Here is a 72,089-nt window from a genome sequence, read left to right as displayed (position 1 = left end):
TAATCTAGTTTTTATAGTGATCTCTGTTAGTAAATATGTCGTTTATCAAAGTCACTAAGGTATTACACTTTTATTTTTAGATATTTTCTTACAAAATATTTGATCTCATTCAAATATTACATTTTTTTTATGAAGAATTTTGTAATCAATACAGTAACTAAGTCTTCAATTTTTTAAAAATATGATTAATTTTTTTTAGATTTTTGAAAAATAAGTATATTTGAATCCGTTGTATTTAGCAAATATAGGTCACTAATATGACAATACTTTTGTTTTATGATGCAATCCGTGACATCATTGAAATTTGACTGTATGAAAACGTGATTTTTTTTGGAATACAGTATTTTAATGTAAGACTTTGTTGATTATTTGAATATGAATTATATCTTGTTAAGTAATGAAAGAATAATCTATTTATACGATGGTAATCTATTTAACAAAATTGTAAGTAAATTCACATAGAGAAAAATTGCATCTCTGGGATCAATAGGTTAAAGAGCTTTTAAAAGTGTTTGCATACAAATGTATTTGTATATATACTAAAAAATATTTTTCTCCTTCTTAGAAAATGATGTATTAATTATTTAAGGAGTATAAGATTTCAGTCTTTATTTGACATCTTTCTTATGTTTTCTGTAATAGTATAAACACACACACACATCAAAAAACACTTATGCATTTAAATTATAAGGGTTTGAAATGACATATTTGAAGAAAAAAATACATTAAGGCAATCAACCTTTCGAATACAATTTAACCTTCAGTACATTTAGTGCCATGTAAATATACCAAGTGTATATATATTTACAAAATAATATATCTTAATGAATCATTTCATATATTGATGCATTTTAAAATAAATATAATTATAGACCATTAAAAAAAAGAATATTTTTTTTAAGTTCAACATAAATTTGTCTTTGTTTATCGATAAACAAAGTAACTGCTACAATTTAAAATTAAAAGACAAAAGATAGTGAGGGGTATAATTATCTTTTGTTATTGCTGTTTGAAGTATTTAAGATTGAACTATTTTCTTTTAAATTTTAAATATATATATTTTTCTTCACAACGGGAATTGTTTTAAAGTAATAAAATCAATTTTTTTAGCAACCTAATCTTTTCCAATATAATTAAAAAAATTATGTTGTTTCATTTATTTTTAGGAATTGTTTATCATATACAAGTCTATATGAACAAAATTGGTTATCTTGTCTGTTAAATAAGTTCATCTTAATCGTCGGAGAAGTTAAATTTCTCATATCACAAATTTAGATGAGTAATAACTAATAAAACAGTTATAAATTATATCGAGGTATTGTTTAGGCAACGAATATGCTTTACTTGTTATACACACAATATATATGTTTCCATTTTTTAAACATTTAAAAGCTATCTTTAAAGTAGAACAGCAATTCCCCTGTATCAAAGGAATTGATAATCAATGACTTTATGGATAAAAGAAATTTATTTATTATTTTTAATTGTATTGTTATAAGTAAAATCGTTATTTTAACTCCTACAACCATTTGTTTTAATTCAATGCTATTTTCGTTATATAACTATACGACCTAAACAAAATTAATGAAGTAGCCTTTGGTTGGAAAAAAGAGTATATTCTATATTCAGATTATACATTTATTGAGGACATAGAGTGCTTGGTTCTAATTTTGGATGAGTAGCAAGATTTTTTGCTTTAGTCAATCTTCCCAAAAATCAAATACATCTTAAGATGATTATATATTAGAAATATTGAAGTGATATATATTCAGCCTTTCTGACGTTAACGATTGTTATGGATTTGTATTGCATTAATTTAAAATCCATTTCAATTCATGTATACATTTTTTGTACCACTAATCGAATCCTAGTTATGATACAATATTATACAAATTTGGCCATATCTGGTCCAAGCCAAACAGTTTGTAAATTCATTTTTTATAGAACTTAATATTACTCTTGATAAATTGAAAAAATAGTTTTATGCTTGGAGTCTTAAAAAATCTATGTTTTATTATATAATGCTGGAGAAATGTTATTTTAAATTGAAGTTTCTTATCTTTCTCGGTTTCGGTGTGAATTCTTTCGCAACAAATTTATACTTAGTAATTACTTCATAAACTTACATAGATATATTATTTTTCAATGTATACACTTTCAAGTTAACTTATTTTAAGACACCGATTTTGATAAAAGATAAGTTTTTAGAGAAGCAACAATAATACTGTTTAGCTCAATTGATCGTGTAGCTTAGTAATTTATCGTTAGCAAAATAGCAAAAAGTTAGATTTATAAGTTCTTATTAATAAAATAATTATTAATTCAATGAACATTAAAACAGTTTCTCTAGGGTGAAAGGAATGTATATTGTTTTCCCATTACTTTGAAAGTCGTCCTATCATAACACATATGATATAATTATAGTCCGATATAGAAGGATATACTATCGGCATTATGTTGTCAAAACAGTAGAATTCCCAGCAAGTGTCGATCACTTAAATTCTTCTGAGTTGATTAATTGCAATATTTTGCATTTATTGCTCTCATAATAATATCCTTAGGAATATGAAACTCAAGAAGTTATAGGTAAATAAATATAGGCAAATACCTCGTATCACAACTAAAATTGTTAAAAAATATGAATTCTGGTGAGCTTCGACCCCATCAAAATCTTTTCAGATGGTAATCTGGCATGCATTTGTATGTTTTTAAAAAATCCACCATCTATTTCTTCCTGTAAGTTAAACTCAAACGTTATCAGTGGACATATTAATAATCCAGGGGCGAATACATTATAAGCAGGGAGTGCCCTTTTTCGACAACTCTAGATTTATTTCAGTGATTAATTATACATATAGTTGTATAAAGTATGACCTTAACGTGTTTTAGATTCATTTGAAGTTGGTGTTTTTTTTTTTTTGTTTTTTAAACCTGTTAGACTTTCCTTCTTTAAGGATGAGAGAATAATGATAAGGATAAATTTCGTGTGCTCATAAACAATTGAGATTAACAATGAAGATTACTAGGGAAGTTATAAACGTAAGCCCTTGTTGGGTTCAGAGTAGAATTGAAAACGAAATCGGAATAATTCCTGTTTTAGTCCTTGAAAATTGCATGCAGTTAATTTAATAAAACGTCATGACAGATAAGCTGCTCTCCTTCAAAACATTTATCAAATACACAAGGTTACCATCTCATTGTTCAATTTATTTATTTGTACATATTGACAAGTCATATTTTATATAAATCTAGCTATATAGCTACTTCATTTTAACAATATTTCATGTCAAGCTACGATTTCTTTTAAAGATTGACACTCCTAATAGTTTCCTACATTTAAAATACAAAATTTTGTTTTCTTCCGTCAATTTAAGTAAAATATCGATTTAGATTTCCTGACTCAATCAACGCATATAAAATATGTGTTTTATTATTGTAGGACATAATTTATTTTATGAATATATAAGGGTAAAAAAGAACTATTCATATAATTAAAAATATATATTTAAATATTACATTGTTGATACAATATAAAAATTTTCAGAAATGCATTCCCCCATTTTTTTCTATTTGAACTCAGCTACTCAATTATGTAAATAATTTTTTTTTAAACAACGATAATAGGTGTCAACAAGAGCTTAAAGTACATTCAATAATTTGACGACCCAATTATCAAAAATCTTTCATTCAGTTTATAGGTAACAACATTATTTTAGAAACATAGTTTCCTATTAAAACGATCCTCTTATTCAAAATGTTTGAATTGAATTATCATAAATATATTTTAATTAAGACTTCAAATTAAATCCCTCAAAATATCAATACATACTTGCTGTGCTTTTAGTAATGATTATATATGTGAGAAATAAATTTATAAAATACAGTTCTATTCGATCGACTTTCGGAACAAAGGAATAGTACTTATTAATCTATTACAAACTATTTGATCAGTTAAGGAGAACAGAGATTCTTGACTACAACCACGTTTATACTCATAGGAAAGGGGTCAATTTAAAACTACGCATATCTGAATAAGGTGCCAAAATAGTATAAATGACGTCATGGGGAACATAAAGCAAAATTTGAAAAAATAAAATAGTATTGACTTCTTTCTTATAAAAATATTGTCACCTTTTATGAATGAAATAACAGTTTTCTTCTAAAAAAACGTCATTTTCATAAATATGGAATTAAATTTACTTTAATGGGATACTTTAGATTTTGATTTTTTTATAAAACAACAGAAAGGCCTGAAAATATTTTACCAATTATATATTAATTCGTTTTTTCTTTTTTTTCTCATAATAAAATCACGCGATTATATGGATGGGATAAAAAAATATAATTATATAAGTATAATTTCATGAAAAAAGAACTTTACTTTTTATTTGCCCCATACCAATATTTCCTACCGGTTGTAGTACCAATATTACGAACTTTTAAACTAAAAATATATCACAAAAATGTATTTAACTTTTCTCGGGACCGCAAGATCCATGGCAAATTATATATATATGATATATTTAAAAAAATTAATTGAGATGGTTGACAAATGTGCTTATTTTGTAAAGTTTGTTCTATATTTTTTTGTTGCTGGGGATTAAGAAATTTGTCTATAACTGAAAAACTATTTGATCTATCATGTTGATATTTTCACAAAATATTTTATTTTATAGAATTTTATTACAAAATAAACAAATTTATTGAACTTTCCGTAATAGCCTTATTATTTAATTTGATCTTACTGATTTTCAAAAACTCCTAAGCCTAAATCAGCTTATGGTTGTTGAGAAATAAATTATTTGGAATATACAATAAATAAATGATCTTTTCAAGACAAAAATGAGCTCTTTTGCATGATTAAAAAAATCTCTAATGAAATTTAACGGAAATTTTATTTGTGTGTATATTGAAACAAAAAAATAAATGGCAATCGGAAAAACTTACAGAGGCGAACGTTTTGTTTAAAAAATTGATGACTTTGTTTTAAAAATAAAATGTTTATACTTGCTTTTTTACACAAAACAACTTTGTAGTGGGTTGGGCTGAGGTTTTGTTTGAAATTTGGAGTGTTAAGTCATCTACGGGACAATATTTTTATTAACATAGTGGGGCTGCTTGCACTCGTTACAACATAAATTAAGAATATATTTATGCTATCTTCTGTTAAGTACCGGTTTAAAAATAAGAGTATATATTGTATATTAAATCGATTTTGCACTAATTTGATACACTGCTCAAAGCGTAATGACAAGTACGTTTTAAATGTGTATATATTTGCTAAGATATCTTACTAATTAAAATGCGTTATTATTGGAATCGAAAATAAGATGTTTTTTCAAAAAAAAAAAAAAAATTGTTCATAGAAATTAAAGTGTATTTATTGAAGAATAAGGATCCTTAGGGCACTTAATTTTGCATGCTATACAATTATGTTTAATGTTTTGTTTGTTATTCTAATATCGATAAACATTTCTCAAAACTTGGTAATAACTACGTATTTTCTCTAAAATCATTAATTTTCTCAGAGTATCACTATTCACTTTACCAGTTTATATAGGTTTGCTAAATAATTACATTTAAATATATTAAGTTTTTATTCATGTTTCTTCTATATGAAGATTTATATATAAAGTATGTACGTGTTCTAGGTATATGAATGTAGTTTTGTGAAAAAGTGCATGCAAAATTTAATAATAAAATTGAAAAGTTTTGAAATTATAGTATAAACATTAAGATTACATTATACACAACTTATTTATTAGAACACTTCTAACGAAAATCCTAAATATATGTGATGAGTAAGCATAATGATAGAGAAAAATACCATTTTTTTACACACTTTATATATAAAAAGTGTACAAATTCATGCACATATTTCGACCAATTACAGCATTGTATTCAAAGTTTTGGAGTGAATTAAGATACTCAAAATTGTTAAATAAATGTTATAACTTTATTTTTATTTAAGAAAGTTAATTTGAGACTGACATGTCCACTTAAATAATATCTATTAATTTATCATTTTTATACTTCAATTGTAGTTTATGGTCCTTTCAACAGCTTTTTCAGATTAATTCATTGATAGAAATTAATGAGAATTGGTTGGGGAATGCAATTATAATTTATACTCAATTTTTATATCAAATACGACATCGTATATGTATAAGAGAAAAGCGAATTAAACATATATGCTTTATTTTATAAAATTATTATCACACATATGAGGTAAAATACTTTAAACAAGGGTCAAAAATATAAGTTAGTGCAGTTGACCTTTTTCTAAAAGCTATGTTATTCTTGCATTGTTACTGATTTTTAAAAAGATGGTTACAATCATTTTTTTCAAATTACGCATCAAAGATTGCATCTACGTTTTTAAAATATTTGTACTTGTTAGTCGGATGCAAGAAGTAAATAATTTTAATCTATAATAATAATCAGTGATCGATACAGGATATAAATCTGATTATATAATACAAAAATACATTAAAAATTAATACTTGTCAGGAGTAACTATTTGCTTGTTAAACAATTTATATAATCTAATTTCCTTTATTTATAACTTAAATTTGATTTTTTAACCTTCTCCAAGGACTGTGACGACTGTTTCTGTGTATGGGAACAGTTACTACGTTTAAAAGGTTGTATTTAATGCAATTTATTTAACAAAGTAATGAAAGGTATATATAATCTCTTTATATACTAAAAAATAAAAGATATAAGTAGGTATGTTTTGACAAATTTTAGCATGTTTTTTATCACACCAGCTTTCAATAATTATACTATTTTCTCCCGTTTATTCAATATCTATAAAAATCATTTATAAAATTTCCATTTTATGGTTGTTGTTTGTTTTACAAAAAAAAAAGAATAATATTAACAAATGTTTACGTATCATTTCTTATTTTTTTTAAATTAATTTAAAGAATATTCCTATGATTAGTTTTACATAGCACCAAATAAAGAGTAGTAGAAAATATGAATTGTCGCTATTTAAAATATAAGAAACCAAAAATTAACATGGTAAATATGACCATTTGAAGAAACATTGAGATAGAATAGCTGAGCTGTCATTACGTTTTATTAGATTAATTACGAGTAGCTATAGAAGGATGAAAAGAAAAACTAGAAAAAACAAAGTACGACACTTCTCTTATGTCGAGCCTCAACTCAACTTTGAGTCGAACAAGAACTTACACATATAACTTCCCAACAAATCCCCAGTGTTACCCCGTAACATTCATGAGTACACTTACTTTATACTTATATGTTCTCCCTCTTTAAGAATAAAATAATAGTCATTGCAGATTAGAAAAAAAAAAATGAAACTACAAAAAGTTTACATACGTTTTTTTGTCATATTTTTTTACAAGTCAGACTATATTACATATTACTTGCAAATATTTATAAAAAGGATCCGAATATATCGATAAAATGTGAGTAATATTTGACTATTTTATTAAGTAATTTTTTTTAGCCTATATTAACTTAATTTACAACATTCAAAATGTTAAATATTATTTGTATGTTAAAAATTGTTTTTTAAACTTACTTATGTTTCTTTTGAAAATATTTTACTTGACATATTAAAGACAAAATTGGTATTTCTTTTTTTGCAAAATTCAAAACAATATGAAAATGATTTGCTTCAATTTTGTACTATAGTTAATGGTAGTTTTAATAATAATTCTAATCTTTTCAATTTTTGTTGTCCACTTGGTCCATTAATCTCAAAAGTTGCAACAACTCTTGGGATCGTTGCAATTGTAGCTAGTATCGATAAATAATCCTAGAAAAAATAGTTTTCATCGATATAACTTAATCTGCATTTATTTTAACAAATAGTTTTTATGATTGAAAACCTTTTACTATGGAAAAGTCTATTAAGACAAATATTTTTATAAATTGAACAATATATTGATAGCGTAATATTATGAATTATTTCGAAATCAATTTGTGTATTTATTATGCATAAATATTGGTCGTATTTGTTTATTTTATAATATAGCGAATATCTACTTTTGTTTTAAGATCTAAAATGATTTTTAGTTTTGATAATTGATAAATTATTAAATGAAATATAAATTTTGTCCTCAAAAACTCAGTACTTTTACATTATAAATTATTTTAGTAAATAACTTTACAGAAGTACAACCAAATGAAAAGTATAAATTTAAAAGTTTATATTTAAAGCATAGTAAAAAAGCAAATAAATTCTTAAATTTTTTACAATGGAATGATTTATTAATAATGAATTAGTACTACTTACAATAATTATTAGAATTAACACCAGGTACGAATTCGATTGTTTCCGGTTTGGCCTAAAAGGATTTTGTATATACCGACTTCAATCGATATTACGGTCCAAATTTGGACCGAAATTTAACGCTAGAAGGAAGTTTGTATTATTTTCGATCCCAATTTGAGCTAACAAAATATTATTATCCAATTTTCAAACCCATATTTGTTTAGCAGATATTTAATTCTTTAAATTTAATTATATTCATAGGAACATAATTAAACATTAATTTTTGTTGACGGACATACTTATTTTTTTTTGCTACCAGCAGTCTGCAAAATAATGTGCTTTACCGATGCCGTTTACAATTATTAGTGTAGTAAGAATAAATTTAGAATGTTTCCTAAACTTTTTCTAAATTTCTAAATAATTTTGTATACGAATTGACTAATTTGCATTGTTTGAAAACAGGTGGGATCAATTTTAATACTAGCAGTTTGCGCAGGAAGAATTTTAATGACTGTCGTTCTATTGTTAAATCGTATTCTAAAATTGAAGCCATGTAGCGAAATTTTATATCTTAGAGAAAAGATAATGATTTGTTTTCTTGTCTCTATAATGAATTTATTTCTAGAGCAGGATACAGATGGATTTTTTTAGACTGTATTTTAATAAAATACTTCAAACCCAACATGGGCCGAATTAGTATAAATTTAAAAGGTCTGTGACTGGTCTAGGATTTCCAGATCGAAACCAAAACCCTATAAGATGTGTATTTATAAACTTAGTTAGGAAGTAATCTTTTATAACCATAAAAATCCTAATTCCTATTTATGCTTGTGTAATAACTTGTATCATAAGAAACTTTCAACGTTAATATAAATGTACTTGCAAAAATGGAGTTAACTTTTACAAGGATTACAAGATATAAGGAAAGAATAGACTACTTATGTTGATTATATTCAGTTTTTCTTTTGTATTAAGCTCTCATTCAATTATTATTTGTTTTCAGAACTTATCTAAAATAAAATAATGTCCAGCCTCAAATTTTGATAAAAAGTAATAATATCAACTTTTAAAGATATATACTATTTAAAAAATATATTGCTTTTACATGTATATAAATTTCTTGCTTAGAATCCGTAAACAAAAATATACTACAGGAATTTGTTCATAAAATATGTCTAATAATTGTACTTTTTTTTAACTCTTTTGTTCATTTCCCCTTGTCAAAAGGTAATAAACGGTAGTATAAATAAGGAAGGGACATATTTCATTGACTTTACTAGTCAAATATTTTGCTGGGCAGTAAGTAAATGATTATATGTACTGCAATGTGTATGTATGTAATATCTTGTGTGTCTCAAATTAATTATTAATTTATTGTATACTTTATGTTTCCAATTTCTTATGGGAGATTACTTAATTCGTTTCTGAGTTATTAACAAATCCTGAATTTAATTATCCAGATTTCAAGGAATGTTTATAATGTGTTCATGTTATGTGTCTTATTTAACAATGGATATGAAGATGGTTGATATATTGTAAGTTAAAGATGTGTAAGGGTGGGTTAGCAATATTTATCATGCGTTTATAACCAAAAAAAAATGAAACTTTGCATTTTATAACCATCAAATAACACTAATTCTCCCTTTCAAAATAAATCCTTGCATTTTCACACCTAAAATCAATATTTCCTTTAAATCAGTAATTATCTTTGCATTGAAAGGGCTAATTGTTGAGTTTTGAAGATTATAGGACCTATAGCATCAAATATAAAAACTGCTAAGCTAATAAACTTTTTTATTGCGAAATTATCATTTCAATGTTAGGGCTGCTAAAAACCCTAAGAAGTAATTGGGTTAAGATTTTTAGGAAAGTAACGAAGAGTTATATCGTAAAAAAAAAATTAGGACACTAAATCACGAAAATATTGATGGTAGAAGAATTTAATCATAAGGTGAAAATACAGAATTCGTTTATTAATTTACAAATATTATGTAAATTAGAGTTTTAAATACAATTTGATTCTAATTTTAACCCTTTAAAATTCGCAGAATAATTTTTAATCTCTATCAAAATTATAATTATATAGCGATCCATTAGCGGAAATTCGCTAATACAAACCAATCTGCAACAGATACTGAAAGAATTAAGCCAATCTGTCTCAGGGTGCAAGATTCTTAACTATTCCTTACTTCTGTTCATATTCTTAGCACTTTTTAGCAAGTGAGTTTTTTAGTGTTTGGAACGTGAATATATTTTTTATATTTTTTCAAGCTTTTATAATTATTTTTTCATGCTCGAGGAGAGAATATCTAAGTATTGGATAAATATATGTGTGTTTTCATATTAAACGTGGAATAACATTGAAAATTGGATGTGGAGTTATCTTCTATTAAAAAAAGCAAATATATATTATTACAGTAAATGTTGTTAGTTCGACGACGCCTCATAAATTTTTCCGTATTCTCCTGCTAGTCGTATTATGACACATCTAAACTAATTTTGGAACATAATTTTAACTTTTGTGATTTTAATTCAGCTTCAAACATTTTTATTTTGATGTTAGCCAATGCTGTTGAAATTTTCATCAAATAATTTAAGCTTATAACTATTAATCTTAATGTTACATTTCAGTTCCTGCTATTCAAATTGTAGAAATACTATTTTTGCTATTTAAAAGTGTATTGTCATACTGGTGTCACACTGGGCTTTCCTGTTTGTTTTATTATCTGATAAAAAACACTACTAGTTATTGTTAAATATACAACTCATTGTTAAAAACGACAAAAAAAAAAGAGCTAATTTTTATTTGTTTACATTTACAGACTTTAAAAAAGAACAGTATACGCTTCTTTTAAATTTCAAAAGATAGTTTTTTGTGTTTTGTAGGGTTAAATATCGTATCAATAGGTATTGTTTTGTTTATAAAACAAGTAAGAGTAGTGCCCTCTCACTGAAAAATAATATAACTCCCTAAATAATAGTATTATTTATTATTTGTAAATACAAATGCAGTATTTTATTGGAGTGCAAGAAAAATAAGTATAAAAAGCATAACCTTTTTATTCTTATTTAGGTTTTATCCTCAAACTACATAATGTCATACCATCTTGCGGATAATATATTTTTATAGTTAATCATGCCGTATAAACAATATTGCATTATATCAGTGTATGTTGCTGGTCGAGACATTAATTGTACTAATATATAATAGCAACTGAATTCCACTGTATCTATTTTTTAATAAGCGTAAATTAAAACAATAAATCACTTAATTAAAAACATCGATTTTTGATACAAAATAGAACCTGGACATTAAACAAATTGGACATACATAAATTTATTATTTTTAAAATGATAAGTGTCTTTTATAAAATATGATTACACGCTCATATTTTTTAATATCTGTCGTATAACATTTATTTAGAATTATAAAAAAACAAAAACAATTCTAAACTAAATAAAGTTAAATCAACCATTTCATTATTATGGCTCTAAGGTAAATTAAGAAGTGATCAAAGAAGTATTTCCTTATTCAACTTCTTTTTCCTAATTAAAAACAGAAACAAAGGAAGTTTATCTAATTGTATAATATGATGATATTCTATTTGGTAATTATAGGAAATAAAATTATATATGTATACAGGGTGGGGATTTTAAATCTGGAAAAATTACTGATAATGTATATTAAAATATATTTCTCAAAATTATAACCAGCATTTTACAATTTTTTTGCTCTAACATGTAGTGTTACATAGTGTAGTCAGTCACTCAAACCAACCACTTCCAGTTTCAACCACAGCCTCCAATCTTGTCCAGAATCTGGTATAGTCCTTGATGAGGAATCCCATGTCTATGTTGATCACTTCTTCCAGAATGAAAAGTAATCAACATTGTTATGTTCACTTTTATTGGACTCTCTCCAAGCTTCCCACACATAATAGTTCAAGGGTTTCAGATCTTATGAGCTGGACGAACACATTTCATTTTCCAAAATGATATCAATATGTTCATTTTTTTCGGAATAAATCTGCTTCTATTTACAGATTTGGACAAACTGCACCTATTTAAAATTCTAGCATGATACTGGATCTGTGAATATAAATTTAAACAATCTTATATCATAATTTATGGAGTTATTTGCGTCCTTGGACGTGCACCTGGTACGGAAGCACATAATATTGGACGAACGGTGTTCGTATTCAGAAAACATCTCAGGGATGTTGCATTTTTTCTAATTAAGTTTTGTTAATTAAATCTGATTAGCACATTTTCATAAACATAGATCTAAGAATTGCCAAGATATTGAGGTCAAAACTTGTTACAGATTTAAAATCCCCACCCTGTAAATATTTTAGTGGTAATTGTATTACCCTTAACTTAGATCAGCCTCTGTATCTTCAACCCACATTTTCAATAAAAATGACTTCGTTGCTCGCTTAGTAGTTAAGTTTCTTTGCATCCATAGGGACACTAGTTTCTCAAAGTATTCCAAAATGATCATTTCTAATGTATAGATTGTATTAAAACTATATTATAAAAAATATAAGCATCAATATATATATATAAATCAATAAAAATTAATACATTATTTCCCCTCAAAAATTTAAAAAGTTTCTTTTAAATGCGGAAAAATGATCATATTCGGGAGCTAACAAAATATTAAAAGCTCACTTTTGATGAAATATTATAAAATACATAATAAAATTTGAAATTTTAGCTATTAAAAAAATATATTGATCTGAGCCCCCCAGACATACTTCATGGGGGGTAAACTAACAATGGCCTCCACATAATGAAACATTCCATCTACTTTCAAGATCCTCTAATGTATTAATTGTCCGAATATCACCTTACTTTTATACCTATATATTTTTTCTTTGGTCTGGTGAAATTATATTCTTACTAATAATTGGTTGCAACAATTTTATATCAACTTTTCGCTTACGTAGTCTCCCATTACAAGATACAAAAAGAAATTATGATAGACGGGCAAACTTATAGAATGTAATCATTTATAGATCAAATGAAATAATAACATTTTTAATAATACCTATAGTTAGTATTACATTAAAATGACTCATTTTGCAATTCAATAAAGTGTAGTTAAACGTATAAATTGTAATTTTTACAGTATGTTAGAACAATTTATAGCTTAAACAGAGACCGTAAAACCAAATCAAATTTCTCTACATATTTGCAATTAAAAATAAAGTTGGAGTATAATAATTGAATAACTTATTGGAAATAAGACTGAAAAGTTTGATTTTTTTGGTTTTTGATTCAATTTAGAAGGAGCTGATTTAACAAATGACTAATTAAAGATAAAAAATGTGCTTGACAATCATTTTAATATTGTAATAGTTATATGTGTAATAATATAAAAAGTTACAAACTGATATTCCATGATTGACATTCTTCATTATAAAATACATTTGTTCAATTAGATTATTGCATCAATTTCTATAGTGTATACGTATTACTAATTTTTTTTTTTTTTTACAAAATGCATTGAAACAACTTTTTCGGTATCAGAAATTACAATTTATAGTATATATTGTATCTCATTCAAATATCTTGTAATTTATTAACATAGTAATTTTGGTAGATTTGATAACTTGTAAACTTTTATGAAGTATTTGAAGCCCATAAAGAATGAAAGTATTACACAGTTTCATTTTTGTGTCGCCAAAACCTATTTTAACAGCTAAATCGTGGAGTGATATTTATGAACTACTTATTCATTGTGTGTTAAATATTTATTTTGCTTTTAAAATTATGCTTAAGTAATTATCAAATCTGGTTTTTAAAAAAATTCCCATGGAGATATATGGTTATGGGTGTATATTTTTTCCATACAAGATGTTGCTTTTTAAGATGCCATGGATGATGTTACTTTTTTTTTGTCATTTTCCCTAATCTTTTTATTAGCATTCGCAAAATATATATTTTGTATTCTGTTAAAAACTTAAAATCATGGAAACTGCGTAGTTACTTATGAAGTAATATTCTACTCTTCTAGCGAGCAAAAAAGGTGTCGTTACAAAACTACATAGTACAAATATAGATAATGTTGGCTCCTTTTTGTAAATTGATTTATAGTTTGGCTTAGAACCACTCATTCTATGTATTTGTGCAATTTCTAGGTTAGAAAGTGGTTCCATTGTCTCTAAAGAAAAAGGAAAATTATATGGTTAGACTAATCAATTTATTGTATAAAACCTTGAAAAATGCCATTGTGAATTTGCTCTAAAATAAAGCTCCTAATATCATGGTTTTTTCTTTATTTCTCCTCAATAATTCATTAGACCACACAAAGACTCACATGGCTTAGTTTTTATGCATTTGAACATGTAATTAAGAAGCAAGGACTTCTGATTACTACTTGTATAATATTCTTCTAAATATTTTATAAGGATATACAATCATTACTATCTTGATAGATAACTAACAATTACCAGCTATGTTAAAACTTAATTCCTATATATATCATAGAATAATAATTATAGTTAGAAAATGAACAAGGCATCTGGTCAATCTGGGATTAAGTTTGAAATTTATAAAAAGTTTTCATTCTATTTGGCTCCAAATTTAATACTGTTTTATTAAAAGATAATGGCTCTAGGATTTTTTGCGGGCTTCGCTTCAGAAAGCAAAATCGTTTTAATTTCAAAAAAAAGCAAAAATCCAAGCTATCTTAAGAATTTACGTCCTCTTATGATGCAAAATTCAATTTATAAGTTTTATTCAAATATCCCCGCAAATCACATTAAAAAATTGTTATATTCTTCACAATATGGTTTTTTTAGAAATAAAAAATATGGATTACGTTCTTATTACACTGCAAACTATCTTAGAATCGGACACCAATCCTTCTGTTATGGCCGTCGATTTCACTAAGGCTTTTGATATTGTATCGCATCAACACATAATACCCACCCTCTACAGAAAAGGATTTGGTAATTACATTATTTGCATGGTTGGTATTATCTTATCAAAATCACGAACCTTAATTCAGTACAAAAATAGCTTCGAATGTTTGATACTAAGAGGGGAGTTCGTTTTGAATATTCGACTTACATGGGTACTAAACAACCCATCGAAGATCGACATGGTAAGAAACTTGGAAGGATCGACCTTCTGACAACCAGTAAAAACGTTAAAATTGACTCCATGATCACCAAGGCATAGTATATTTTATATAAGCTAAGAAATATAAAAGAAAATGATTTAATTGGAATAATTCATATTCTAAGTTTGTCCTCAAGTACTTTAAACTACGTTTAATTTGAAATTTTTATTTGATATCGCTTTTAACTTTCCATCTGATATGTTTTATTATATTATATATTTGATGTGATTTCCTTGTTTTTAATATTTTTAATTACTTTAAAAATGTATCTTAATAAGGACTACGGGGAAAAAAATATGTTAATAAGATAATTAAAAATCATATTACAAATTTTGTTGCATTAACACAAAAGCAATCAGGGGAAAAAATATATATGAGTATATGATAACTTTATTTTTTTTAAATTCATAAATACAGTCAAACTGGTATTAATTAAGCATGCAAGATAAACTGAAAAAACGACTGCTTAGTGATGGTAACTTCTTTAACTAGATTTGTCATTTGGAAGCATTCAGAAGTTGAAAATAATAAAAGGATAATACTTGCGTTTTGGGAGTAATAGAATAACATTCATTCTTAGAAGGAAAGGGAAGTTATATAGAAAGTTATTTGTTGATATGACTAAAAAAACCTCAATTAGAATGGATAACTTTTATCACGTCTATCTATATTTGCTTTTGTTATTTCCAACTATTCCATCAGTGCAATATTTACTGAATGGGCAGATTTACAAAGAATTGTTTGGTCCAAGTCTCTGGAGTTTTGACAATAATAGTACAATTGATATCATCTAACAAAATCAACATAGAAGACACTTCTTCAATAACTTCTAGGACCTGAGAGCATTGCACTGTTTGAAAACCCCCTAATGGTTCACCATCTAAAACTTTATCCTATTTTAAAAGTAGAAGATTCTTCTTTACTCTTCAGAGAAATTGTATTATGGGGTTGTGAAGTCTGCAGAGCCAGTAACCATTTGCAAAAATTATATATCATGACTAGATCAAGACCATTATCAATTACAGACGTCGAATAATATAATAAGCTATTTTAACCCATACAGAGACTGTGGGAAAATATGGAATAATATACTCCACGTTTTTTTTTACTGTCCAGCTGTATCGATAGTTGATAAGCTTTTAGGGTTAAATTTGAAAGAGAAGCAGTTCAATGTTTTTAAGGCTACAATGTTATTCGGCATTACTTCTAGTCAGTTAAATAACAACGAAGAATAAAAGTCATTGAATGTTGCCATCAGTAGCGGCATAGCTTCTGTGGCACAAAAAGTAAGAGAAGAAAAACTTATTGAGCCATACAATATTGAGAAATAATAATTTCAGCAGCAGAAGAATATTCAATGTTTCCCATCATAATTCTACAGTTGTATGGAACAAAGAGGAATTTTGCCGTAAATTTAGTGAAATTTCATCCATCAGTCTCAGCAAAACATTTCAAAACTTTGAGTTCCATCATGAGACAGTTTAGAAAAATATTTAAAAAAATATCATGAGTGTATGATTTTTGTTGTAAAATGATTGTTTGTTTTTTTATCGTTCTTATTTTTTTAAGTCTTATACCTTTCAAAATAAAGTTTATTCATACATTTCTTAGGCAGGTATTATATTATAATAGTGTATGTGTGAATATAATTATTTTTTATTTTTAAGACTTTAGAAGGAAATTAATTTTTTATGTATTTATTTTTATTTAAATAAAAGACCTTGATATTGAGAAAAAAAAAGTGAGGATAGGAAAGACAGAAATGTGGAAAAACATTATTTCATGTGCATTCCTACATATTTTATTCAATACCTCGTCAAGGGAGAATATATAAGGTTTATAGGCGGTCACTTCTGCCTAGTTTTGTACAAAATAGTTCATGTAAGTCTATAAAACGAAAGATAAAAGCAGGTATTCTTCAATAATTATAATCGCAGATCATTGAAAATAATTTGTGATGCCTCCAACAAGGATCAGAATTATCTATAAGAGGCAATAGAAGATATTGTAAGTTACATTTTTTTGTGTTGACGAGCCACATTTGTTAAATGCAACGAAAAAATATTCAAATTTTTGATTTTAAGGATGAACAATTTTGAAATATTTTGCCCTGGTTGAAATAAATCGATTTAAATCTTAGGCGAGCTCACATTTTCAAATCACAGATTTTGCCACACATCATACATTTGCCGTCTTTTTATATTAGAGACTCGAACTTTACTTTATGATTTTAAATGTAAATTTTGTACCTATAATATAAAAACATAAAGAGGCGGTGAATATGCCATGGGGAAAAATCTTAAAAAGGCGAAAATATTTACAGCAAACTTACTGGTCACAGATTCAACCGAGTTCTCACTTTTAATAATAGGAAAGTGATACTATCTACATTATTGATTATTTATAACCACACTGCTTGAAATAGGAGCCTACCTCCTTTTCATTAAGACCTTAAAAGACAGTGCAGTATAAACTAAAATTCAAAAAATATAAAGATGCAAAAACATATATTTTGTTTTTTTATTATTTTTCGGCTCCAACAAACATATTTTTTTAGCATCAATGACAAAAGTTCTTTCTTATCTTAATACACATACACAGTATAAACATTCACTGTTGAATAAGTTTACAAATTTAAAATAGTCTTTTGTATTTTTTCGGGAAAAATATATTGTTGCTCCTTCAAGTTATGATAACATATACAAAAGTATTTACCTTTATATATTTTCTGAGTACAAATTACTTTTGTATTACATATGCGGTGTGTCAACATAAAAAATATTGAACAAAATCAAGAAACGAAAAAAATCCCAGTTTTATTCTACTTCATATAAATAAACATTGTTCATACAGGTAATTATTTTATAGATATATTTGAGTCAATAATTGGCTTTGTATTCAAATTGTAGTGATGAGTAAAGAAAGTCAAGACATTTAGCTTTAAATTATTACTTTTTTTTAATTTAAGGGACTTATATTGGCCCCTGATATGGCCATTCAATTAATATCTATAATTTTATATTGTGCATATTAAAAATAGTGCCAGAATTGTTCTATTGCTGAGAGAAGTTGACAACAAATTTACCAATTATACAAATTTTGAGAAAAATCATTCTAGTATCCTTTATGTTGACAAGTCCCCTATCTGTTTTTATGTTGTAGAGAAAATCGGAAACAGTTGAACTGATCATTTTAATCGTATATCAAACAATTGTTAACTATATTGTAGATTATAGTTGATAAAAAAATAAAGCTCTTTATTAAAATTTAGAACTCCCTCATTAAGTAGAAATTTGAGGTATTTTAACCCTGAATGTAAAAGGATTAACCCCAAAAGAACCATAGGAACACATATCTTTATTTCAAATGGATGTTCATAAAAGCTGGACTAATTTAAACAAAAGTTTTACGATTTGAAAAGTAACGTACTATTACACATGTTATGGCTAACTCAATCATGTAAAAAACCGCCCTACAAATCCTATTGCATCATTGTTTACATTGCAAGGAATTATATATTTATGAACATTTAACTTTTTAAAGCTTGAGATACTAATTGGTACATGTATATATCATTTGGAGGTTAAGTTATTATAATTTAATCACAAATTGGTACACATATCTTCAATTTCAATAAAAATGAATGCATTGGTTTTGTTTTTAATTTTCTCCCATTTATAAAGTAAATGACGCATATAAATGCTAAAAACATTTTAAACTTGTCAGAAAATGATTTGGTCCTCATAAAATTAAAACCATTTTTTTCAAATTTTCTTCCTATTGCTTATTTTTATTTATTTACTCTTCTTAACAAGCATATTTTTTGTTAGTTGGGCAGGGTCTTATTGAATTTATCTGATCTTAATACTGTACACTGAACAGAGATTTAATCTTATTATATATTAATATACTATACAGTCAGATTTAATTAATTTTTAAATTTAACAATTCTCGACTTTAAAAACTTCAGTTACTTATTTCTCAAAAAAATATTACTTAGTTTAATGTTCGTAATTTTTAAATTAAACTTGATTTTTTTAACTATTCAAGCCGTCAAAGAACAATATGTGAAAAAACTACATATATAGTCACCAAATTGATTAAACAGAAGCATATGTTTGTATATTTTGTAAGATGAAAATAATATTCTACACAAAAAACGCAGACTGTCAAATTTTCTTTTAGAGTAGTTTTCTGTATTTTTATTTGTAAAATAGCTTTATTATGAAAGAAATAAGTAAATCAAAACAATGATATTATGAAATTCTTAAGGGAATTTTTATTTTTAATTATTATTCATAAGATATAGAATAAATTTATAAATAAATAACTTTTATTCCTTGATACATTTCTTACACGATTGTATTACTTTAGTTCTTTCTTTTATTTAAAATTTATTTTACTTTGTAAAAGATAAAAATATCCCTCAGTTTGTCAAAAAAGAAGAAAAAATAAGTATTTTTTTCTATAAGTCAGTTATTTGTAGGTTAAGCTTTTGTTTGTTTTGGTAAATCTGCTCCAAGTGACTGAGCTATAAACAAGCAATGCTCCAAATGTCCCCGATCTCCTTATACTATACAAGGAATACTCTATACATGGAACATATACTTTTCTTTTTTTTATCTCGTAGTTAGCCAAAATAAGGGCTATTTTTAGAGTAATTCGATTCCCTCTAACATTTCATTAATATTCTATCAATAAATAAAAAATAAAAAAATACCCTTTGGTGCTCTAAAATAAAAATTAATATTATGAACGGCATGTTGAAAAATCCAGATATTGGCTAAATTATGGTATGTATATATTAATATTTGTTAAACAAATGTGGCCTTAGACGAGTGCAAGACTTTTTATACTTGCAAACTGAACAGGTTTTTGTTTTTTTCTAAAGCTGTTATCGTTATTTTTTCTTTGTTTTTCTCTTCTTTTCATATTTATAACAAATTTGCTACATATTAGGTAAAAGTCATTAATAGATATTTACCAAAATTATGTATTTTGCTATCTTTCTATTCGGATTTCAAGAGTCAATGTAAGGAAATTAATTTCGTATGGAATTACTATTTTGTGTTCATTTAAATGTATTAAAACAGGTGCGTGTTATACGTCAGTCATCAAAAATTGGTATTAATTTTCCTTTTTGCGGAATAAACTATCATTTTAGGAAAAGTTTTAGTAAATATAAAATGCAAACTGTACTAATATCCAACAGTTGTATATTTAAAAAAAAAACTGATATAGGTTTTTATCAAAAAATAGCCAGAATAAGAGAAAATAATTATTTTTTTCAAAAACTTTGAACAAAATATGCCAACTGAAGATAAAATGGTGAAGTATGAAATTTTCTACAACGTATTAACATACCCCAAGATAACTTTTTCTCCCTATCCATAATCGAAATTTGAAAAAAGTTGAAAATCAAATCTGTCTTTTGTATAGTTATACCCGTAAAAAAAGAAGTTGAATAGACGTTATGTATCCACCTCAGTTTGTTTGTCTGTTTGTAAGTAAGATTTCAAACCAATTTTTGTGAAAATTTGTTAGTTTGAAAAAGTCAAGGTCAAGTTAATCCAAAATATAGAAAACACATTATTAACCAACATGTTGGAACAAATTTTGATACAGTCAAACTAGTGTCATTTTTATAGTAATAATATAGCTACTCTATATAAAGTTAAAGTTGAAAGATCAAGGCGGCACAAAAGGTCAAAAATGTTCAAAACTGTAAAAATTTTACAATAAAACAAACAGGAAATGCATCTTACTTTTTATGGAAAATGATTTTAGGGGAAGGTTTTTGCTCTGCCAAGTGCCCATTCTAGTGTAAAAATTTCCTTTTATATTTTAAATAGAAGAAAACAAATATTGAAGCTTGTCCTACCTAAAAATGCTTTTACAAAGTTATCAAATTGAATATTAATTGTTTTTACATAGTCGGCTTGGACTATTTTTATCTTTTGACTCATTTTATTATTAGGAATTTGATCTTTGTAGATAAAAATCAAAGTTTTTTTATCTTCAACCACCAGACAAGTCATTTTTTGATTGAGAGTGTGTTGATGAGTGAATAGATTAGGATACATGTTTTTTATCCATGATTATTTTAACAGTTGATTCGCCTTTTAGCCCCACCCATTTATTTTAAAGATTCATGTTCTTCATTTTTATTATTATCACTAATATTGTGCTGGTTGTTTTTCAGAGCTTACGAGTCCATATTTTATGAAATCCATAATCCAATCCTACCTGCATTATCAGGGAATTATATATATTTAGTTAAATTTTATATTAATAAATAGTTAAGTATAGAATATCCAAAGAAAAGAAACCTTTCCTTAGAATTTTGGGTGAGTGTAGAGCTCCTAGTAATACAGTTAAAAAGTTAATGCCTACGTAAGAATAACATTTCTAATTTGTAAGAACTATATGCAATTATAAATGTGTTGTATTCGTTTATTTCGTTCTATGGAAAAATATAATTGCAGCATAATTTTCATATATTTCTTATAGATTCTTATAGATATAAGTAGAAATTGCAGAATAAATCATATCCACAATTGTATATATAATTTTACATAATCTAATATGAGGAAAACAAAAATATAGTATACGAACATTCATTGAATAAATATTTATTATTACTAGTATGAGCCTGCCCGTTCCACAGACGCATGGGGTGGTAAGCATTTAGATACAAAATGATGGTGGTCAAATAATTTAAAAATCCAAATTAATAATATTATTGATAACTTATGTTTGTTTATTTGAATTAAATGTTAAAGTACCTAATTTATTCCGGAACAATTATTAAAAAAACTCAAGAATGCAAAAAAAATTTTTGGGTAGCCTCCTGGGCTTGATAAAAAAAGGTTATGTTCGTCAGAATTACTCCTGAACAGGTAATTTGTACGGCAGTACTCCCCCAGTTACGTATGCCTAGAAGACAACCCAACAAATTGGAAATACCAAACAATCAGTAGCTACGTAACAATCCTCTCAGTATGTAGCTAAATCAAATTTATGATTAATAATTTTTTAGATTTTTTAATTAATTTTTTTTATCATAAATAATAAGTTTCTTATAATAACTTTTATAAATTAAACCCTTTTCAACCTCATATCAATAAACTAACCTACTCCTAACTTGCCTAAAGTAAAGATCGCTTAATACATGCACCAACTATATAATAACTTTAAAATTACTGTACCTCCAAATAAACTAGTGTCTTGCATAATATTCAATGCTTCAATAGAATGCTTATGGGCCGTAGGTACTTTAAAACATTATTAATGTAATACGTCATATTAGTTATAACTTATACAACGTCACTATTTGGCATTATTGAATAGATTAAATTCTCATAGGTGTTCATTTCAATTGCAGCAATCTAAGACGAGTTAGCTGGTTAATGCAATCTCCCTTTATTATTATTGAACATATAGAATTCTCATAAGTTTTCATTCAAGAAGAAAAACCTGTTGCTAAGCAGCAAAAAAAAACGGAGGAAGAGGTAGGTAGAAATAGATAAGTTTCTTTTTGTATATATAAAATAAATCTAGCGGGAGTAGCTGGTATTAATCGGAGTAAATAGATTTCAATTAACTTTCCTTAAATAGTGTTATGTACTCGTTTGCACTTTTATTTAACAATTTGATGCACTGAACTTTGAAGAACAGGTTTTTATTGTTAAAATACTACAACTTTAAAAAAAAAAAATGACACGCTAAGAATTAGACACATAAACTTGTACAGTTATCTTTTAGAAGATGAAAATACTACACAACATTCAATTGTCAATCTAGACAAACTTTGCTTTATTATTATAGATATGATCATTCATATATGTCATGTAGTGGAAGATTGTTAAAACAAACAAATATTGAAACCCACCGTTTTTGTATTATTAAAACAAAACAAAAATTAAGCTAAATAAGCATATTGTGATTCTCATTCTTATATAGAAATTCAAGACCTCTTATGTAACTTTAATCTCCTACTGGGCGGATACAGCTTCATATCATGAGGGCTTATCACAACAATTTCTTATTAGAAATATACCAAAAAATTACCAAGGTCAGTATGAAGTGGTATTTAAAGCAAGATAACCTATTTTTAGGTAATATAAATTGAATAAACGGATGAATATAATAAAAAGTTTTTATCATTTGTATCAGAAAAACAAACTTTGAAGATCGACAAGAAATAAATGGATCAACAATAACCATATTCAAAATATGATATGGTCACTCCTAAATCTATTGTCCAAAAAAAAAATACATTCAAATGCAATTTTAACTTCAATAAATAATTTAAATCTTTATTTTTAAAGGTTGATATTACAACTAGGGAATAATGATTAGTAATATAATTAAATTTATAGAAAGTATGACATGTTGGTATATTAAAAAAAATGACATGGTATTACTAATAATTTGAAGAATTAATGATACGAGAGCTATTATCACATTTTGTTAGATATGTCAGATATGGAGTAAATAAAAATAACATTATATCTTGTAAGAATATATGAAGAAATTACGTAAATGCCGATCCTCAATTCTACCTTCAGCGGTGTCCAGGGCTCTAAAATAAGCAGGACGAAAGTCTCTGCGGCGTATTCCGCGGCATTTGTTGTAAAAAAACGTTAGAAAAAAGACCATATGGACCATACTTGGAGGGAACCTGTTGTGGACTAATTGTAATCTTTTCTGATAAGAATACCTTTCACTGTTGACCCTGTCTTCAACAGTCAAAATGATTGTGTAGTGACATTTTGGGATGTAGCAGAGGAGCACCGATACGTCTCCACCACCAAAAATCCCGCTACAGTGACGATGTTAGGCCTAGTTGCATCCAATGGGAAGGCCATGAATCCCATGTGGTTCCCTTGAAAATAAAAGCTAAAGACTAATGAGTACTCTAAAATTATGGACACCAAAGTAATTCCATGGATTAAATACATCGTTGGTAATTTTCCCTGGGTATTCCAACAAGGTGGACCACTTGCCCACACTGGAAAGAAAATCCTAGAGTGGCTCAAGGCCAACATGTACTTTTGGCCAAAGGTCTTCTTGTTGCCGCAGAGCCCTATACTATGCCATCAAGGCACACGTAGAGTCCAAAGCCCTTCCAAGAAGTGAGCAGGAAATCACATAGTCAATGATCAATATTGTTCCCTCTTAATAATTAGATGCCTTCGGCGCTGGTAAGCATTACTAATAAAATAGATATAATTATGAATTTGAAAGAAAAAAATACTGTCATATGACCTTCAAATAAGATACTAACATAAATACTTCAAAAAAATTGTAAAGATGAGAACTCTATTTTTTATTTTTGTCAAAAATAGGAAAAAAAAATTGCACTAATTTAGCCAAAAAAAATGTGAATATCATTTATTGGAATTGAGAAAAATAACACAAACCCACAAATATTATTTTTTTTGTGTATATATTTGCAAAAACAAAAAAGTTATGGAGAATAATGTCGTGGAAAAATAGTCCTATATATCTCAGTTTCTTTTATACAAATATTGCAAGACTATATATTTAAATGTATTAAAAATACTTAATTGAGTTAGAAGTTAAAATTTTATGTCCTAAATGCATCGCTTTGTCGCATTTCTTTTGAAAAAATTAAGAAATAATGTTTGTTGATAAAATATGGAAAAAAATAATTCAGAAAATGACAAAAATTTTGGTTGGAAAAAAATTTTATTCTTCATATTTGTATGCAAACGAATATCCGGACAAATTTTATTTTATCGACGAATCCAATACGTAATTAGAAATCCATTTGTTTTTTGCACCTGAAAAAAAAAACGAAACTACAATTTTCACAAATTTCTTTTTTTTTTCCCATTACTTTTTAAATTTTGAATTAATTTAGAAAACATCCTTGTATAACATCGTTTATTTTATTTTTATGAGACACAAGTCACTTTTTGATTTAAACTTCAACCCTCGCATCTAGTCTTTTTGGGCTAGAAAAAGCCGTATTTGTTTTTTGGGTATAAAATACCCTCCTTTTATTTCCCCCCCCCCCCAAACAAAAATCGGAACCCCCATCTTAGCCTGACCAGATTCAAAAGAAACACCCTTACAAAATTTAAGCAAGCCTCCTAGGGTCAACGTGGGCACCCATAAAGAACATACACACATATACTCTATTTCGTATATATACAGATATAGGTAGATGATTATCATTGTGTTTGTATAACGAGTCTTTCATATTAAATAAAAAAAACCTTATTTCTATTGAATTTGTAGGTCACGATATTAATAATTTCCTAATGCAATAAAGTTTTATAATGTAGACTATCTTAAGTTTTGCGATAACTCCATTAAAATATAAATTGGCTATTTAATCTCTGTCATACCTACAAATACACAATTTTTGCACTCATTGTATATACAATATACATAGATCACGTCATTAATTTTATTGTATGCCAAAACTTTTCTTCGGAAAAGAAACAAAAAAAAGTCCCTAAATCAGTTGATAGTTAGCCAATTTTTCCAACTATAGAATGATTAATTACTCCATCATTGTAGATAACTATTTACAGCTTAAAAGGAGCTAATTATAACTTAACCAATAAGCTTTAAGATCAGTGATTAGGAGAAAATAAGTTAAATATTCAACATTTGACATCAAAATACGCTGTATATTTTTGTGTTATCGAGGTAACAGTGTGAGATATACCCAAAACTATAAGCCAAGTGACGAAACGAGGACCACGAGTTCAATATTTGTACAAAGTATGGATTGTAGCGCCACATTTTTTGTCCGCAAGGAACGTTAAGTGATATTCCATAAGTAACTACGCAATTTTCATGAATTCACCTTTTGTTTGAATTTACAAGCTAAATTTTGCGAGGAGAAGAAAAATTTGAATACTGAATAAGAGAAAAGGGCAATTTAATTGATAAAAAGTTACATTTTGTGCCCGAAAAAATATCAATACGACAATGTACCTCCAGTAGTTATTAAATACATTTGGATACTTTGTTTTAAAGAGTTAGATAACCTATGTATAGAGTTGTACAGAATATTAACTTAGACGATCGCGATACATTTAGGAGTTACAACCAGATCTGCTTGTTTTATTTTCCAAAAATGTTATCATTATTCATTTATTCTTGAAGAGGGAATATCTAAGTTTTCTATGGTGTGAGGTTATGGATAATTGTAAATAACAGTAACAATTGCTTAAGAAGTTATTAGAGTAAGTACATGTTGGACTTGGAGTTTAATTCAGGATCGACAATTGAGTTTTTTCTGTATAAATCATTGATAGATATAGACTGAGGATTGTGTATATCTCCTTACTCTAATAATTGTGGCACCTAGTCTTATAAATGATTATGACTGTTAAGTGTTCATAATTGATCTTTCAGTAGCAAAATAGTTAATCTACAAGATTTTGCTTAGTGACAATTTTAATTTGAAAACTGTTTTTTGGAAAATTTCAAAGAGTAATTTCCAAAATTATTTGGAGTTGTCTACATACCTGATTATCATCAACTATTATTAGTAATGTTTCGATTTTGACTGTTACAGGATTAATTTCTCCTGCAAAAAGCTTCGAATTCTGAAGTATAGATCTTCTATTATCAAAAAAGGCTGATCTTCTTTGAGATAGAGAGTCTTTGGAGCTATAATTGAAAAACATGAATCAATTGCTTATATGCATATAGATATACCAACAAATAACAATATTAATGATCTTAATCAAATTACTTTATCTTTATATACGCACAAGATCGTTAGCAGGAACTATGTTTTTATTATTGATGAAGAAGCTCAGGCCCCATGTATCCTGAATTTCGAATGTTCGCAATGAATTACCTAATGAACGTTGAAGAAAATGTGGTTAAACATGAAAATGAAGGCGAATTATTAAGATAAGGTAGTATCAAGGAGAAGGAAATACTTATTCCAAGTAATAAATGAAATAAGTCTCAGAGCTACAATTGGTTTTTTTACAAGTGTAGAGAAATTTGGTAGGATTTTAACTTCAGAATTAGTTACAAATAAATGAATGTCCGTTGCATTGTTGACAAACCAATCAAAAGGAAACATTAAATGTTATAATTCAGCAAGAAAATCAAGAAAACATTGAATTAGTGTATATAAAAGAAAAAAATACTCTTCTTTTTAGATAAAGATCTGGCTTTAATATAAAAGAAAAAGCGTGTATTTGAATTTCTATTGGGGACAAAAAGTAATGAGCTACCCCGAAACCATGATTTAATGTTATCCTTAAACTGCAAATCATTAATAAGTTTGGTAAGAAAAATTTACTTATCCAGGTACTTGTTATTTTTGATTTCTTGGTGCGTTATGGAAACCATTTTCGTTACGCCGGCACATACCCCAAGACTCTGACAACCCCTAAACGTCGTATAGGGTTATTTGTTAAAAGTTATTGGAACCATTAAATATTTTACTGATCATCATGCAGAAATTTTATAAAATCTTAATACATGATTCGAAATGATCGCATAGTGTTTTTAGCTCCATTTTGATGACCTTCAGTTCATTAAACTAAATCTAGTACCAATATTAACATTTAGTCAACCATGAAAGACAGGAATTAGAACATAAAACATAAGCCTAATAGGGAAAGAAGTAATCAATCAAATTATCATCCTAGTTGGACAGATGTATTTCCCTGCATTATTTAAGTATTTAGACTCGATGATGTTACTCATGTAAGTAAACACTATTGTAATATTTTATTTTTGTATAATTTACTTTTGAGAACTATTTATTTTTGGATATATATTTTTTATTCGATATTTTTCAGAAGAACTCAATAAAGGAACATAAATTCGTTGACTACAACTTTCTTGCTCAATGGATTAAAAATTGTCATAATACCCTTGTCAAATTTTAAATAAAGGACTGTGGAAATTTAATTTCTCAGTAACAGACAAACCCGATGTGATTGAAACCTTAAAATCTACTGTCAAATATATAGGTAATATATTATGTAATTCCACTGCTAACATTAAAGGCCTTAAAGTTAGTCAAAGAACATTAAAATACTTAATTATGTTGATAACTTTACAATATTTATTATAAGAGCTTTTTCAGGCATTAAAACATAATATCAGAATGTGATCCAAGTTTTAGAGAAATTTTTGAAATAATCTGTACTGAAAATTAAAAACAGTAAGAAACAGATTATTTATCTTTATTCAAGTGATCTGAAGAATAGTTTTTCAAACTTCAGATTTAAAGAGTAAACGTTTATGTTACGAATAGCTATATTTGCTACTTGTGAGGAATCTGCCATGGAAATTAACAGGAGAAAAATTCTTGAAACCATATCAAAAGGAGTGAAAACACATAACATACTTATCTCAAATAAGTTAGGGTTAACAAAAATACGAGATGGGATAATATTTATCAAAGTGACCCATTTGCTTAGAATCACTACCTATGAATAGCAAAAGAGACATGTGACCTTATCTGGTATAAAAAGAGGGCCAGTATATGGGTTAGTTAGCCCAGTAAGAAGATAAGGTATGATATATGTCGATTTAGAGGTAGTGTGGATGACTCTTAATTTAAAATAGCTCCAAAAGTTAAGAAATAGTGCAAATATATAAGCCTTAAGACTGAAATTTTATTTTGATTTCAAGGTGAGACAGAACAATTGAAAGAATAGCAAGGATTTACACACCGACTTTATTATTTTATTAGCTTGGAACAATGACCTCAAAAACAATAAGAGATCCATTTAAAATGGCAAAAAGCTCAGAGGTTAAACAAGGGCTCATCAATTATTAAAAGTTACTATAATAGACTTGGGACCTCTTTTTAAAACGGGGATCTTGAAACAGTATCGGGAAAATCTTTTACTTCTTGTGAACAAAAGTGTTTCCAATATCGAATGGTCCCATCCTCACTCTACACTAATAAATCTCCAGTGGAAAATAAATACGACAGATTCTGTTCCTTGCCAAATAAAATTTCAGAGCGCCTCTTCTTTTTAAGTTAGGAATTAATTGATTAACAGGCGAAGGATATGATACAGAAACATTAGAATTGTAGAATCACAAAAGTCGATTGCCTCGTGTCAAAGGCGTTAAGTCACCCAGAAAAGCTCAAGATAGAAGCCTTGATAACAGAAATACAATTAGGCATGTACCGGGCAAGGACTAATAAAATCACAATACTTCGAGGAGTGGAGAAGATGGTCAAAAGATCAATATCCCTTGTGGAGAGTTTTGATGAGAATGGGATACTTATTAAGTATATATATATATGTATATAGAAGTAGAAGGGCAATACGTTTGTCGAATGAGAGCAAATGAAAATATAGGAATAAAGTGTTAAACTTGTGTATTAAACTTTATTAATTTTGTTATAATTTTTTAAATAGTAATACTATAAACATTTTTATTAGTTGAAATATTAATTATTGCTTCATTATCAAACTTTTGTGGAAGGTCTGATGCAAAAAAAAAAGAAAAAGAAACCTCATTAAAATGGATAGTATACGCTGGGATGCTTTAAATGAAGTGGAAAAAAGTAAAGTACTGGCCGGACTCAATTTACTAGAAGAATTACATTTACATTGAGTAAAACTTATAAATAATAGTATAGTACAATTGTATTGTAAACTGGTAGAGAATTTGGTCAGCTGGGGGAGGGGGGCGTATATAGCAAAAAATTATAGTTTTACTCTAACCTTTATAGATTCGTCGATTGTAAAAAATCAATTGTCTGTAAGAGATGAAAGGAGTAAACTCCAAACTATTGTAACACACAAAGATGCATCAAAGTGGATTTCTTTATTGTTCCTGAAGAATACAATAACATGCTTGAATATGATTCTATCTTTGAAAAAATTATTAATATTGTCAAAATCAATGCTAAAAGAAATAAAACACCAGGAACATCTGGTTTTACATTTGAATTTTATAAATATATTTTTGCCCCTATTTACTTCACTTTTATGAAATCTTGACGTAGCATACTTTCCGAATTAATATTCTGAAGGAATATATTCTTATTTCAAAACAAGATAAAGATTCTAAGCATCTATAGAATCGTAGACCAATAACACTATGAACTTTTTTCAATAAGATTTTCTTGTATTTTCTCATCAATCGTATTGATATGAGAATGACAAAAAAAAAATTAAACATACATCTAAAAAAAACTTATGTAAAGTATTTATTTTAAACAACATACTCTAATAGAATCAGAAAACAATGTATCAAAAATAACGATGGACTTTGCCAAGATTTTTGATTCATTGACCCATGATTACATATTTTTTTATAGAAGTTTAGGGGATTATAACATCCGAATGGTTGGAGTGATCCTTGCAAGCACAAGGACCCTAATTAAGTTGAATATGAGTAACCTTAATAGTTTAAAATACATTCTTTACGTAATTAAAAATAATACAAAAATTTTAAAAACAAAAAGAGAAAATCATATCAAATATATCATTATAAAATATATCAGGTGGAAAGTTAAAAGCAATCTTAACCTTTCAAATTATTTGAATTTAAAGTACTCGAGTACAAAGTTAAAATAGGAATTATTTCATTTAAATTATTGTCTTTTATAGTACATAACTTATATAAAATATACTAAGCCTTGGTGATCATGGCGTCAATTTTAGGGTTTTACAGGTTGTCAGAAAGTCGATCCTTCCAAGTTTTATACCATGTTGCTCTTCATTGAGTTTTATAATACCCATGAAGGTCAAATGTAGTTGGACAAATTCCCAAATGATGTGATCTGTCGTTTCAGGCATTTCTTTGCAAAAAAAACAACATAAATTTCTTTCGTCTTCGAAAAACTTGCCAGCGACTTCATATGTGCCTGTTAGTAAACGATATTTAAAACATTTTTCAGGAAAAGTTAGAAATTTAATTCTTTTAGCATTTATTAAATTTGCTGGGCTTTGTTTGGGATATGTTCCATCTTTATAAATAATTTTGGAATTTTGTGTGTTGGACGAAGTTATCTCATTCAAATCAATTTATCCCCAAAAAAAATTTTTGGATATCCGAATACACAATGATTTCTGGGATTGAACGGCAAAATGTAAACTGTTCTCACTAATGAAGGTAGGTTTTATGATGATTTTTTGACATTCTGGTTCAGTACTATATTACTATAATAAACATTTTGTTATTATGAGTGAGCAATAAGCCAAAATGAAGCGAATCTCAAATGTAGAAGATGCTGAATTTGAGGTGGGGAAGATTATAGAAATTACTCCACGAACCTGGTTTTTAATATGCCCAAGATGAAGAATGATGGAAAAAACCTCTCAAGATAAGCAGAAAATGAAGAACACAATTTAAAGATGGATCTGGAATTCCTGTCCAGCTAGAATAAAAAGATTAAATAGGATACCAACAAAATGGATGAATTGCATCGTACACTTGAAAGGCAACTTGGGATTGTCCTAATACACAAGGATGTCAAAAAAAATAAATAAATATTCAAATATTTCCACAATAACCTCTCGACACCACGTTTTGATAGTAAACCCTGTACAAATATCTACAAATGATGAAATATTACAATGTATATAATTTAATAATGTATCAGTTTGCAGGTTTATTCCATCTTATGGTGAACAGATATAAATATATTCGAAAACAAGGAGATTTAGTTTTGTGTTTATCTTCTTCTAAATGTCCGTGTTTTCGAATATATCTATGTCTGTAAACATAAGATAGAATAAAAATGCGCTTATTTTTAAGTATTTGATGATAAATTGAACAGGGTCCTGTACTAAACTATAAGAACGAACTTTGACATCATCTAGATCTCAGGCGAATTTGTTCTGATAATACAAGAGATCAGGCGACTAAAAAATATTTTTTCCTCTGTTTTCAATTTTAGTGAGTAGTCAAGATGTAGAAATGTAATCAAATCATCAAGTAGTATTTTGCTAATTTCAAAATTCTATGAACGTATTTTATTGAAAAGTTAACTATGCTAGGGTGCTAAAATTGGTGTCATCTGAATTTTTGACATTCAATAAATCAAAATTGTTGCAATTAAGGTAATTGGAACCAAGAATCTGGAACCGTTTATGGTAGATTCAATTTTCTTTATAGTTTCTACCTTCATAAATTCATATAAATGTAAATATTGACGTGTAAGAGGGAAATCTCAATGGTTTTAAATGGTACTGAACGGATTTACACAGTTTCAAATCTTTTTTTGATTTGGATTCTACATAATACAGTTACAGATAATGTAAACCTTTCTGTACTCAAAACTGTCTATATATGAAAAATCAGTAAATACTAAACCCATAATTCGACAAATAGATTAATATTACCAACTTTAGTTTAAGCAAGATTAATATATTTCTTCATTAAGTAAAATTGTTAGTCCTTGGAAGAACTGAGGCTCTTACAAAATTATTAAAAATTAATATACCTTCTATTCTTTCAAATAAAGTCAAAAACATCGATTGGTATAGGATATAAATAAGATAAAAGGTTCTTTAAATTTTAATACAGTACCCTTTACAATTGGTTTGGATATATAAAAACTTTCATTTATGTATGCAATAACTTTAAACTGATTTATTTACCTTTTTAATCTATAAACAATACAAAAATAAATAAACAATTGAATTTATTAATCCATTTATGGGCTTCATTTAGGTGTAACCTTACAGGTCGAATAACAATATTCCCAAAACTTTGCTTTATTGGTATTAGTATAAGTGTCGATTGCACACCAAGCTCGAGTATCCCCTGCAAGGGTACAGTTATGATATTCAATATTTTTATATAGAAATGGGAAATGACAAGAGCGCCCAGAAACAGTTCTACAACCTAAAAATATAAGATTAACATTTATGTATATTTTAATATTTGATTGTCCATTTATTATTTTCTTACCATCATAGGGAATACTAATTTCATCTAGAGAAAAAACAAAGATAAAAGTGTATTTGTTATGACCAGGTGAGTAACTTTTTCTTGAACATACCTCTGCAAGAACCTGCACAATTTCCATAATCTTTAGCAAGGCCTGTGTCATAAAGAGAAGTAGCACACCAAAAAATGCCTCCATTATCAGCAGTTGTGCAACCAGCATAGATCCTTTCTCCATAAATAAAGGGGAATACGCAAGTAGCATTATTTTTTGTTAAACAGTCTGCAAAATAAAAGAAATATTACAATAATGTTCAACAGATTACGTCTTACATAAATTATATATGATTGAGCATATTTCCATACCTGATGTTGTAGTTGTTGTTGTTGGAATAATAGTGGTTGTAGTAAAAGTACATGTTGAAATAAAGTTGATTTTAAGGAAGAAAGAAGAATAACAGTTGTTAATAGTATTTTTATTAGTTATATAATTATTGTTTTTTATTTTTTGTCCATTAAAAATAGTTTATAGAATGAAAAAGATGAACCAGATAGCAATTACATTCATACTGCAAAAGCTGCAACTCTACTAATGTCTAATCTGTAAAGATTTGAATGTTGACATATCTCTTGAATTAATAAATAAACCTCCTGCTCACTAGAACGTTCCAATTTTCAAAATAGACAGGAAAATTTGGGAACACTAATTCATTTTAGGTTGCCAACATAACCACTTTTTTAAATGAATACTCGTAAGGACTTTCTCAATTTTCACAAATTTACTGATAAGGGATTCTGGATGCCTCTTTGTTATCTACATATATACAAGTGAGAAAAAAATCTAAGTATTTATGTTATTACCTTATCCATTGCTCTGTGACAAAAGAGTAGTGATCGTCAAGAATATGGAAAATACTTTCAAGGATGCCATGTTTCCCGAGTTAAGTCTTCGATAATAGTGTGAAATCAAATTTTTGAGACTTCTTCTTTATAGTTGATATTAATTATCTATTCTAAAAATCCACCTGTTCAGTTTGAATAAATTTATATCAGAAATATCGATATTAAGTTACATGGATCAGACTTTTATAAAGTCCTTTTACAAATATTAATTTGCATTTAAGTGATATTCTATAAAACTTTTGTATAGGTTGTTGTATTTTCTGAGACCAAGTTTTTATCTTGCCAACGTAAACACTATACAATTTTCTCGAAGCTGCCCGTATTAATGGTTGATAAATTAATGTTATTGTAGCAATTTCGTTGTTTTAGACACATATAACTTTGGCGACAATTTTATTTAGCATAATGAGAAGCATGTTTTTGTTTTTTCAGATGAAAATACAATTAATTTTTTTTAAGTCACCAAACACAAAATAGTCCATGTAAATCCATCACATATCCTAGACGAAACATCAAACAATAGTAAATATGCTAGGTATTGTAGTATTATTGAATGGGCAAACAATGCCAATTTCTGGTTTGATCAAGTATATCGATTAACTGCATTCGATTACCTGGTGATCTTTAGAGAATAGGGGCTGCCATAGAAATGAAAAAACGCTAAATGTTATTCTTCTATCCACTGCTATGCCATAATTATCAGAGTCTAAAGAAAAGTGTCGTTTTTCAATATTTTCCACTTAAAAATGGAAATATATCGAGTTCAGAACAAGATATAGAATCAATAAAAACACTTTTACGTAAGTTTTATTTATCTTACTTTTAATTTGGGGATTGTTCTGAGGATAAAAAAAGGAATCTGATCCATAGTAGTCCCGAATTTCTATAATCCCAGATATTTCAGAATTCAGATGACTGAGAGAAAAACTGAGAATTGTTTTGGAGCTTGTGCTCAAAGATAAGTTCCTTTTGTTGCTTGAATTCATTCCTACAAAATGAGAGTTCCCCTGTTTTATCATATACTTGTAACTTAAATATTAAATAATATGTCTCAAATTTTAGCATTAACCGCTCTTTTAATTTGATTTTGCTCTTTTCAAGGGTCATTGTCTGATTATAAATGTCTTTTTTTTTTGGAAATGATATTAACTTATTGATTTGATGACAGGTGGCTTACAAAAAGCAGGATGTTCTCCACTGATAATAAAAGCAGGGTAGATCTCACTCATTGGTTTATCTATGAGATTGTAACTCCAATTATCTTGACTTTGTTCCCTCAAGTACATACCATACCTCAGGATATCCCTTACAGTTAGTAGCTCCCGAGTATTCCCTACAAAGATAACCAAATTGGAGATTGATTTTCTAGCTGTTTTAACATTAGCAATGTATAATCTGCTTCACTCGATAAAATATAAATGTTAACTTAGAACCCATAAACAAAAAGTTTAATTTTTGTAACTGCATAGTTTCTATTTACTTTGTATGACGGATAAACTAATGATTTATTGTCTCAATAACTTCTTATATATTATAAAATTTATTGTTTCCCTATGTACACTTCGTCAAAGTAGTATGCAATTCAAAATTATATTGCAGATTTATTAATTACACAACTAGCATACATCTTCCTTAAGTAAATAACTGTAACTTAAATTTAATAATTTTTCAAAATAAATAAAAAAACTGTGGATTGACGTATAAAAAATTATACATTTTGATTTTTTTACGTCAGAACACAAAACACGAATTTTTAACAAATTTATGAATAAAGACTATATTAGAAAATACATGTAACTAACACTGTTGAACATACTTTCAATCTAAAGTTGATGTGACATAGAGTTGTCTTGTCAGAGAGAAAATACCCTCAGGGGAGAAAGGGCCCCGGGCACTTAGTCAGATACTCCTCTGTCAGTACTCAAGAAAGCACAGCATCAACTCTGATGCTTCCATGCTTAGTAATTTGATATTCAGGTAGGAAAATGTATCAAAATAACCCTTACCTGTATTCTAAGCACAAATACAAAAGACTAGGGGGATTAGAGCTCGAAAGACCAACAGGAGGATAATGTTAAAACATAAGTAAAAGCAGGACTTAAACACCTCGTCAATATGTATGCATGTATAAAGTAATTCCATTTTTTTAAACATTAATTGCCAGAAAATTTCGAATTCAATTGTGTGTTAAGTGTATTATAGACCCTATCTTAAAATATATTTATAAAAAACAATATTTAACATACTTTCTCACTAAAGTTGATTTAATTAAAAAGTCGTCTAATTATTCTAAACACTTTGTTTTTGGATTTACCGTAAAAAAAATACATATGGTCGGTTCCTCTCATATTTGACTTTTTTTAATGCAATGTACGATCCCCTTAATATACCAATATGGCCAAGACGCTTTGATCTTCTAAAAAAAGGGTTATCAATGGCGAATTTATAAAAATCGTTAATAGTATTACAAAGATTAATTTAGTAGTAGCTGTCAAAAAAAAAAATTATTTTTCCGAATAACATTTTTAATTTTTCTTTAATAAAAAATACTTAGAAATCATTCAGGACTTATATAAATTTTTTTAATAACCGTTTATATTTGAATTAACTTTCTTTATTAGAGAAGTAAAGAAGCTAGAAAGAGCGAGACGCAAAACAAAATAAAAAACGTTTAAGGAAGAATTATTCATTCTACATTTCTTTCATTTTCTCTACTTTTTTTAACTTCATCTAAGGTTTCAACTTAGATAATACATCTGTGACCTCTCATAAGTATACACTTAAAGGGAAATAATAAGGTATTTTCAACATTTTATAAAATAAGTAAACATGTCATTATTATTTGATTGAGGAGACATCAATAACATTGATAATGAATCATATTTCTTTAAGTAGTTGATAGTGTAGTTATAGATATTTATTATAATTCGAATATATATGACACATTTTAGTCAGTGTCATATTTGTAAATCAAGTAGAATATGAAATTGTTCTGTAATTTTAAATTAATGTACGTGCCTATTAGGTATATTTTTTAAGTCAAAACAAAATATGGAAGGAGGAGAATTGTCAATATATAGGGGTTGTCACATTTCAAAATATTCAGATCTTAAGTTTACTAAAACAGAACCGACTTCTTAATAACATATTGTCAATGTTACTTATATTATAGTACTGCAAAATTGAAGCAGTCAGTTGCATGGAAATGTGTGCAATTAGGCTCATTCTACGTCCATGGATAATATTAAATGATCAAAAATAATAAATTACTTAAAAATGTACACTTATTCAATAAAATATAACAATATTTCTATTGAGCACTTGTATAATGATTGCACTTGAATGTTTGCTAGTTAATGTCTTTACTGATACCATACGATTTCCTTTCGCCCTAGAAAAAAGCCATAACACTTGTTAAAAATAAGTAATAGTTACATATTATTGGAATTGTTGTCTCAAATAAACATTTCCCTTTATTGTAAGATAAAGACACAATAGTTATGCGCCTTACAAGTGCACCCTTGAAATATATCTTTTTCTTATAAAATATATGAAAAAACATCGATAGAATATGGACACAAATCATAAAAAAAGATTACAAGAAGGAAGAGTTTTTCAGCCAATTTCACAAAGATGGACGGAATATATTTAGTGTTAGATATATTTATAATTACCTCTATTTTAAATCCTTACTAAGAGTTATGCCAGTATTAAATTTACCACAGAATTTTCCTCCCTAGTTTATTTAAGCAACTGATGTTTCAGTAATTTTCCCTTTATTAGCGATTAAACATTTAGTATGTTTTATTTACAAAAGGGCTCTAATTATTTACATCAATCAATATTTTATGTCCTCAAATAACAAAGCTATCTAAAAATGGGACTGAAGATGTTTAATATATTGAAACATCAAGACACCATCAATATGTCTTGATATTAGAACTAATTCCAAATTATTAGTGATGAAAAACTATCTATGCCAATAAGAAAATAGCATCCAATATAAAAAAAGTTTTGGGTCACAATATATTTCTTGTTCTCAACAGAATCTATGTGATTGAGAGTTGAGTATGAATTGAATATCAGTCATTAAAATTTCACTTAATCCTACTTAAAAATAAAATTAATTATAACAGGACTGTGTCATAGGAAATTTGGCTTCTGTCTCGACCAAACCTGAATCCCGTTGACTACTATATGTGAATTCCCCTTGAAAAAAAAGAGACCTCTCCTACCTATCATCAAAAGATTGCCAGCCTGAAGAACTTTTTGATGGAGCACTGAAGGAAAATGTCAGCTTTACACTATATGTCTATCGTGTAAAAGTTTTAGTAAAAGGGTAGATTTAAGTCATAGTGAAGAGGGTGGAATTTTACAACAGTAAAGTCTCACTTTTTCTAACTTTATGTATATTATAAGATCTAAACTCTATATAATAAACATTTTTACCCTTCAATATTTCGAAAAAAAATATAATTTAATGAACCAAACTAATATACATCTGAAACTTATTACATACATACTGGTGTCGGGGTTCGGTCTAGAAATCCAAGACCTAGACTGTTATATTTTTTGTTCTACCAAATTAGTTCAGTCCAACAAAAAAGCTCGGTCTGGACTGGTCTGATATAAAAATTCGGTCTAGATCGGTCCAAAAGAAAAGTTTGGTCTAGATCGGTCCAAATGAAAAATTCGGTATAGTTCCCTCCCAAAACAATGATCTCGAACGATTTTACAGATAAATTGTTTATTACATGAGACCATATGTTTTTTTCAAGTACAATGATGTTATACGTAATTTATATTTAGATAGCTCGGATAAATTTTGACCCTGACGCCTCTTATCTGTATACAGTTTTTGTTCTATTGAGATTTTTGAAAAAAATGAATGACAGTTGATCTAGAAAAAAAATGGTATCTGATAATATATGAAACCGAAAAAATCTTGTTCATAAATTGAGACCAAAAATCGGTCAACGGTCTGAGACCGGGGTCTGGACCGAAGGTTTGGTTCAAATTGGTCTAGAAAAAATCATTTAAGACCGAACCGAAAAAAAAATTTGTGCTGGACTGTGTCTCAACAGAAATACATACCTATATGAGCTAATAGAAAAGTTAGTAAACAAACTTCATGGAAAAGTATTATAAAAAATTTCCTAGTCTCGTAAATTAGGTTATCTGAAAAGTAACTTGTTTTATATTACTTTTTAGCTTCACATCTTATATATGATTCTATACATGTGATGTCAAAATTCCCTCAATATATCTGCATACTTCTTTAAATTATTTGGTTCTTAAACTTACAAAGTCATAAACCGGCACAATCTTATCTTATTTATATGTGATCCATCTTAATTAATCTTTCATGTATATGTAATGATCGAATTAATATGCTGGTCTAGGAGTAGTACTTCCTTCAGTTCCCCTTCTTATTCAGTCTTATTTTATTTGTAATACAAGATAGTAATATATAATATAGTAATTTGTATTTCAATACTTCCGTCTGTATTTATTCACACATACGATCATCCCATGGCGCAGTGAGGCTACAACGAACTTGATCGGTGAGGATAAACGAATACCCTTGAATATTCCATGCAATTCATCATATTCATATACGATAATTTCCAGATCAAGGACTCATCACTATAGACAATTTAATACGCTTAAGTGTTCAATGTATTTTTCTTCTCTTTGAAGACTGAAGACATCTACTATTTTGTTATTTATTTGTACAGTCTAAGTCTATTATAAACTCTTTTCATCAAATGATCCCATATCCCCTTGAAAAATTGAAAAATTCAAAGCCTCAAAAGACACAGATAATATATTTAAATGTGGAGCAAAAGTTTTAAACTCAATTGAATTAATTAACGATAATTAGAATTCTAATGAAATAATACGACTTTCTAATAAAAAAACAATTGACAATGATATGTTTATAAACCATATTTGCAAAAAAGAAAGTAAACATATAATTACTGTACACTTGCCAAAGCTTTACTCTCTGGTTTTACATTAAAAAAATTAACAATCAAGTATGAGCTCTCTGTAGATGAAAATTAGTCCTGCATTGATGTCAGTTCGCTATACCTCTAAAACTGATCAAAGACGTTATTAATAGACTACACTCAAGCAACAAAGCGTATAAAAGACAAAATGAAAAACAACAAAAACTATTTTGTAGCTAAGATATACGTCTCATATTAAGAAAATAGTTGTATCATGTACTCATTGTGAGAAGTTCAAGCCATTTCTTCAAACTGAACCTTGAATTCAAAAAGAAATACCTTCACACCTCTTGGAAATAGTTACTAGTTACATTTTCTGTTTTGGAAGATAGTGTTATATCCACTTAACTAATATATTCTCAAAGTTATATCTAATAGAAAAATACGACAATGTGACGTCTTCGACAGATCTGTTGAGGTCAATTCAAAGATGTTTTTTTCATTTTTTTCTTAATATTCTGCGACGTGATAATGGCCCACGTCATAGGAAAAAATAATGCAACATTTTTTTAAACGAATGGTCTGTGAAATAGAAACCTTCATCACACCAAAATCATCAAAGTAATTGTCATTCTGAGGCAACTGTAAAAATGTTTAAACATCTACTCTCCAAATGCACAAATGAATTTAATAGCAACGAATTCAACCCACTAATATTAGAATTCAGATAAACCAACAAAAAAGGATGGCTTATCTCCTTTTTAACGTCTATTCGGCCAACCTTTAAGATCTCAAGTACACAACAACGTAGTACTCGAACTAGAAATAAAACTACATTATATCAAGGTCAATAGATCCAATCTTATGGATACTCAAGACATCCTTCAATTAGCACCATTATTATTAATCTCTAAAAGGGGGTTGGAATGATTGAATTAATATGCTGGTCTAGGAGTAGCACTTCCTTCAGTTCCCCTTCTTATTCAGTCTTATTCTATTTTTTTATTGAAGATAATAATATATCATATAGTAGTTTGTATTCTAAGACTTCAGTCTTAATCATTCACACATACGGTCATAATAGTATGTACGAATACAAAAATACATAGTCATATTACTATATACCTGCTAAAAGATGCACAGATTTATTACATTTTCTCGATATACCTTGACCAATTTTATTAAATGTTATTCTTAATAAATGTGTTTGTAGATTGATATTAATAGGTTTATGAATATGGTAGGATTATATATAAATAATTACATATATACTACAAGATTCACAAATTATTAAGCAAAGAGATCAACTGTCACAAAAGGTACAAGACCTCACATTTGTTTGTTTATTAGATAAACTTCATTCAATTATAGTCGGCAAATCCTATTGGAGTACTGAGAAATAATATTTAAATCTAATTATGAAATAAATAGTGAACTCATTAGCTTACTCATATTTCCTTCGTCAAAAAATCAATAAAAATATTTAAATTAAAGTGGATCTGATGTACTGTTGTCATAATCTCGATTAAGGACTTATTATGCAAATTATGCAGTAGCTCATCAATACATATAATAAAAATCAATGACAACACACAATGACAAACTCCCCACTTAGTTTCAAAATATTTGAGACTTTTTCTGTACTGAAGTAAGGTTCGTGACTTTATTCATAAGTATTTATTATTTCACCTAAATCGAAAATCATAATTGATATGCTGAATTTTGAGAAGAATCATACTAGTTTGATTTTGATGGGAAACATGGGGAAGGTTATTTTTCTCAAAAGGGTATATTTTTTTGGATATCCAAATACACATTGATTTACGGGATTGAACAGCAAAACGTTGACTGTTCTTACTAATATATGAAGGTTTTGTGATTATTTTTTGGGTTTAACATTTTGGTTTAATACTATATTACTATAATAAACATTTTGTTATTATGAGTGAGCAAAAATCCAAAATGAAGCGCATCTCATATGTCCATGATGCTGAAGATGAGGTAACTAATATTATAGACATTGTTCCATAAACCTGGTTTGAAAAATTCCCAAGATGAAGAATGATACAAAAAACTTCTCAAGATAAGCAGAAAATGGAGAACAAAATTTAAAGATGGATCCGGAATTCCTGTCCAGCTGGAAGTAGAAGATTAAATAGGTCCCCAACAAAATGGATGAATTGTATCGTACACTTGAAGGGTGACTTGGGATTGTCCTTATATACAAGGATGTCAAAAAAAAAAAAAATTCAAATATTTCCAGAGCAACCACTCGAATCCACGTTCTGATGGTAAACCCTGTACAAAAATCTACAAATGATGAAACATAATTTTCTAATGTATTACAATGTACATAATTTAATACTGTATCCGTTTGCAGGTCGTATTTTTGTGTTTATCTTCTTCTAAATGTCCGTGTTTTTGAATATATCTATGTCTGTAAACATAAGATAGAATAAAAATGCGCTTATTTTTATGTATTTGATGATAAATTGAACAAGGCCCTGTACTACTATTAGAACGAACTTTGACATCATCTAGATCTTAGGCGAATTTGTTCTGATAATACAAGAGATCAGACGACTAAAAATATTTTTTCCTCTGTTTTCAATTTTAATGAGTCGTCAAGATGTAGAAATGCAAATCAATCATCAAGTAGTATTTTGCTAATTTCAAAATTCTATGAACGTAATTAACTCCAAAGTTAACTATGCTAGAGTGCTAAAATTGGTGCCATCTGATTTTCGACATTCAATAAATCAAAATTGTTGCAATTAAGGTAATTGGAACCAAGAATCTGGAACCGTTTATGGTAGATTCAATTTTCTTTATAGTTACTACCTTCATAAATTCATATAAATGTAAATATTGACGTGTAAGAGGGAAATATCAGTAATATCAATGGTTTTAAATGGTACTGAACGGCTTTACACAGTTGAAACCTTTTTTCATTGGAGGTCTAAACCTTGAAAAAGTGTATCACAGAGAAAAATGGTAAGCTAGAACAGATAATGTAAACCTTCCTTTTACTCAACACTGTCATATATTAAAAAAATCAGTAAATACTAAACACATAATTCGACAAATAGATTAATATTACCAACTTTAGTTTAAGCAAGATTAATATATTTCTTCATTAAGTAAAATTGTTAGTCCTTGGAAGAAATTATTAAAAATTAATATGCCTTCTATTCTTTCAAATAAAGTCAAAAACATCGAAGGTATTGGTATAGGATATAAATAAGATAAAAGGTTCTTTAAATTTTAATGCAGTACCCTTTACAATTGGTTTGGATATATTAAAACTTTCATTTATGTATGCAATAACTTTAAACTGATTTATTTACCTTTTTAATCTATAAACAATACAAAAATAAATAAACAATTGAATTTATTAATCCATTTATGGGCTTCATTTAGGTGTAACATTACAGGTCGAATAACAATATCCCCAAAACTTTGCTTCATTGGTATTAGTATAAGTGTCGATTGCACACCAAGCTCGAGTATCCCCTGCAAGGGTACAGTTATGATATTCAATATTTTTATATATAAATGGGAAATGACAAGAGCGCCCAGAAACAGTTCTACAACCTAAAAATATAAGATTAACATTTATGTATATTTTAATATTTGATTGTCCATTTATTATTTTCTTACCATCATAGGGAATACTAAGTTCATCTAGAGAAAAAACAAAGATAAAAGGGTATTTGTTATGACCAGGTGAGTAACTTTTTCTTGAACATACCTCTGCAAGAACCTGCACAATTTCCATAATCTTTAGCAAGGCTTGTGTCATAAAGAGAAGTAGCACACCAAAAAATGCCTCCATTATCAGCAGTTGTGCAACCAGCATAGATCCTTTCTCCATAAATAAAGGGGAATACGCAAGTAGCATTATTTTTTGTTAAACAGTCTGCAAAATAAAAGAAATATTACAATAATGTTCAACAGATTACGTCTTACATAAATTATATATGATTGAGCATATTTCCATACCTGATGTTGTAGTTGTTGTTGTTAGAATAATAGTGGTTGTAGTAAAAGTACATGTTGAAATAAAGTTGATTTTAAGGAAGAAAGAAGAATAACAGTTGTTAATAGTATTTTTATTAGTTATATAATTATTGTTTTTATTTTTTGTCCATTAAAAATAGTTTATAGAATGAAAAAGATGAACCAGATAGCAATTACATTCATACTGCAAAAGCTGCAACTCTACTAATGTCTAATCTGTAAAGATTTGAATGTTGACATATCTCTTGAATTAATAAATAAACCTCTTGCTCCCTAGAACGTTCCAATTTTCAAAATAGACAGGAAAATTTGGGAACACTAATTCATTTTAGGTTGCCAACATAACCACTTTTTTAAATGAATACTCGTAAGGACTTTCTCAATTTTCACAAATTTACTGATAAGGGATTCTGGATGCCTCTTTGTTATCTACATATATACAAGTGAGAAAAAAATCTAAGTATTTATGTTATTACCTTGTCCATTGCTCTGTGACAAAAGAGTAGTGATCGTCAAGAATATGGAAAATACTTTCAAGGATGCCATGTTTCCCGAGTTAAGTCTTCGTGAATAGTGTGAAATCAAATTTTTGAGACTTCTTCTTTATAGTTGATATTAATTATATATTCTAAAGATCCACTTGTTCAGTTTGACTATATGTATTGCTGTAATCTTCTATGATAGATATTAAGAAACATATGTGTCAGTTTAAAAAAATTATGTATACACATATTTGATCAAGTTTTAGAGATTTTCTATAAAATTGATGTAATTAAAAATGAAAGAAACAATATATGTATCTTGCTTCCAAACAAGACATTAAGCTGATTGGTAGCTCACTTAGAAAAGAAGATGAAGGCAAACAAATTACAAATTGCTACTTTATATATGTGGCTTCCAAAACACTCCAAATATAAGCAAGAAACGTAGTATAAGTTATTTAATGGTTAACAAAATCCGTAAACGCTTAATAATGTAAAATATTTTAAGAATCTTACACACTCAAGAAAGCCTGTCAAATTTTATACAGGTACTTTTAAGTGGCTTTAAAAAATCATTTATATATTGCTGTATTTTCATAAAACAAGTTTGTATCTCGCTCTTGTCAGCATTATACAATTTTTTCATAGCTGCCGGTGTAAATAGTTGAGAAATTTATATTATTCAAGCTATTTTGTGTTCCCTTAAGCAAAGAAAACTCGGGCGATAATTTGATTTAGCATAATAAAAAGCATGTGTATTCTTTCTCGGATAAGAATAAGTTCGATATTGATCTTGACATCATTCACAAAATAATACAATTAAATACACCACATATCCAAGAGAAAACATCAACAATCAGTAATTATTCTATGTTTTGTACTGGTATTCACTGGGACCCCTTACTGATTAGAATATATACAAATGCGTACACTAAGAATATATATTTTGAAATTCCATTAAATAATCAAAAGGTTTACCTTTTTTAGTAAAATTGAAATAACTTTTGATACCCACTACTAAATTAATATTTGAAATATTCTTCAATAATTTTAACAAAAAGTTCATTGTGTTAAAATGTTTCAAAGTTCAAACGTTGGCAATGACGATCTAACTGAAGGGGAGGTCGTATTTTTCATTTTTCCGAAAATTAAAAATGATGTGTGCTTTTTTTTAATGTATTTTTGCATAAAAAATCCAAAAATAAAGTTCTTAGGACGATTAGACAACTCTTTCTTACATCAATTTTTGATAGAAAGTATGTTAAGTATTATTATTTATATATTTTTTCTATGATGGGTTTTATAAGACACTTAACATAGAATTGATTATTAAGAATACAAGTTTCCTTAATAAATGTTAAAAAATGAAATAACTTTAAAAATGTGTAAATATTATGATGTGCTAAAATACTGCTTATTATTTTATTTTTTTTAATTATCCTCTTGATGGTCCTTCGAATCCTAATCCCCATTCGCTCTTTTCATGCGAGAATTAATTGACACAGACAATAATATCAATTTCCACTACCTTTTTGATATATTGTGTGTGACAAGACAGTTGGGTACCTTCGTAGGGGTAAATTTGAATTTTCTCAACTATGACCTTCATATCAAGTCACTAAGAATGGAAGCATAAAAGTTGATGTTGTGTTTTTTTCTGGTACTGAAAGATGAGTCCCCAACTAAGTGCCTGGGCCCTTCTACTCTGAAGGTTAAGATTATTTCCATACCATCAATCCTCTCCTTCTGATCCTCAGAGCACAAAATTGTCTAGATGAGTGACTGGCTAAGCGAATATAAAGCATACCTTTTTACAGTAGACATCCCAATGTCCACCATCTCCTTCTTCTGGGACCTGAGGCAGTACAGTTGAAACAGGATGGACCTAAGCTTTTGAATCAGTGATGATAGACCTTCACTTTCAGCCAACATGGTTATTCCTCTACTAATGATTAATTCAACAGCCAATTACAGCTCCTCAGGTTCTCTTTTTTTTTTGTCTGTACTTTGACACCCAAAGACTAAGAAGTTCTGGTTGCCGTGGTGAACAACATGGGTTCACATGTCCTATCTCTTAAAGGGCTATCTTTCAGGAAATACTCCGTCACTGACTGTGCAGATGATTTGATACCTATAGTACACATCAGTTGAGAGATCTTAAATGATGTTGTCTGACAACTTTATTAAAGGTAGGTATACAGATATCCAAGGTAACTTTGGATTGATATAAAATTATGAAACAGAATCAAGAAGTTTTCCTATCGCTCATGGTAATTTATTGTCAAACATAATAGGGCAATCTGCAACAACAATAGGACAACGTATAGGGAATTAATTAGTGTGTAAGTTGTACACTAAATATACCACCGTTCTTGTAATGTTTAGTTTTAGTTTACAGGTACCTCCAGTTTTATTCTAGTGTGTAGTTTTAGTTTGCACAGAATTACAGCTTTCACACTAGTTTTGACATTTGTCGAGTCTCCTCAAATTGCCCATAAGGTCTTATTGATTTCTCACTCCTACAACCAAAAAAAATGTATATATATATTTTGCATGTGATTCCTATCTACTTGTTTAATTTTTTGGGGTGAAGTAGAACAGATTATTAACGCTTGGCTCACTAATGACACTACAGTGTTATTTATTACTCTTTGCAGGAAAAAGCCTAACTGACCCTCAGCTTGAATCATCACATTGGTCAATTCAAGTCTCCTTTTAGATAGTAAATATGAGACCTCACCTTCATCTTTAAAACTTATTCTCTAACTTTTTTCCTAACCCATATCATCAATTGGACCTTGTTGTTCTCAGTACCTTTTCTTATGCCGTTATGAGTAATTATTTTTGCATCAATCAGGGCTGTAGTTTGTACTCCTCCATATGATCTCAACACTATAGTATATCTTACACTAACAAGAGCTATGATTGAAATTTCTTCATAGTTTAACTGTATCTTGACAGTCATGTTATACTTATCTATTTATAAGTGCTTACAGTATAATATTTTGTAAATATGAACCATTGAAAAAACGGGTTTTTAACGTGCTTTGAAACAGGTGGCATTCACAATTTAAGTTATAGAGATAAAATAAATGATACTCTATAACGCAAAATTTAAATGTATCTCCGTGTTGTTAACCATAAAAAACTTTAATAAATATACTCATAAATTTAAAAATAATTTTAAACTGCTTCTTTAACTAGGTAATTATGATTTTGTTCTCATACACAATATACTTGGAAGGAGTACATGCTTCATTTCTTACTAACATTCATAGATTGAAATATTCAAAGTATATGGTATTATAAGTCATATCTTTTAGAAAATGAGATACAAATTAGTTCGGATAAAAGTTTAAATGTTCTTTAATCAATCAAATAACCTTTTTTTTAGGAATTAAAATGATGCAAAAGTAATTAAAAACTTGATAAAATCAAGATACTTAGATTAATGAAAGATGTAGTGTCTCATAACATATAAATATGCATAAATAAAATAAAATAAACTTAGAAATTAAGAAGATAGTGTTTTTAATGAACTTTTTAGAAAAAGGACAACCCTTTTTTGGGTCCCTCTTCCTAGATTGTGTCAATATTTGAAATTTTTTGAAAATTCACTGCGTATATCATCCAAATATTCCTAAAACATACCATTTTTTCGGTTATTTTATTACATAGGGGATGTCACACCCAAGTATAATTAGGCTTGCTTGGAGAAATAGGAAAATGAGGATTTCTTAGTGGGACAACTTCAATTATTGATTCAAAATTTGGGACTAGCATTTTGATATTTAATATTATTATTTATGGCCTTTTCAAAATATTAAAACAAATTAGTTGCCCAAATATTGTATGGTTTGCCTAAAATTGGGCCTATGTATGCACTTTATGTAAACTTTTATTATTCAAAACATGGTCAAAACATATAAAAATGCATAATTTGCATGGTCCTTTTATTTAATTTGCAATATAAATTACTACGACAACATTCGCAAATATGGAAGATCTTAATTTTTTAATAGTTTGTAATGCAATATGGTACGTGTGATATTATTATAACGAAAAGTCATCAATAATATTATTCATTTAAGATACTTTTAAAAAATTGCAAGGTTTTTTTATTTATTATTACGTACAGGATATCCATATATTATATGCATGAATACATTAATCTAATATTGATTGATTGATTATATAATCTACAGAGATTATGATAAAATAATATCATGATAAATATTTTTTTATAAAAAATACTTTATTGTAAATAAGGTATAATTAATCAATCATCGACTGTATAATTATAGTATAAACAACTGGTTAACTAAAAATATTTGTTCAGATGGACTTTTTATAATCAGAGTAGGTATGACTAAAAAAATAATTTTTATTTTATTCAGGTCCAAAGAGATGTTCCCCTTCCTCCCAGATTTGAACCTGCTGGACTTTGCTATGTGGGGCACTTTGGAGAAAGAAACCAACGAAACAACACACTCAAATGTGGAAACACTAAAGGTGGCCATAGTGGCTGTTGGGTACAACTTGTCTTATAAGAAGTTTGACCTCAACTCCTGCAAGGCCTTCCCGTGACGTTTAAAAAATGTGATTGACACTGAAGGTGGCTATATTGAGTGATCAAGTTTGCAAATCCATGGTTTACGAGCTTTGTTTAAAAAAGTTAATTTATTTTTGACTCAAAAATAATATTGAAGTATTTCTAAGGTTATCTATCGAGTACATGTTTTGCTGTCAAACCCCTTTAAATGTGCTTGATAGGGATGTGGAAGGCTTAAAATTTTATGCAGATTGATTTGTAACACCTTGTTCTATTTCTTTTGAATATTTTTGTTATTATATTTTTTCCCCAATTGTCAAAGCAATTAATTACTAATAATTAAAACATGTAAAATTGACCATTTTAGTTCTTTAAAAGAACCACATACGAAATTTACTCGAAAAGAGAGTATGCACAAGGCAACTTCTTTAATTAAGGAAGGTATTTTTTTAAGCAGGGTTTTTATTTTAGATGTCCTAAATGTGATTCTAAAATGTTTCTTATGTTAATTTCAAGTTAAAATATTGTTAAGATAATGTAGAACGTTTTTTATTAAGTCAACATTATCATTGATTTAAAGGCCGCAACGAATAAATTTTATTCAGGGTAAGGAAAATCACAAACTACTACCAAGTATTTGGATGTAAATGGGGTGGACAAGTAAAAAAAAAAGCCTTATCGTCGATCCAAAATCTAAATTAGCTATAGTCCTGTTATATTGCCTAAAATACTTTTATATACATCAATAATATGTTATTGCGTCATTATATGTTACATTTTTATTTAAATAGTGTAGACAATAAATTAACTATTTTTTCCAAAAGTAAAAATTGTAAAATTCTAACGATTTCTCAGGGGTTTTTAGTACTCATAAACTCGATTTATATTCGATTTCGTTTTTTTTACTTACCTAAACTGTTAACAATTTATAACTCTTGGTATAAATATGTTAAAGGAAGCATAAAATCTATATAAAATTATAAACCCATAGTCTCTAAAAAAGTTAAATCCCAATAATATTACAGTTAAAAACGTAATAACTTTTACTACCCAAGATATGGGTTGGAAATGATTTATGACTCTGTATATGCCTATGTAGGGCTTGTCTACTAATTGTTTCTTTAATTATTTCCGGATGAATAGAAAACACTCAATTATATTATTTTCAACCCACTTCCTTCTATCATATTCCATCTCAACTCAACTCATCAGTCGAATATGTACTGACAAGATAAATCACATGCAGAAATCATGTTCTTTAATATACTTACATAATATTATTATTTAGGGCCCACCTTTGGTAAAACCAATCCTAAAGACATCTCTTTTTATAAGAATCAATTCAAGCAAACTTACTAAACATATCTTCAATGTTCAAAAAGTTTTCATTATAATATTTTTTTTTTTTTTCAGTGAAAATGGTCACGTTAAAAAAGTCATCTTTATTAAACACATATACAATTAACTATACTAGTTGTTGATGTAAAAAGAAAGAAAGAAGTTATAGCGTTATGTCAACTGCCCAACGGTTGCATCACAATGTCCTATTCAATAAGAAGAATAGTATGTTGAAATTATATTGAAGAAATTAGAATCCATTGAGGCTTTTTAGAAAGTGTTCAAATTCTCTTGGTTTACAACATTGAGAGAAAACAATTATTTTTCGGCGATAGTGATCAAGGGTGAGTTCAATAAAAAAAATGGGCATGGATCTTATTGACAGTCCATTTATGAGAGCATCGGAGTTATTTGGGTTAATGAAAAATGTGGTCAATACTGGAGATAGATTGATAGGTCGTGGAAGTCCATTATGAATGAAATTCTACAAACCATTAGCTCTATCGTACTTCTTAACTATAATCAGATGATGAGAACTTGGGACAAGTTTTTCAGGGGAGGAGGACTAACTTCTCTTGGTCAATTTCCATCTTGTGGAGATACAGAGCTAAGCAATTTCTTTCTATTCATGAAAACCAAGAGATAAGTCTCAAGCTGCCGTTCAACAATCTGTAGCTTCAGCCTTCAACACCCTTCTTCATAGCAGTGGAAGTACTCTAAAATAGTATAATAAGATCTACAATAAACAGGGATAACAACGGAGGGACGTCTCTTATCGTCAAGAGAAGATTAGAAAGACTGTACCTGAAAGAATTGATACAAGTATTCAACCTTAAAATGATATTCAAAAACAACTTAACAGATTTCCATCAAAAATGGTAAAGATACCGTTTGGCCATCTCTTTTTTTTATTTACTGATAAATCAAAGCAAAATGTTGAGTCTAGACTGTGCGCTTTTTGTAAGGAAAACATCGAGACCTCAATCCATTTGCTTTATTTTTGCTCACAAGTGGCTCCCGTTGTTAACATGGTTGATTGTATTATCCATGAAAAGTACACCCAAGATCTCAGCGCTTTCGATCGGTTTGTAGTCGCGTCATCGAAATAAAAAGAAAACCTGAAAATAAAATATATTATTTCAAAAGTCCAAGACATAATAATTACTGTTAAAAATAAACTCATGACTATTCCACGAAGGCTAAAATAGTATGTACTCAATTCAATGGATATCTCAGAAGCCGTATCTGACCAGTTGGAGATTATAGGTGCATGAATGAGTCTTGGATTTGTCTTCTCATGATTTTCTACTATTTTTAATTATGATATTGTGTGATCCATATTTTAATTAATGTGTGTTTAAATTTGAGATGTTCTCAATCGTGACAGGAAGTTACGCCCTGGGAAGTTTTGGCCTCATACATATGTATATTATAACGTAAATATCTTCCAAATGTAATTTAAGGTATTCCTTTAATTCAACTTGAGGTTCTTTGTAATTATTTATCAAATTATGGCATTTGAGTAATTAATATGAAATAATTGTTGTTTTGTATTACAATGAATTTGAACCGTTTTTTTACCGGTGTACTTAAGCTGATGGAAAAGATGAAGAAGGAACACAAATAAACAATTTTGAAGAACATAAACGTAGTAAGTGTTGCTACAGGGAGAACTTTAATTTTACATGTTCTTGTTATTTTATTCAATAAATTGTTACACATTTACACATATACTGTGAGTATTTGTAATACTTTATTACTTATTAATAACTTTTTGGCTTGAAATCTTTTTATTAAATAGGATGAGACTTGCAATTTCAAAATTCCCTTAGCTTATCCCTGGTAAGAAATATAAAATATTCAATTTCTAATATTTTGCAGCTAAATCAAGGTACTTTTTTCAGCTTTTTTAGTCAACATATCTCAAGACGGATTAAGATCAGGGTCTACCGTAGCCGTAAGCTTCCATTGACCATTGCATAACGTAACAGAGACGTTTTTGAGTATGCTGCAAGGGGTTTTGTAATTAATATATGGTCGTGCTTTGAAAAAACTATGACTAAGTCATCTAGCATTTTTGACTTATTTTCTTTTCCAGATCATAACGCCAGTTTTATTTAAACGATTTTATATCTGGATTGTACAAACTAATAAAAACTATCATTTAAAAATAAGCCATTTTATCAATAAACAAAACTGAATTCGAGTAGAAAAAAGTAAATAAAAATCAATACATTTTCCTAATAAGAGTCCAATGTAAACAATGCAATTACATTTCAAGACCTAACAATGGAATGAAAAGATGTGTTTGGATTTAAATCCCACATGACAAATTTTATTAAAAAGAAAAATATGTACTAATGGAGTGATGTACTGCACGCTTTTAAGAAATTACAAGTAATAGATTGTTATTTAATATTGTCTATAATTATTTATCTCTAGGATGTACCCTAATTATAAATTTTATTATGCACATAATAGGAATTTGAAACTTGCAAATCTGTGGATAAACATACAAACACCTACTATAGTATTATATTACTAGCTAAGAGTTACCCGGTGTTGCTTGGGTTAAGGAGGAGAGGGAAATCACGTAGAAAATTGTCGAATTAATTGAGAAAATTAAAAAACTATTCCGAAAATACTTCTACATACTAATAATTAGAATATGAATATTTCATTGTAGTCGAAAAAGATAATATGGAATCGCCAGAGCTCATAGACAGCACGTTCGGGAGTTACTTGCATGAACTTGATGTGTGTATGTTCGCACCCCGGTGAATCCTAGAGAAATAAATATACTTTATGTACCAAGTAATTTTAATAATATTATGTTTACTTATACTTAATCTCTGCAACTCCATTTTACCAATTAAAGGAACATTTAATGAATTCTGTGAGGTTTTGCTGCAATACTTCCACTTTGCATCTTGAAACAAGTCCTGCTAGATATAAAACAACAGTTATGTAAACTGATTTAGCTGGCCAAATGCTTGGAATTTCTAATCTCTTTTCTTCAGTAGGTATCATTATTATTTAATTCCTGAGTAGTGAACTTCCTTTTCTAAATAGATTCAAATATATGTTCAACACCTGATTTAACATTTGTAGGTGCTCAAAAAAGATGGAGTGTAACATTGAGGGTTAGTTGTGAAATTATAATTGTAAGTCCTTATTAGACTCAGAGTAGAATTATAAATTGAGATTGGAGTAATTCTTGTCAATGGCCTTGTTTATTTCCTAACCCCATATCACAAAAGATTGTAGCTGAGCTCTTCCTTATCATTCTTCAAATTTTCAGGGTTACCACATTGATTTTTGCCTATTCTGGAATCAGGCCTATTATATACACGATTTTCATCACTATTAAACAATCACTGTAGAATGTATTCACGTTACGTTATGATTAATAATTTGCATTAAGTACTATTCAATACAAGCATTAATTCTTTTTTTATTCTTAAAGGTTTAGTGAGGATACTTTTCCTATTTTTGAAATCATTTATGACAGTTTTCAGCATCCACGAACCATTATTTTGGTACCACCTCTATCAATTGTCATCTAGTTGTTGAACAATATTAATTTTTCCTCTAACAATCAAAAGGAGAAACAATCTCAAAGATCTTAAAAATAATATGTCGTTTTTATAAAAAAGTGGTTTATGTTCAAGAAAATATAATTTTAGTATGTAGTAATATAAATAATATGGCCAGAACCGGTTTTATCGTGAGCAGAGTTACAGTTAAACATCTTGTTTATGTCGCTCCTTATTTAAAATATGATTTAAAAAAAAATATTTTTACTTTGTTAGAAAATAAAATGCTGGTTTTTTGTTTTTCAAATGACCTTTTTTTATAAGAAAGAAATATTTTTGAGTAGTTTTGATAACATTTATCCATTGACGTTTTTTTTAATAAAATAATGTAATATACTAATTTTAATACTACCTTTTCTGGAAAATGCATGGCCTTGTTAATAATCTCCATATCCTATTTAATTACATGTTTTTGTAAAAAAAATAACTTTATTTTATTTTTATAAAATTACACTTTTTCAAAAAAATTTTGAATAAATTCTTCTGAGTGTGAAAGATTGTTAATCTAATCATCTGTACGTTTTCAAGCCGAGAAAAAAAAGTAAACGGTGCCATGACTTTATTTCTTCACTGATATTATAAAATTTCCACAAAATTCAACATTATATTATAAATTTGACACTCTATTCATTAAATTGCCGTTAGCTCGGACTAAAGCTTTAAAAGAAAAAACCCTTCACCAGTGTTAGCTTGATAATAACTCAGTGCGGCACACGTTGCCTCTTATCCTTCTAGATGACGCTTTTGAATCAGTCTGCTGAAATCAGAAATTAAATATTCTTATATGAAGAAAATTCTAAACTCCATATACATAAGAATAAGATAAAGAAGAACACATTTAAAGACCTTTATTAATCTATTTTTGATTTTTTTTTTTAACCTACCTACTTACTTTGATATATTGATATTATTCTACAAATATCCCATTTTTTTAAAGAAATTAGATCTGGAAGGAAGGATTTTGGAGTAAGTGGAATTAAAATAAAGAAATATTGAAAATTCATTTGATGTTGTCTGTCTAAAACACATTATTTTACATTCTATATTATATTCTTTATACATCAATTTTAATTCATTTCAATCATTATGGATGGATTCTCCATCTTTGGATGTAAGAGCAGGGCGGATTTTAAATTCAAAAAACTCATGGAAACTTACAGTTCTTCAGATTTCCATTTCCAAAAATCTTTAATAACGCACTAGAAGAAAGGAATGGTTATCTAACCTTCAATAATTCCCCTCCCCCAACTGGAAGCCAGCTCCCCCCGCACTTATTTGTGGAAATCATTTTGAGAGGAAAATGTTTATCTCAAATCCAAGCAAGATTTTAAAATCGGAAGCAATTCCAACGATTCAAGCTCTCCAACCACTTGAGCATAACTATTGTAATTTCCCTTGAATTTCCAGTACCATGAAGTGAGCAGGACAAAAAGATAAATGGTTGAAAATAATGTTTGTGACAGGAGTGTGTTAACGGCTGCATGGTTTATTGACACATTTAGGAATTGGTATGACTTGGTATGCAGAATAAAAATTATCTTTGCTTTTAACAATGAAAGTAAGGATCAATATGAGAATGCAATTATTTTTCTTGTGAGCTTTATTAAAACAATTAAGGAAATAAAAGTTATTTCAAAAGGCAAAGGAATTATTCGTTGAAAAACAAAACAAACAGGATCCATTTTAACAACATTGTCAATCATTGATATTCAAGAAAAGCTGCTCCATACGGGACTGAATTTTGTCATAACTCCTCATTTCTCTTCCGATTGTATTGAAAATGTATTAATTAAGGTATGAACCACCAATTCCCCCCCCCCTTTTCAGCTACAAAAATTCAAATTTATACTTAGATTAATATGTTGATTTCAATTTATGAAAGATGTAAAGTCGAATAATTATCACTTAAACCATTCCTACTTTTTAGAGGAGATTTTGATCTAAAAATAACTTATTTAGATCAAAAGAAAGCCTCCCGGGAAATGGATTTTTATTCCACAATTTATATCAAACTTTTACGTTTCACCCCAACTATCAAAAGATGAAATTAATTTATATTACTATTTATCTGTATATATTATTTTCAAAATAGAAAACTAGGATTCTCATTATAAGGCATGTTTATCTGTTTACAAGAATACAATTAATGAAATCTATAATGACATCATAACCAAATTTATAAACATATCTGAATACACTGGACAACTTGTATAAAAAAGTATGACATTTAGAATTCCTAAAGAAACAGTTTTCTACAATATTACTCTAAAAATTCATGAAGAATTAGAAGCTGATATATGTATTTTTAGATAAAAAATAAGCAATCATTATTTTTGACAAGTTTAAGGTTTATTTAAATTCATTCAACCAATGCCAGATCAATAGAATTAATCACACATTATTTACATGATTATTATTCTTATTTGTTTTTATATTTACAATTTATTTTTTTAATATTCGTTCGTGTTCGGATATAACATTGTTTCGATTAGTTCATCCTCTTCATCTATTACGATTAATCTACTGGTGATATAGGTTTAAATAACATTGAAATTACGAAGTTTTGATACTTCATCCATAGCTCTCCTTATGTTCCTCGTTATATTATCCATAATATTTTTCTTTATGAAATTCTTTCATTTTTTAATATAAGTTTAGGATGATTCTAGAATCATCTTCCACTTGTTTTTGAGTGAAAAAAGAGACTCGCGAGTAATAAGGAAATGAGGGGTGAGCTTGGTGAAGTGTCCAGCTTCTTTAATTGTTCATGTAGACTGTTCACCACGGACTCCACACAATGAATGGAATTTATGTAAATGGGATAAAGATGAGTTATTTTTTGTGTGATCTACATAAAGGATACTGAAGGATTCTGATCAATGAAATAGGTTTCTTAGAATAAGAGAAGAAACAGTGTTGACTTAATTAGGAATGGCCACATGGATTTCAATGAAGGAATTGAAGATGGAGGGAAATAGTGAGTATTTCTTTCTGTTTCTGATTCACAAATGGCCTTTAATTAAGTATGAGTGTTTTTATGAAGCTCCCTGTTTCTTGTGAAGTCTATGATGTGCCCGTAGATGATCTACTCTCAGGTATCTTGTGGTTTTGTTGGGAAACCCATTCAATTACCTCAGACAAAATAGTATGAAAGGCTCAATTCTTGCGAGCTAAAAAAACCAACAAACTTGGAGGACCTACATCAAATTCTCAGAATAAAAAAATTGAGTGAACTTTTGTTAAAATGACAGGGTGTCTTCCAGATCCAAGGGTGGGATTTTCTAATACTGCAGAACCAGGGGAAGACTTTGGTGTGCAGAATACTGATGTAGATCTTGGTGCTGACCTTCAGACCCTACTTGAAGATGAAGGGAGTCATAGCGTGACCCTAACTCCTAAAAACTCACTTGAACCATAACTTTCTGTGGTAGATGGCCGTCATGATCCTTGGGACGTTATAAGGACATCTATTTTTCTTTCGGGTTTAACATAATTTTTTCTCATCTTGGAAGAGCCAAACAAGATCTTTCTCAAGAAGCTTCTGTTTTAGCTTGATCAAAGCCTTTGATCGTGTGACCTTTTTCCCCTATTTGAAGTGGTCCAAAGCTCTCCTCTATGACATGTATAGCTATGGTACTGTAGGTTTTCCATGATGCCACGATGGATAGTAAAATGGGACGCTACATCGATGTTTTTAGCTAATGTATTAATCTATTAGCCAGGATTCTTCTTCTTTTTTTTTTTTTTTTTTTGTTATTTTACTCAACAAAGCAGCATTTTGGAAGATTTCGGCAGGTAACAAGGTAAGGTTTTTCAGGTAAAAAGACATACAGGAAATCATTATCCGTGGTTTTTTACTATCTTGATTAACACATTTTCTGTATATTTGGACAAATAGAGTTGTGACCCCGACCACTTTAGCCAAAAATTGTTGTCCATTTTACTTTTCAATTGCAGAAAATACACAAAATTACAAAACATTTATATTCCTGATTGAAAGAAAACGGGGGTATGTTGTCGTAAATAAACATAATAAGCAATTCTTACAAGATTTACTGTCCATTTGTGTGTGTTAGTATTAAAACCAATTTATATATGGGGATGGAATGAAGAAAAAGTAAATTGCAAACGTTTATGAGAACTACCTTTTATTTATTTAAATTAACGTCCAGGCCTGTAGAAAGTGCCCTTCTAAAATCGGCAATGGACATGGACCTTGTCAAGAAATTACAAATATATTTTTTCCCGATCACCCCAAAAAGTTGCTTACTCTTGGTCTTCAATTTAACTATCAATCATAGCAGATTATTTTTACTTATTGCTTGAACAAAATTTTAATATATTAACCATTGCTAATTTCAATAGATTGATATTTACAAACTGTAATGTAAAAACTAATTTAATTTACACAATGTACAATACTAAAGTTGATGTTGCAATGAGAAACTAATAAATTTTCAAAGTAAATATTTGCTTTATCAACATTTTTTATCATTAAAGCTTCAGTTTTATCCATAAATCGTCGCTTTTGTTTTTTCTTTTTTTAATATCATGTTATACCAACATATTCATGAGGAAAAACCAATTTATTACTTCTCTTATTAGATAGATTTAAAAATGTGCGTTCAATAACATTTTTTTCATGAAGTGAGTAAAAACAAAGTATATTTTCTATAGTAATAAGTTGTCCATTTTAGCTTTTAATGGACATATATATATATTTATACAAAAAGAAATGAGTTCATTAATAAATAAACCATTACACATCTATGATAATATTAATGTTAATTGAATAATATGAAATCCTTTACCACTCACTAGATAAATGTTTGGTCATAATTTTCTCATTTTTTGAAATTAATCTCCTTGTTTAATTCTAGGAGAAAAAATAGCTATACTTTTTTTTAAAATAGGTTAAAAAGGTGTTGTTTTTTTGGTTAAAATGGAAGAAAAAAATTCCATAAAAAAACTAATAGACTGTTTTTGCCAATGTTAATAAAAAAGTGATCTTTGTACCAAGATTGATCAAAATCGATCCTTAACTTTTGCAGTAATCTTGGTTACTAACAAACAATCTAACTAATAAAAATACAGGAAAAACATATCCTGCGTTTAACTTCGTTGCAGAGGTAAATATATTGCAAGGACACTTACAGGAGCGTTCAAAACTTCAGGATTATATTTGAAATTTTTTTTAGTTCCTTTTTACTTGTTTTTTGTAGAGGACATATTTTTCTCTTGTGGTTAGGTGATGTCATCACCTAAAACAAAATTCCTAACTTAGTGAGACACCAAATAATAATTTATTTTTCAATTTATAATAAGACTGTTTTAAATGCATCACTACCGCTATAATTCCAGTAACTCGAAAAACACTAATAGATACTGTTATACAAATATACAATAATAATTCATTAATGATTTTTGTTTTTTTAAATCTTAAATTTCATAATATTTTTGAATTCAATGAAAGAAAGATTGGAATAAGTCTATTAAAAGACATGAATGTTTTATAAATTTGGAAGGAAATGAAATTTGATAATTATTTTTACTTGCTTTATTTTAAATTTGAAAACAAATTTGTTATATTCATTGAACAAAAATCCACCTTTTGTGATTACATATGAAAGACAAAATAAATAAAAAATTAATATTTGAAGGTTGAAAAATGAAACAGGAAATTGAAATTCAATCACGAATTTATAATATAATGTACAAGTACTACCATTTTAACCCATTGGGACAATATGTACCAATTATATCAATTAAAACAATGTTTAAAGTAATATTTTCAAAGTTAAAATAAAAGAAGTAACAAAAAGCTTAAACATCTTGTTTAAATTTAGTGTTCGTAGAAAGTCATTAATTATTTACTATAATTGATAATTTATCAATATAATTTTTATTTTTTGAATGCTATGGATCATATCTTTATTAAAGTTGAAACTTATTAATGAAATGATATCCATCTAAATGATTATATTAAATTTAAAAAAAATATTATATATTAATTTCCTACTTCAGGAGTTACATAGACGATACTTGTTGGACCTTTTAAGTCAATAATTGAAATATGACAGATTTTAATAGGATAACTAAGTCATTAGCAAATAATTTTGACAAGAAGAGGATTCAAAAAATTGAATGTTAGACATTAAAAAGGATATCTTTTGATACTTGAAACTAAATTCTTAACGTGTTAGCTAAATCAATTATTTACATACTAATATATGTATTTTATTATATCTATACCCAAAAGCAACTTCTAAGTTCTAGCAAATGTGTTTTTTATATCTTAAGTGGAGAAAAATTCATTTTAATTATTTAATAATTAATTATCTGTTGAATAATATAAGACAATTTGGTATAAACTTCAAAGCATATTTATTTTTCACTGTATATATTGTGTTAAAGGAGACTTATTTATGCTTACTTCAATTTATTTAACAGTGAAATTGTTAAATCTATCATATTTAATTAATCTTTTTTATCATCATAATAGAATAGGCAAATGAGATTAGAAAAATAAGGCCCCAGGAATTCAAAAAATATTTGGATATTATTATTGGTGAATTTCCAAAATATTTCTTAGTCTAATTTACGTCCAAAAGTTGCAATGCTTTTTTTTTAGAACCGTTTTGTTTTATGGAAATTAGTTTATAAAATAAAATATATTTAATTGATAAATTTTTTTATCATTAAATAATTAATCGTATCCGAACTTGATTGTTTAGAAATAGTAAACGGCAAGAGAAAGCAATTATGCTCATGTCTTTATTCAAAATGAGTATTTATTATACTTCAAATATTCAACCAATTATCTTTTGTTTCACAAAAAAGTAAATGTAGGTTGATCCTTCATAGGCTCTATAAATTGCATTAAAAGGTAACAAATAATTCCTGTCTTATCTAAAAAAAAATGTTATAGATGAAATATGAATATACACATATCCAAACTATGTATCATATATATAAAATGAAACTTTCTGATAAATACTATTTATTTTTCATTCTGCAAGACAAATGTAGTTCTTAATCAACTTTTTAGTCGTCCAGCTCTGGATTATATCAAAATTAATTATATCTTCTTCAAAATGGGACTCCCTATTTTTTTTAATGGGGACTCAGTAAAACAAATATTATTTTTCTTTTTCTCCATAACAAGAATAAAAGGTGTCAACTTGGCCCTAAACTATTACTTTGACTTGAGTTGAGCGTAGGAAGAATTGAACACTTCATACTAAAGTGCAAATTAGATAAAAAATTATATGTGTTAATTAATTACTTCGCTTTATAAAAAATAATATTAAAAAGTATAGTATGTTTCATTACGTTTAATAAAACTATACTGAAAGCCAATTTACCGATCAGAAACTTATTCGAATGACTACTCTGACAAATGTGCACTTTGGAAAAAAAACATAACAATATATTTGATGATGACTCATATTACAATACTATGTAATTATCTATTTGACTACTCCAATGACAAATGCATCTTCATAATTATAAGGACAGAGACAACCAAAACTTGAGTTAGATACAATAAAGATACGATACAAACGATTGATTCATTAGTATTGTCCATTGAATCTCTATCATTTATTGATTGATTGAGTTTTTTCTATTCCTATATCATTTTTTCTCTTTTTTACTTATTTTTCAAATTAATTATTACTGTTGTCATGCTTTTTGTTCTAATAGCATGATGCACCAACTGTTGAATCATCCTTATAAATAAATGAATCAAGTATATATTTATAAATACTTTATCATTGGAACTCATGACTATTAATTAAGATATTATATATTTTAAAATTATTTTGACATGAAAGGAAATCATACTTACATAGGTATTTTTGCCAGCATGAATCATCATCATATATGTTTTTTTTAATTTTTCCGGCATTAAGGTATTCGTGAAAGTGGCCGTGTACGGTTTAATCCGTAAAATCTTAGAGTAATTAAACAAAATGTCAAAAGTTTCCACTGTTCTTATCTCCCATCAAGAGTATTATAAAAATGTTAAATGCATTAGTTAAAATCATTGTGAGCGTATTGCGACAATGATTTGTCGCAATCAGTTTCCAAACAAATAAAAAAAAGATTGGAATAAGTAAATTTTAAATGCCTTGATCAGGTAAGGAATTATTTAATTTTCTTTGAAAGAGAGATAGGTTGAAACTAAATATTACTAGTTTGATTTTAATTTCGGATACACTTTTCAAATCCCCGACGATCAATTCATGGTCAAAGTTTATGCATTTTCTAAAAATTACACTTTTTTTTGTGGAACACCTTTTTGTATAGTTACAAAGTTAAAAAAATATTGTCAAGTTCTCAGTGTCTTGATTTTTAACCTATATGTGCTTTAATTACTATATGTATTACTAGTTTTTACATATAAAAAAAGTAAAAAATGAAATACTTTTTAAACATTGTCAAAAATGATGTAAACAACATTTTTTTAAATGTTACGAACTCATCAATGGACTACAATGCATGATGAGGTGAAGCGATTGAATTCTCAATATTAATTTATGATTATAATGAGTTCCAAATCATGGAATAATTTTATTCTGCATGCTTTATAATTGCATCATCTATGTACTTTTTTTCTGGTTTAATATTTAGTCTAGTTTTTGTAAAGGCCCCAAAAATATATAGAAATATATGAACATAAATATAAGGAATTGGTAAGAAGTAAAAAATCTTAAAAAAGGATAATTTGGATAAAATTAAATATATAATGATTTTTTAGAACTCAATGTGCCTAGGAAAGAAAATATAAATTACGAGTAAGAACTTCAAAAATAAAGTAATTGTAATACTATAACATTTATTTAAACATTATCAGTGTAACTCTTTCGTACCAATTAAAGGAACATTAAATATATGTTCAAGGAAAAAATAGTCTGAACTGTCCCCCTAACAGAAATACTGTTGAGCTGAAGGCCTCCATTGAGTGAGAGTGAATGTCCTTTTCCATTGAGTATTTGATCACAGTGTTCGTTTAGACCCTTTAAAGGAGTCATTAGATGGAAATTTTGAATTTGAAAGAACAGAGATGTGTGTTTCACTAGTTAATAAATTTCAAAGTGCAAACCTAAAAAAACTTAATAAAGTTGGAACCCTGAATGATTTTGTTAATGTTGTCAGCCATGATGCAATTTTGGTTACGCATGCAATAGTTTTTACCTATGTAAAATTATCCAATACCTCTAAATAAAAAAAACTGACTGGCAAAAACTATTGGGTACTTTTCACAACAATTTGCATTGTATTGAAGCTTTTGATTTTGAAAACCACCCTATTTCTATATTCCAATCTTCTCCACTCTTTTCTGATTAGTTTTATCCAAAAAGTACCAAAAGTACGTAATCGGAATGATGTAGCTCAATGGACAACGCACTCGGGAAAAATTATTCACTGAAACTTAATGTATGTCAGTTCGATACTCGGTCGTTTATAGAGAAGAAAATATATTAAATGTATTTGGAGGTCAAAAAAAATACCTACGTCTATATATACTATAACTATAATAACATAATATTGACTTATACTTAATCATTGCAACTCCGTTTGATTAATTACAGGAATATAAATAAAAAGAAAGTTATTAACAATTTTTTCAAATTTAATTTCTAAGAAACTGACAAATGAAAATTATAACTGATTTTAGATCTTTTTTCATTCTTTTTTTATAAGGAAAGGTTGAGAGATCTGATGAATTTTCACATTTATAAATATATACATTACATATATTCTAAAAGTGTTTTTTTTGCTCATGTTTTAAGGTTATTTTTAGTCTTGTTTTAAAGCTCGAAGAAAATAAATAGATACTTATATAATATTTTTGACAGTTACTTTTCTTGAGTATTATTAATTCAATGTCTAAAAGCTTTTTAGAATTTTAAAATATGATCCCATTTTGGTATGTATATTAAGTAAACAATACTGTGCCAAACTGCTTCCTCTCTTCCTTATACGTAGTTGGCATATAAATATTATTAATACTATTTTCAACAAAAGTAATCGTAATTAATAATCCTTATTATTAAGATACATAATAGATGTTTAATCGTTAAAAATTATTTAATCTTTTTTTTTTTTAATATTTATCTTATTACTCAACTTGAGTTTCAATGATAAAATATAAGTAACCAATATTATTATTTAAACCGACTTAGAAATTGACTTTAAATTCCACTTAAAAAATATTGAATTCCTTCTCTATGGAAATCTAATAAAGGTATTGTGCAGCTATTCTGGTCTTGAGTTTGATATTTTTGATTTATGTGGGCCCAATTTTGATTGCTTATTTCATTGGTCACAAATTTTTACCTTTATTATCTCATAGACCTACAATATTTAGTGGAAAATTTAATATAAATATAAATGCTAAGAAAGACTCTAGTAATACTAAAGCAAACTGTCATCAACACTCTAAAGCAATGCTTAACTCTATTATCAAATATTAGGATTTTTACAATGTGACTAAAGCTTTTGACCATTTTAGTCTTAATTTTTAGTCCTACGACAAATTTTCTAGACCTGTATTATTAAGGATCGACCTTTTTCTCTAAAATGGTATCCAAAAGCAATCCATAAAATATTAGAAAACAATCGTCACAAAATTATCGGATCATAAAGCACTGCGTCTTCAAATAGACCTCTCTCAGAACATTAAGAACAAAAAGGATTTGGAAGTTAAACTCTTTGCTAATGAATCAGCAAAGATTAAATAATAAAATTATCGTACTTATAGAAACCACTAGAAAAGTATGAAAAATGTATGCAGGCAAGCTGGTGCCAGAGAAGCCACTACTAGAGATAAAAAAATACATAAACAGGAGGCATGTAATTATGAAAAAAATATACATAGATAAAATCTATTGCATATCCGATTGAGCATAAATAAAATTGAAAATGAACACCGTGGACTTATATAAATCAAGGTTACAATGTGTTCATCTTGGAAAGGGAAGAAATAGGAGGAAAAATATGTCAATTATAATACGTGATGGTGCGATCCAAAATTTATCTGCGCAGAAATACCATAATTCTCCTCAACTTTGTACCGTTTTTTCGATTGCAATGCAATAAGCAATTATTCAAGATGTACTTATAAATCTATTGATTTTTGTGAATATATGAGAATCGAACTTGACATTAACTTTGTTATCCCAGTCGACAATAACAACCTTATTGAAAATCATACAGCTACTCAAGAGATAATAAATTCAGTTAAAATTAATCCAAAAACATGCAAGACTCCAGCTCCATCTGGTTTTACTTTTGAAATTTATATGTATCTTTCACCTAGCACCTATTTTATTAAAGCTTAGAAAAGGTCATGAACATTACTTATTTTCCGGAATACGCATTAGATGGCAATATTGCTTTAATAACTAAGAAAAGGAAAGGATGCAAGATATATTAATAACTTATCCTCTCTCAATACAAAATTGTTTTAAAAAAAAAAAAAATCATACGTCATTTTAAATCAAACTAACAAAGTTCTAAAGAAAATTCTTTACAATTCCCAATACGGTTTTTTGAAGCAAAAACTAATGGACTTTATTACTTTCAAATTGCAATCGCTATTAGAAGAAGACAATAGCTGATCTATAATTACAGTTGACGTTACTAAGGCTTTCGATACCTTGTCACACAAATTCATAGTTAGGATACTGTATCGTAAGGGATTTGGAGACTACATTATTTAAAAGGTTGAAGTAACTTTGTCAAGATAAAAAACAATGATAAACTACGGACAACACTATAATTTTTTCTCAAATAAAAATTGTGTCCGCCGAGGGTATCTGTTGTGAGTCACACTATATATTAAACGCTTAGACAAATTAATTCAAAATATATGTGAAGAGAATATGATAAAGAGCATTCAATTACCGGGTAAGACTTTAAAATATATCTGCATCGCTAAAGACACGACAATGGTAGTATCAGGAAATCCTTTTATTACTACCAAATTATTTACAATCTTCTTAAACCTAATATTGATTATTCTAAGGAGTCTGGACTGTTTATCAATGAGGAAAAAACTAAATTGTTGTGTATACATATATTGTAGCCTAATGTCCAAAGCATGGCTAATTTTTAAATTTACATATGATATTCATATCTTGGCATCTTGGATTGGCGTCAACTCTACCAGATTGAATTAGAAAGAGATTCTTTCCAAAATTAAGAAAAACCCCGAACCACTTCTCACTCCCTAATTTGCGGAGCTTGGGATAAAATTGGTGCGTGGAATACGTATATTGTTCCAAAGGTCACTCATCTTCTGCAAGTAACTCCTTTCTGTGAGAAAATATCTTCTGAAATAAGACATGTTCAGGAGTCTTTTTTAAATTACAAAAGAAGATACCCTTTCAAAGAATGTCCAATCACTTGAGATTGGAGGTTTGAACATCATACCCATTGAAGACATATGCAAATGTCTTAACTCCTACTGGATTAGGAAGTTGTGGGATAACCACCAATACTAGTCTGACCTCTTGCTTGCTTTTCTTAAGAAGTATAATTTTGATTATAATATGTACCCATACAGTAGCCTTACTAAAACACTATTCAATTATCACACAAAATAAAGGGCTTTTTCGATAGATCAGTAAATGTATTCAAGAAAGTTGAAGCTTTCTTTGCTGTGGGAGATGCCTGTAAAAGACAGATTTAACATAAACTGTACAAAAAATCCTAATTCGGAAATTCCAGCTGATGTCGAAGAACAAAAAAAGCGATCTAAATATAACAAAGACGCAATATATACATTTCGAACAATTAAAAAAAAATAACAATGTTAAAATTATGCCCATTGTGAAATTGAATTATAATGTTGTAACAACATTATACAACATTGTAAGCTTGGTTTTTAGTCCTTCACTGTTGTTGTTTTAAACGTTTTCTAATAATCTTGTTTTTCTTACCATGCTTTTTTTCCCAAGATTTTTTGTTTTTTGTTTTCGAAACTTATTGTGTTTTTGAACTGTTGAATGTTAAATAAAATTGATTGCCTTAAGGCCAAAGAAAAAAACCATTTCATTTCTTCTTTAGGAGTGACCCTGAATCGAATTTACACAAATTGAGCTAATAGTAATAGTTTCTCCCAAGTATATTGTCAAACTAAGATACGGCGTTCAATTTTATATTTATTTTTTGCCGATGGCAAGTTTTTTTTACATTGAAATTAAATCAATTTTTTGAATAACCTTCTAATCTCTAATGAAAAAGTGTTTCAAATATATTCCTTTATATTTTGTTTATGAAATATTTTTTTCTTAGTAAAAAATACAAAATATTAAAGAAGAACAGAAAATAGTTCATATAAGGAATCTACCAAAGCAACTATTTATATTATCCTGAACAGATTTTGCAGTTGTCATAAGCTGAATCTAATTGGCATTTATTACAAATTTGGTATTTTACTTTACTATTTCATAGATGCTAAAATCCAGGGCGTTGCAATCAGGAAAATAAAGAATCTATATTACTTTCAGAGAGAAAAATGTTCAAAAATGAACGCGCATTACAACAAAACAGTTTTGAGATTGAGGGAAGGTGCTCTACCCTATCAAAAGTAGATTGGAGTTCTTAAAAACTCCCCCTAGATATATGCATGGCTATAACTGAGTTTTCAGAAAGTAAAAGTAACTTCTTTGTTAATCTTAGCTCTTTGAAGAATATAGAAGTTAGGGTACTTTTTGCCATTTGAGGACACTGAGGACACTGTTGGCCAATTTTTAAATATGTTTAATACTAGCTAAAGGTTACCCGGCGTTGCTTGGTGTAAGGAGGGTGAAGGAAATCACAATGAAAATCATCAAATTAATTGAGAAAAATTACAAAACTATTCATAAAATACTTACTTTATTAATAATTATAATATCAATGTTTCGTTTTTGTCGAAAAAGATCCTAATCATTCTAATTCTCTTGGACTCTTCATACTATATCAATCTGGTCAAGTATTGTAAATAGCAACACCTATTACCTATATTATAATTAGATCTGTTTTATGTAAATGTAAATGTATGAAATAAGTAAATAAATATATATATATAAGTATTTTCTCGCAGTGTTTTTAACATTTTGTAAACATTTGCAGTCAGCCTAGCTGACAGTTTTTTCTTGGATTGACGTCTTTCCCCCAGATTCAATGAGATGACGTGCTTGGTAATTGGGGAGATTAACGACCTGGGATTACCTGGGATTGGGTTGTCTTTTTTCTCTTATGAGTTGTCCACCATCTCTGAAAGTACCTTAAACGGTCCCCAAGTTCAGTAGCAACAGCTTACTTGGTGGAACCACCAAGTACCTTGGCTAGAGGAGCTCCTTGACCTCCGAACGTGGAGTCATGGTTATGGAAGAAGGTAAATATGGGATGAAATTCTCACTTTTTTTTAGCAGCAAGTTACAACAACTGACACAACTTTTTCAAATAATATTTTGAAAACAATGTATTGTAAAAAGTACAGCAACAATAATTTATTTCCATAATTTTGGATGAACAAGAAAATATCAAGCAGTAAATGAAAAAGAATGGAAAATTGGAACCATACAATTTTTGATTGTCCCCCTCTATATGAAATAAAAAAATTAATTGGGATTTTCTCAATTTTTAGATTTTTGTTCAAGATTGTTTTGATGTTGACTCACCAGTACTGCAAAAAAAATGTATGTATAATAAGTGCATAACTGAGTTTCTATTCACGCCTAAGTATTAACACTTCAAATTCACAGTATTCGTATACATATATGTATGTATGTACAATGTACATTATGTAGATATAAAAATGCATACCAAAAATTAAACCATGGTTTTCAGACTAACTTATTTAGCATTGAAATAAAGGATCTATTCATGCATGAGGAACCAATCATGTGAAAAAAAAGAAATATTATTTTTGCTAATCTTGTTTGATGCTATGTTTATGTTCATATGAATATGCAACGTAAACCCTCATCAGATTTTCCGCGTCCTCTAAGAGGTAACTAATTTTCAGTTCAGTTCGTGTTGCATGCAATATAAATATATATATGTATACGAGTTGAACTCGTTTTCATATTGTTATTTTTCTCTCCCTCCATAAAGTCATTTTCCTGGGGACAATTAAACACTTACTTTACCAAAGTTTAAGACCTCTCAAGTCATTTTTTACCATGATACAGACCATTTTACTTTCGAAAACCGGTATTAACTTTACATAAGATATATCATGTTACTTTTATAGTTCAACAACTATCACTTCAACATGGGTTAAATTTTAAAACGTTTATATACTTTATAAAAAAAACCGCAAGTAATTGAGTACATCTTAGGCCCTATAAATTATGAAAAACTATCATATCAAATCCTATTAAATCTAAAAAGTACAATAATTTACTTATGGCGTTATATTTAAGACTGTACAAGTGGTTTAAAAATAGCAAATTTTCACCCTAAAATTCTTTTTTTCTCAACAAAAAGCCTTTACCACACAAAAAATAGCTCGAGGATTCTCAAACTTTGTCAATGTCGGTTTATTTCTTGTAATTTATTCATTTACTTTTTTTAAATAATAAACATATATTTTTTTCCTCTTTATCTAAAGTTAAACAACCCCTGTTTTTCATTGAAAAGTTTGCATTCATTTAATAAATTTTCCAATGGATATCCTATTTCTTCAACTTACTTTTTCATGATAGGGGGGTATCACAGCATTCCATCAGAACTAGCCTGGTATTAAATCATAAACATGTGAGGAAATTAAGTAATTGACAGAGAGGGATTTTTATATTGAGATCTGTAATAGAGATGATAAAGACTTTTACAGACATAATTATTAGGAGTCAAGCCCCAGATTAAAGCCCTGTGGAATTTAATTCTAATTTACATTTATATAATTAGAGGCCATAGGTTGCTATAAAAAGTATTTTGTATGTACTCGTGCCTGATTAAAAAAAATGATTCAGGGAATTTTTTTGAAAATATGAACTCAATATACATGTGTCTAAGTCTTCACTTTTGTAAAATACCATATAAATTAATTCCAAATTATAATATCATGAAGAATTTTATAAGTTACAAAATGTAGATTATTGTAAATTACAGCCACAAATACAAATCATTTAATACAGTAATCCTTTAATGTCTCATGTAGTTTTTTAAGGAGTTGCTAAGATCTATTTACCCATTAGATTTCATTAGTTTCTAAAAATATCTTTATGAAATGTTGGTGTGAAAACTGTTTATGATTTAAATTGGATATATGTCTCCTCTTATTAATTTTTGTTTAATTTTATTTTGTGTTGACTCACCACATGTGTATGTATAAACAATATGATGCTATATACATTGTTGATAATAATGGTAATCATAAGCCAGGAACCAAAAATATATCAGGCATAGCAAAAAAAAAAAATCCATTATGTCAAATGCATTTTTATTAAATATATATTTTTTCTCAATTAATGTTAATCTTCTTGTATACATGATGGTCAGACTCGACTATTTCTATTATTTTATCAACATTTTGGACAATTGGCCTTCCATATTTGACATCAAAATTCTCGCAACAGAATCAATATAAACAAAATTGTCCCTCATCGGCTGGTATAGTATCAGGACCATAATCATTATTTACATTTTCTTCTGACGGACGTACATTTTTGTCTTTATAGAAGAAAAACTGTAAAATATGACATATTTCTCTTTTATGATGTCCATCATTGACGTACCCTAAAACAATATTGAGTCAAGCTATGACAAAACTGTCATGACGTACTATTTTTAGTACGGAATCTTGTCTTTGTAACACTTTCTATTGTAGACCGATCGTACGTACACAACTCGAGATACTCATGACTAAACCCTTCTATTGGTAAAATAATGGATTTTTTTTGATAAACTATATAGTACCACTTCGATGTCTTTTAATTAATCATTAACATAATATATGTTGATTGGTTCAAAAAAAAAATGATAAGATGAGAATAAGAAGATGAAGTATTTAAACAGTAGTATTTAGATCCATGGAATATTTGTACATACAAAAGCTATAATAGGAGCTTCTTACAGATTGGAATTATCTTAATATTTGAAAATATACAAAGAATTTGAAAAAGAATGCAGTATGTGTATACATAAAATCTGATAAGAGATTTTTTTTTCATTAAGATGTTTGACGGATACCAAATAGAGAATGTATTATTAATAATGTTATTTGGGTGATGAGTTATTCGGACAAATAAAATTTGATATAAAAGTTCCTAGATTTCCTAGATAAGTTCCTAGATAATTAAAGTCCCATTATAAAAATGGAATTATTTGCAGATAAAGGGTTTATATTTCAATATGTATTAATTTATGAGCTGTTTAATATTGTTATACACTTAATGTGTTTGTTCTTGCTATAAGCAACATAGAGGTACATCTTTTTACTGATTTATATCTAGAATGAAGTGTCTTCCGGAAGCTTTAATTTGCTTAAAAATGAATTTAATCTCCCCTTTTGACCATACCAAAGGTTGTAAATTGCAAGCATTTTTGGTATCTAAATAAAAGGAACCGAAAATTAAAATGGCAACCCTGACATTTTGAAGAATGTTTAAAAGGAGATCAACTTATCGGTCAGAACTTTTTATTGAATTGACTGCGAGCAGCTGTAAGATAGAGAAAATAAAAATAGGTCCTACAGTTTATCAAGAATAAAAATAGGAAATAATTACTCCTTAATACATTTTCAATTTGACTCTGAGTCCAACAAGATATTACAATTATAACTCCCCAGTAGGTCATCATTATTACTCATTTATGATCTCTCAAACTTGTAATTACACCTAATCCTTGTATGTTATCTCCTCAAAAATAGAACTATGATAACAGTTCTATAAAATAAAGGATAATAATTGTTAAGTCTTGAAGTTCATAGTACACAAAATTTTAAGAAATATATTATCTGTATGTCTCTTTCAAAATTATAGATG

The 72,089-nt window shown here is 28.0% G+C and overlaps 1 protein-coding gene, 2 long non-coding RNA genes and 1 other non-coding gene across 5 annotated transcripts; all 4 read right to left on the bottom strand.

The window, feature by feature from the left end:
- Window positions 1-15,035: 15,035 nt before the first annotated feature.
- Window positions 15,036-22,718, bottom strand: LOC139907489 (uncharacterized). Its single transcript, XR_011784159.1, has 3 exons — window positions 22,589-22,718; window positions 15,257-15,454; window positions 15,036-15,190 (listed from the first exon to the last, which is right to left on the bottom strand). It is a non-coding gene; the product is annotated as an uncharacterized lncRNA (long non-coding RNA).
- A 10,230-nt stretch (window positions 22,719-32,948) lies between these two features.
- On the bottom strand, window positions 32,949-34,278 carry LOC121116807 (uncharacterized). Of its 2 annotated transcripts, none has more exons than XR_011779802.1 (4): window positions 34,122-34,278; window positions 33,376-33,543; window positions 33,285-33,308; window positions 32,949-33,218 (listed from the first exon to the last, which is right to left on the bottom strand). It is a non-coding gene; the product is annotated as an uncharacterized protein (transcript). The 2 variants fall into 2 exon arrangements; XR_011779804.1 differs by having other exon boundaries at window positions 33,376-33,626; window positions 34,122-34,259.
- On the bottom strand, window positions 33,722-34,115 carry LOC139905210 (uncharacterized). The gene is made up of 2 exons (XR_011779807.1): window positions 33,920-34,115; window positions 33,722-33,861 (listed from the first exon to the last, which is right to left on the bottom strand). It is a non-coding gene; the product is annotated as an uncharacterized lncRNA (long non-coding RNA).
- A 9,160-nt stretch (window positions 34,279-43,438) lies between the features above and the next one.
- On the bottom strand, window positions 43,439-44,768 carry LOC121116791 (matrix metalloproteinase-9-like). The gene is made up of 4 exons (XM_040711091.2): window positions 44,611-44,768; window positions 43,866-44,033; window positions 43,775-43,798; window positions 43,439-43,708 (listed from the first exon to the last, which is right to left on the bottom strand). Exons 1-4 carry the CDS (start codon window positions 44,678-44,680, stop codon window positions 43,527-43,529), a joined length of 444 nt encoding a protein of 147 aa, XP_040567025.1. The 5' UTR covers window positions 44,681-44,768; the 3' UTR covers window positions 43,439-43,526.
- Window positions 44,769-72,089: the final 27,321 nt, after the last annotated feature.

This window comes from Lepeophtheirus salmonis, chromosome 1 (assembly GCF_016086655.4).
Source record: "Lepeophtheirus salmonis chromosome 1, UVic_Lsal_1.4, whole genome shotgun sequence".
NCBI lineage: Eukaryota > Metazoa > Arthropoda > Copepoda > Siphonostomatoida > Caligidae > Lepeophtheirus > Lepeophtheirus salmonis.
Note: the sequence above shows the minus strand (reverse complement) of the source record. Positions and strands in the feature narration are given on the sequence as shown.

Excerpts from the sequence above, each read along its gene's own strand:
- LOC121116791 (XM_040711091.2), bottom strand. The coding sequence starts at position 44,680 with ATGGCATCCTTGAAAGTATTTTCCATATTCTTGACGATCACTACTCTT. Across the intron at positions 44,034-44,610 it reads GTCACAGAGCAATGGACAAG|ACTGTTTAACAAAAAATAAT; the intron begins GTAATAACATAA and ends TTTATTTTGCAG. Across the intron at positions 43,709-43,774 it reads ACTTAGTATTCCCTATGATG|GTTGTAGAACTGTTTCTGGG; the intron begins GTAAGAAAATAA and ends TTATATTTTTAG.